Consider the following 70,009-nt stretch of genomic DNA (forward strand, 5'->3'; position numbering starts at 1 on the left):
GCCCCCAAAGTCTGCCTCCAGCGTTGCCATGGCACTAAGGGGATTACCGTGGCGATGTTAGAGAGTCCTGAATGTGGCAGGAGGGTTTGGCCAGGAGACGGCTCTCCCAACAGAGACACCGCCTCACTGCCGTGACCAGATTAGGCAGACGGATGCCAGATGCTTCTCTCAGTGTGAAGACTTGAATGAGCTGGAGGGGGGAAACAGGTCAGAAGATGAAAGCATCCTGGTCTTCAAGTCCTCTGGTTCTCTTCCCACTCTCTCCTCTCTGTTTGGGACTTTCTTCGCTGTCTGTTTACTGACCAGACACTAAGGAGCTTTTATGTCCCTTCAGGCTGGGGGGGAGGGGGAGGGGGGGGGAGGAAGATGGACAAGGAACAGGAGAAGCCTTTGATGTTTCTCAAAGATCTTAATCTGGAGGATTGGATAACTGTGGTGTCTTGATGGCAGCGTGGAAATAAAAACTGTTGTATCTGTAGGCGTGGAGGTTTTGTTCTTGACTTGAATACGGCAGGATTGTTGAGAGGGTTGATCCGCTGCTTGAATTAGGATCGGATACTCTGTGGATTTCCTCGGCGACTTGCCACTTCGAGGGATACATTCCCTGTGACATTTCGATGATAGATGTTTTAAACCAATTATCTCCAGTTTGAGTTGAGCGGCAATGTCCAGGCGGGACACAGTTTCCAGCCTGCTGAGGTGATGACAGGACCTAACTAGATCTAGACAGTGAGAGTAAAAGAGACGAACTCTTCTGGAACGTTCTCCGTGTCCTGAGGGCTCACCTAGAAAAACACGGTTTTCACCTTTTTTGTTACCTTTCAGTAGAACAAAGACTAGCGCAAGTTATTTGAACAAATTTCAGTATCAATCGTATTATAGAATAAATAATGTCACACTGCTGTCGATTTCTCCCTGGTCTTTGACTAGTTTCCCTTTCTGATAATGCCCTAGGCACACACACACACACACACACACACACATACAGTTATCTGAGTGACAGTGGCCTGAGGACACTAACTCATTAGTACGTGTCACACTTTTGTGACAAACTACCTCTCTTCACTGAGAAAGGATAGCGACCAGGAGATGTCTGTTCCGGTCTATGTTGACCACGCAAACACTGAACAGCAGCGCTGGGAGGATACCACCCACAGCTATGGAAACAAGATGTTCCTGAAGTAAACATGACCCAGCTTCATGTACTTCCACAGGTTCTGACAGCAAAGTAAAACTGAGGGGCTATGGACGATTCAAGTTTTCAAAAACAACTGACTAACTGCAGGTAGCAGGATTTTTAAAAATACTTTAACGGGTTTCCTCATGTGAATGTGAATCTCAAAATGCCTTTGGTCCCCGTCCACAGCAAAGCGGTGATCGCTGGGTTGCAACTTGCAGTCAACCGTCATCTGTGCTTTCACAGTGCCCTCTAGTGGTGTGACAGGGCCGCTGCAGCCTCAACCTCTTACGACTCGGGGATGACCTCTGGTGTGACATGGCCCGCCGCAGCCTCTGAACCCCTTACGACTCGGGGATGACCTCTGGTGTGACAGGCCCGCTGCAGCCTCAACCTCTTACGACTCGGGGATGACCTCTGGTGTGACAGGCCCGCTGCAGCCTCAACCTCTTACGACTCGGGGATGACCTCTGGTGTGACAGGGCCGCCGCAGCCTCTGAACCTCTTACGACTCGGGGATGACCTCTGGTGTGACAGGCCCGCTGCAGCCTCAACCTCTTACGATTCGGGGATGACCTCTGGTGTGACAGGCCCGCTGCAGCCTCAACCTCTTACGATTCGGGGATGACCTCTGGTGTGACAGGGCCGCCGCAGCCTCTGAACCTCTTACGACTCGGGGATGACCTCTGGTGTGACATGGCCCGCCGCAGCCTCTGAACCTCTTACGACTCGGGGATGACCTCTGGTGTGACAGGCCCGCTGCAGCCTCAACCTCTTACGATTCGGGGATGACCTCTGGTGTGACAGGCCCGCTGCAGCCTCAACCTCTTACGACTCGGGGATGACCTCTGGTGTGACATGGCCCGCCGCAGCCTCTGAACCTCTTACGACTCGGGGATGACCTCTGGTGTGACTGCGTCAGGAATGAACAGCATGATCAGAAACGTAGAGGATCATCTTACACAGATGGACTAGCTGGCATGGTCACCGTCAACAGGGGCAGCCCAAGATCAGTTACAGCTGGGTGGAGGGACTCAGGATCAACAGGTCAGAACGTCATGTCCCCTGCCTGGTCAGCAGTGTCCCCTACAGTCCCTGTCCTCAATAAAGCACAAACGCCATAAAATATACATGTAAAAAAATATGGCAGGTGTGAACACATCGTTGGGTTCCCTGACACACAGGTAAGTCTGCAGAACGTCCAGCTAAAGAACCCGCTCCTGTGTTCCGCCTGTAGCGGTTCCTTATACTCAAGACACGAGACGATTTCAATTGCAAATATTTATTGAATAAAAGGTGGAATTTGCAAAACAGGACTCTCCCCTCCATTCTCCATGTGAGATATGAGAGCACAGCATCAACTCTCAAATGGCTTTTAGCAACACTGGCATCCCACATTGCTTCATAACACCAGCCTCCTGATAGCTGTGCAACCACATTAGATACGTTGGTCTTTTTCAGGTTAAAGAAAAAAAAATGAAAATATTACAGCATTTAAAAATAAAATGTGCATAAAGTTAATAAAAATGGTTAGGGAAGATGCACAAGCTGGTGGAGAGGTGGAGGTGGATTAACATCGTTGGCCGACTTCAACAACCGTCCTGGACCTGCAGAGGTCTCGACACCGTCCTGGACCTGCAGAGGTCTCGACACCGCCCAAACCCTCGTCTGCCAGCCACAAACACAGCCCTTCCATGACAACAAGGTTCCACAAGTGGCAACTTATTTTATTGAAACGTGTTGTACAAAACAAAAAGAGTTACATGAAACTTGCACCCTTTGTGTGGCACAAGAACTAAAAAGGAAAAATTACCAAGAGGGGTGGGTGGGGGGGGAGGAGGGGGGGTAAAATAAAATCACCACTCATCGCGCATCATTAGTGGAGCTGTGAGTCCAAGTTTGTACAGGACTGCCCCCTGGCAGAGGGGAGGTAAACTGCTAGTAAAGAGTCTCAGATTAGAGGTGGTCATGATGGATGGCTTGAGGCACCGCTGCGGGTCGCAGGGCAGGATGGAGCACGGGCCAGCTTTGCCGTCTGAGGGGTGAGGACGGGGGGGAGGAGGGGGGGCACTGGACGCCTCTAGAACCCGTGGACCTTGAGCTGCTCCTCTTTGGCCAGGCCGATCTGGAGGGGGGAGGGAGGGAGTCAGACAAAAGGCCAATCCACCCCAGTCAGCAGTCACTGCTGTGGTAGCCGCAGTGTTTACAAACACGGGGTGTTTGACAACAGCACAGACGACCGCGTTCAGCCGTAAAAAAAAAAAAAAAAAAAAGAAACCTACCTCAGTCAGGAACTGGCAAATATTTTTGCGCTGGTCTCCCTGCAGCTGAATCACTTCACCATACTCTGGGTGCTCAATCACTGTCCCATTGCAGGCGAATTTCTAACAGACAAAAACACAATCACAAACTTATCCTTCAATATAACACATAACCACCAAAAACTTCCTTAAACTGATAACCAGCAACACATCTGATCAGGTTCTGAAACCCTCCGAAATCGACCATGTTATCATAGCGACGTACCTTCTTGAAGGTCTTGACTAGTTTCTTCTTGTCATAGTCCGCGGCTATGCCCTGGACCGTGGTCAGAGTCTTCCTGCCGTTGCGCTGCTGGATTCTTATGTGGATGTAGTCCTCAGTCCCGGCAGGGAGCCTGTCATCACCCTTGGTTGCATCAGCAAAGGGGTCTGCGCGACAAGGAAACGGTTAATTGACGTCAGATTTTAATGAACTTGAATGTAACCGCCAAAGTTAGTTAATAAAGATGTTGTGGACAATTTCGCTAGCAGGTCTGCGGCAACTCGCTACAATCAAGGCTTAAGACGTTTCGGTTTCCGTTTAATTTCTTACACTGCTCTCGTTCAACACTCCTGTTCCCATTTTTTATTTATTTAACGCTTTGTAAATGGTATTTAATACGTTTAGAGGTCTGGAATTGATGCCATTTATGTATTATTTGAAGCACTTATAATTGTCCTGCTATACAAATAAGCGGAAGCAACCAGCTTGATGACCAAATACGAGAAGCTAGCTAGTCGAAGTCTGTCCTGGCTGGAGAGCGGGGCCTACACCTCGTGAACAACCGGTCTCGACTGGCCTTGTTTAACGTCGATGATTGTGTTCCTGTTGTTGATTGCTAGTTAGCTAGCCTAGCTCACGCTGAGAACGTCCGTAGCTAAAATAGACTACAATCGGAACTCTACTACCTAGATGTGACAAGACGACTCATATTACTGGAGGGATTACAGTACTCAATTTACTTTCGCACTTTCCTTTTGCGATGCAGGGATACATTTATGAGCCAAGGCCACTGACTTGACGGCCTTCTGAATCTGTGGCCATAAGCCATTGATCGACGTGGTTATTCGACGTTAGCTAAAGCTAGCTTGTTGACTGCGTTTTTGGTAGTCTGGCTATTTTACCAAATCAGGAATATCGCTCAAACGTATAGAAAACGAGTCTCCAAGACAGGCTGATGTCGAAATGACGATGAAGACGGGCTAGCCGTGCCAGGTTTCGTAACGAACACTTGGCTCTAGTCCTAGGCAAGTTGGCTAACGACGTCGGCTAAGCTAGCTCTAGCTTTTTCTTGGAGAAAACCTTACCTTCGACTAACAGCAAATCGGTTTAAAATGTGATGTACATTTTTTAAATATAGTAAGTGTCGTTACGGCTGGATGGACTGAAACATCGATACTTAGTTTAGTGCTAGCTCGGGCAGATTAATGAAACGGGAGATCGTTAAAAACGTAACTTTAGCCGGCTACCTCCTGCCCATCCCCCACCTCTTGTGTGCGCTAGCAACTTAGCTAGCAAACACTCGCTAGCTGGAAAGCTAGGCTAGTTGTTGTTTTTTTAAATGCTTACCGAAAGTTTGGAGGTTCTGGATAGCGGACATACGATAAGATTTGCTTTCCTTTCGGACAATAACGGGTTAGCGAGCAACTGGTCTGCAAATTTGAAGTGTATAATAGTCTTTTTGGATCCTCCGGTTTACGGGGCTCTTGGTGGAGCTGGAAAGGGTTTCACAAAATGGAGATTGCGAAGCTCGCAGAGAGGAAAACAACCTTTTATAGCTCCTCCCTGGTTCGGCTTCGATAGTGACGCGCGCCGCACCTACAAATTTCTCAAACTTTACCGGAAAGATTACGTCATTATGAAGTAGCTGAGAACATTTTTTTTTTTTTGCTGTTACCGTAACATCATAACCGATTTGTTGTATTTACACTGGCGCTAAACCGAACGTGTTTTTTATATGAGCACCCTTTTCTCAACCTGGAAAACCTATTTTTAACTACGACTGAATGGACATTTATTTTACTTTAGCTACTTTTAAAGGTCTCTGCTAATTTGAACAGAAATCCATGTGAAACCGTAGGGACCTTGCCAGAGATTATTAGGGGCCATTTAGGAAACAATTCAACTTGTCTTTACTGAAACACATGAAACACATACACATTCACATGAAACGTTCACACACATCCAAACTACTGAAAACTCACATCCACATATGTGAAATGCTCGCATAGACATATGAAAAGCATTCACATGTGAAATGTTCACGTGTACACGCATTCATACTACTGAAAACTTACATACGAAATGGCATTTCAGTATATCCGGAAGTCAGTAGTTTAGCAATTTTACAGAAACAGGAGCAAAATAGCTTTAAGAAACAACAGCACAAACATTTTTTAATACAGGGTGCTAGAGATGGGAAGTAACGAATTACAACTCCTTTGTTACTGTACTTAAGTATATTCTTCTGGTGTCAGTAGGCTACTTTACTTCACTATACATTTTTCTGACAACTTTTTACTTTCACTCCTTAAATTATTTACACACATATCTGTATTTTATACTTCCTAAATGTTAAAGCCAGGCAATTTTTTATGTGAAGTTTTCAATGGTTGAAAAAATACTTTCTAAAAACGTTTAGAAAAAAAAGGCTTCTCTGTTCTCATCTCCCCACTCCTCCTCTGTACTCTCCTTTCACTGTGTATGTGGGGAAAAAAGTTTAGATATTTATTTATTTTTACTTTAGAAAAAATAGTTTTGAAAGCTTGAAAAAATCATTTCAAAAAAATCATTTCACAAAAATAATCCAATAATGCATATTGGATTATATGCATATTTTTTTAGTAATTATAATTGACTCGAGTTTGTTTGAAACAGTTGTGTGGTGAGTTGGCCGTGCCCTGCATGCCATCTACATTTCCAAATGTAACTTCTAGATATTGAAGAATTCCTCTTTGGTCTAGTTTGTTCTGGTGTGAATGATTGATGATTCAAAATTACATAGGGCCTACCAATTCAGTTTTACCCAAGTCTCAACATCCTTGATTTCGAAACGTTTACAAATGAAATATTCCTTTGGTTTGGATTGTTCAATGTAACTGTCTTTACGTCCTTTCCCCTCTGCTCTTCTCCCTGTACACCAACAGCTGCACCTCTAGTCATCCGTCTGTCAAACTTCTGAAGTTTGCGGACGACACCACCCTCATTGGGCTCATCTCTGACGGGGATGAGTCTGACTATAGGTGGGAAGCTGACAACCTGGTGACCTGGTGTAGCCAGAACAACTTGGAGCTCAATGCTCTTAAGACAGTGGAGATGGTTGTGGACTTCAGGAAGAATACAGCCCCACTCATCCCCATCACCCTGTGCGACTCCCCAGTCAACACTGTGGAGTCCTTCCGCTTCCTGGGCACTATCTTCTCCCAGGACCTCAAGTGGGAACTGAACATCAGCTCCCTCACCAAGAAAGTACAACAAAGGATGTACTTTCTACGGCAGCTGAAGAAATTCAACCTGCCAAAGACAATGATGGTGCACTTCTACACTTCAGCCATCATTGAGTCCATCCTCACCTCTTCCATCACCATCTGGTACGCTGCTGCCACTGCCAAGGACAAGAGCAGACTGCAGCGTATCATCCGCACTGCTGAGAAGGTGATCGGCTGCAATCTGCCTACCCTCGAGGACTTGCACACCTCGAGGACCCTGAGGCGTGCGAGGAAAATTGTGGCCGACCCCTCCCACCCTGGTCACTCCCTGTTCCAGCTACTCCCCTCTGGCAGAAGGCTGCGGTCCATCGGGACCAAAACCTCATGCCATTAGAACAGTTTCTTTCCATCCATATTATAAGTCCATATAATGGCAATTCAGTATGCATAAGCCACTTTATCTCAATATCCGATTGCACTATGTTAACCATTCACGCTGCTCATTCTATTCTTATTTTTATATATATTTTATTGTATATTTAAATTGTTGTATTCTTAGATTGTTTAGTTCTTAGAAATAGTTAAACTTTTGTACTTTTACTTAATTTAAGATCTGTATATGTTTAGTGTTTTGCACCTCCCTGCCACAGTAAATTCCGTGTTTGTATAACATACATGGCGAATAAACCGAATTCTGATTCTGATTTAAAACACATTTTCTATGAGGTAAATGAAAGCTGTTGTATGAAGATTCAATTACATGAACGTAATTTGAAATGGTAAAACATACAAATTGGAAAATACCTTTGGAGTGCCTCCTCTGTACAGTAGTACCCTCCTGGTACCCATCCTCTAAACGTTTTCCCAAATAAAAAAGGAAACGTCCCTAACCCTTAATGTGGAATGGATACAACCACACTTGAACACTGTGTAGCCTAAGAACCACAGAAACAGACATGTTAACGTGGTTCATCTTTTCTTTACCGCTCAGAGACAAGTTCTGAAGATCATCTGGGTCGGAACACATCCAAAAGGGGATTAACAACAGTTGAAAGTTAAATACCTGTTCAGGCCTGTATAGGTCAGGCAAGTCTGAAACTGTTTCTGTGTGATATTTAAATGTCACTCCACTAAAGTGAACAAACGTATGCTTGTGTTTGGTATGACCTTTTGAAGCAGCCTTATTTTGCCTCTAGCCACATCGACACAGTATAGCTACACCATAAGCCCTCCACTCTTAAGACGTTTTCCCAAATAATACAGTTCATGTCTGTGGGCTGAGTTTCAACTTGTCTGCACCTGCTTTATAACGTTTTAGAAAAGCAAAACTCAAGCCACTCTTCACAAATGTCTCTACTGGAATGTTAGGGAGTTGACAGCTTGCTAGCATCGGTCTGCAGGTGACATGGCACAATGGCAGATGTTGCGTGTCGGAGGTTTCCTAACAGCTGAAGATAGAAGAAGGGGTCAGTCTTCCAAAAGAGGGAGATATCCTCATGCTTATGGCACCCAGGTCTCAATGGAATACCCACCAAATCCTCTTTTGAGGGACCACGCTTTCTCAGTCATGCCAGTAGATGGGAAGGTGACCTTGCAGGACCTGAATGAACGTCTGGCATCCTATATGGATAAGGTGAGCAAACTTAAACATCTCAGTGTTTTTTAAACGTATTGTATTTTTATTTTTTTACAGTAGCTCTAATACCACACATAAATGTTACAAATCTAAAATGTTACTTTTTTTTTGAAGAATAATTTAGTAATAGGTTTATATTTAAAACTAGGCCTACGTTTGAAAAAGTTGTGGTATCATGGTATTTATTCTTTACTGTAAATTCCATGTGGGGAAGAGATTAGATTTATTTTTATTAGGATATATTTACGTTTACATTTAGTCATTTAGCAGACGCTCTTATCCAGAGCGACTTACAGTAAATACAGGGACATTCCCCCGAGGCAAGTAGGGTGAAGTGCTTTGCCCAAGGACACAACGTCAGTTGGCATGACCGGGAATCGAACTGGCAACCTTCGGATTACTAGCCCGACTCCCTCACCGCTCAGCCAACTGACTCCCGTCTGAAAGATGTGCTGCTCACGTGTATATATCTTGGTGTTTTATGTTGGTGGGAAAAATAAATGTTGTATACTGTCTGCTGTGTAGTGTAGAGTTTACTTGATCTGGTGGAACATCCTATCTGCTGACACATCAAATATATTGCAGAATCCCTGTAGATTGTAGATCCCTATTGTGAAAGCTGCAGGGGCCCCAGGTGCTTACCTGTGTTTTCATCTGAACACGCTGGTTTCAAAGGTCGACTTCACTCTTTGATACTCTTATTATGTTGTGAGAAATTCATCACATTCAACACACTTTCACACGGCATGCAACACAAATAGTTGAAAGGTTGAAGTTGACGCTTTGTGAAAATGTTTATCACGGAACTCTTCTCATACAACACTAATGGACAATTTAAAAAAAATCAAATTCAATCAGGTCAACACTCTGGAAGCAGCCAATCATCAGCTGACCCTGCAGATCAGAGATCATCTGGAGAACAGCTACCCTGCAGACTTCCGAGACCTGGACACCCACCTGAAGGCAGTGGAAGACCTGAAGAAACAGGCATGTTAATGTCGTTTATCCTGGCTTCATGCCTTACAGACCAGGTGATCTGGTTCAGGGGCATATAACTGTTGAAAGTTAAAGAGGGATAGGGTTTAGGTGAATGTAGGTCGGGCAAGTCTGTGCCTGCATCTGTGTGATCTTTAAATGTCACTCGACTCACACGTCAGTGCCTACATTCACTGCATCACTGACAAGGTTATAAACATGTCTGACAATAGTTCAGAACGTATGAGTAATTGGATCTTTCTGTCTCCCTAATCTCCACTCCCAGATCAGTGAGCAGCACATCTTTCACAGCCAGCTCAAACTGCAGACAGTCAATACGGAACGAGAGGCCCATAACTACAACACCAAGTTAGTTCTGTTTGGTCATTAGACGCTTTACATTACAGGTGAACACGTTGCGACTCAAACGTGCTCTACTTTTAAACATACAAACACACACCTTCTATCTCACACACACACGTACACTCTCTACACACTCGCACACACAGTAGCGTCATGCTGTCCTGTGTGGTGTAGATATGAGGAGGAGCACAGGCGCTGGGTGGTTGTGTCTTCGGAGTTGGACTTCCTGCAGAGGCTCCAGGGGGAGCTTCTGTTCTTGAACAGACACCTGCATCTCCAGCTTGACCAACGTGCCGAAGATCTGGATCTCCTCAAGACCGACCACGAAGAGGTGAGGTCACTCTGGAACACGCTCTGTGAAAACCCATTTAAAAAGTCCAAACGATCAGTTTCAGTTGTTCCGGTAACAAATCATCACACAATCCAAAGGATGAACCAGAACGTATTACCAGTACTGCTGGTGTTATACAGTAGACAGGGTTCTCCTGCCTGAGTAAGAGAGTGCTTACTGCGTGTCCATGTTCCTCCAGGTGGTGCAGGAGGTTCTGTCGTGGGTGTCTAAACCCATTGCTGTTGAGATGGACTGTGCTCCTTCAGCAGACCTCACACAGGAACTGGATCATCTCCACACCACATGTCTGGCACTGGTCCAGAAGAACCAGGCGGAGGCTGAAACCTGGTTCCACAGACAGGTGAGAACGTCTGAGATGTTGTTATCTTCACCACCATCAATTCCAAAATAGATATGTGTGTGTGTATTGAAACCTGTCTGACTGTGTCCGTAACCTCGGGCCGTGGTCTGTTCCGTCCGGGTTCCACAGGCAGAACTGTTGAGACACCAAGCGAGTGTCTGTCCAGCGGGCTCCGAGGAGGGCCTGGTAGAGCGGAGGGAGCTGAAGAGAGCCAGGCAGGCCCTGGAGGTCACCCTCCACAAGCAGCAGGCCCAGGTACACAACCCTACTTCACCTATCTTCCACAAGAGGGAGGGACTTTATTGTCATTGTATAGCTCTGCACCCAACAAAATTAGGACCACTTAGGTGCATTTACAGAGAAACAGCAAGGTCAACAAAGGTACTCTCGAACAACAAATCAGGTGGCTGAGCGGTTAGGGAATCGGGCTAGTAATCTGAAGGTTGCCAATATCGTGTTAAACGCACAGACACATATCAGTCTAAAAGTATGGAACACCAAGACAGCGTCGGTCGGACACTGAGCTGTTTCTGTAACGGCTGTTTGGTCCTTCACCTTCCCCTGCTGGACAGAACCAGTCTTTGGAGGCAAATGTGGCCGAAGTGGACGAGCGGTTCGGCCTGTTGCTCGGGCGCTTGCAGCAGTTCTTAGGCTCCTTAGAGGGGGAGCTGCAGCACATGCGTCTGTCTCAAGTACATCAGGCTGCAGACTACCAGATGCTGCTGGACATCAAGACCAGGCTGGAGATGGAGATCGCAGAGTACAGGAGGCTCCTGAACGGGGAGGAAGACAGGTGGGGCGTTCCGTGAATCACTTGTATTTCCTTTCTTCGTCTTTCCTTCGTTCCCTTTCATGCAAAATGTTGACGATGTTAATTAATGTAAAATTGTCAAAGACAAAACAATAACACCACTGTCCTCAACAGAACCTTGACCTTCACCTGCAAGGCTGAAGCCCCTAATCTCTGTCTAACGAGTAGCCAAGGTGCCCTCATGAACAACGTTCTGGCTGACCCGAGCGGCCTTGTTTATGCAGAGGCCAGGGGCAGGGCGACCTCCAGCGGGTTCGGAGGTCAAAGACAGGCGGAGGCCAGCAGGGAGCGCGTCAGCAGTCACGTGATGGAGACGCAGATGGTGGAGCCGTCTCGTTCCAGGCCAGGCGTGGTCCCCCAAGTCCCTCTGAGGGACGCCCGCAGCACAAGCATGGGAAGCAGACACATGGCCGTGGGTGACAACCAGGACACTCGAGAGCTGCACAAACATCCCAACGTTGTGTCTCTTAAGCCGGTGAGCCTGGACACAGACGGGACTAAGGTGCTTCACACCACAACCACTGATGGCTGCCTTGAAGCTCCCTCGATCAGTTTGAAGAGAGATAATCAGAGCAGCCGCATGAACGATAAACAAATCAATTTAGCTCGAGGTTCAATGCAGGCTAGCACTGTCGAGACCAGAGAAGCATGCAGCACTGAGAGTGTTGTCAATATAAACATACTATCACCTAAGACCAAAGCTGGTAGTGTGACTCATATCAGCAACACAGTGCACGGCTCGCAGGACGATCCCACTCATCTGCATAGTGATGCTCACCTGCAGGTTGGGGAAGCAGTAATTGAGGTCATCAGTTCATGGAGTGTGAGTCCATGGAGCTCTGTGGAGACTGTGAAGGTGGAGAGGAAGGGGGGGAGTGTTGAGCCTTCAGATGCCAGTGCTGATACTGGGGTTCTAGGCAGTGCTGACGTGGCCAGTGATGTACAGAACAAGCAGGTCGTATCAGGGGAAGGAAACGGGGATGTCAAGGAGGAAGTAATGTTCACGTGTAGAGATGATGGAGGGAGTCACATCAATGTGGATGTCCAGGACTTAAGTCCTGAACGAGGAGGTCTGTGTGTTGCAGAAAGGGTTGTTCAGTTGACCAGTGTAGAACATGGTGACCAGATGACCAGTGCAGAACATGGTGACCAGGTGACCAGTGTAGAACTTGGTGGTAAAGTGACCAGTGTAGAACAAAGTGAACACGTGACCAGTGTAGAACATGTTGACCAGGTGACCATTGTAGAACATGGTGGTAAAGTGACCAGTGTAGAACAAAGTGACCAGGTGACCATTGTAGAACATGATGACCAGATGACTAGTGTAGAACATGGTGACCAGGTGATCAGTGTAGAACTTGGTTACCAGGTGACCAGTGTAGAACATGTTGACCAGGTGACCAGTGTAGAACTTGGTTACCAGGTGACCAGTGTAGAACATGGTGGTGAAGTTACCAGTGTAGAACATGGTGGTGAAGTGACCAGTGTAGAACATGGTGACCAGGTGACCAGTGTAGAACATGGTGGTGAAGTGACCAGTGTAGAACAAAGTGACAAGATGACCAGTGTAGAACTTGGTTACCAGGTGACCATTATAGAACATGATGACCAGGTGACCAGTGTAGAACATGGTGACCAGGTGACCAGTGTAGACCATGTGACCAGTGTAGAGGATGGTGATGAAGTGACCGGTGTAGAGCATGGTTACCAGGTGACCATTGTAGAACATGATGACCAGGTGACCAGTGTAGAACATGGTGACCAGGTGATCAGTGTAGAACTTGGCTACCAGGTGACCAGTGTAGAACATGTTGACCAGGTGACCAGTGTAGAACATGGTGGTGAAGTGACCAGCGTAGAACATGGTGACCAGGTGACCAGTGTAGAACATGGTGACCAGGTGACTAGTGTAGAACTTGGTTACCAGGTGACCAGTGTAGAACATGGTGGTAAAGTGACCAGTGTAGAACAAAGTGACCAGGTGACCAGTGTAGAACATGGTGACCAGGTGACCATTGTAGAACATGGTGGTAAAGTGACCATTGTAGAACATGGTGACCAGGTGACCAGCGTAGAACATGGTGGTGAAGTGACCATTGTAGAACATGGTGGTAAAGTGACCAGCGTAGAACATGGTGACCAGGTGACCAGCGTAGAACATGGTGGTGAAGTGACCATTGTAGAACATGGTGGTAAAGTGACCAGCGTAGAACATGGTGACCAGGTGACCAGCGTAGAACATGGTGGTGAAGTGACCATTGTAGAACATGGTGGTAAAGTGACCAGCGTAGAACATGGTGACCAGGTGACCAGCGTAGAACATGGTGGTGAAGTGACCATTGTAGAACATGGTGGTAAAGTGACCAGCGTAGAACATGGTGACCAGGTGACCAGCGTAGAACATGGTGACCAGGTGACCAACGTAGAACATGGTGAAAAAACGTCTGGAAAACAAAAGGAAGAACAGCAACACCATTTGGAGAACAGAGGCAAAGCAAGCGCAGCAGAAAAGACAGCTCAGGTGGAAAATAAAGTTGAGCTAGTCTGTCAGGGTGCTGATGCGGTCACTGTAACTGACAGGAGCAGCGCTGTGACACCTGCACAGGAGAACGGAGCTCTAGTAAGCATCACAGGAAGTAAGCTGACACGGAGTGGGGCTGTGATAGTAACAGAATCTGAGCGTCAAAGTCATATTAGTAACAAGGAACCCGTGTTACAAGTACAGAGTGTCGACGGTAGAGTTTCCATCACAAGCTTAGCTGACGGCAGCAACACTGAGAGCCCCAGCGGTCTGGGTGTGGAGGCAGAGGGGACAGGAGGCCAGAGAACTGTCACCTTCACTACTGATCACGTTAAGCGTGGGGGCAGTGCAAAAACAGGAGGAGTTGTGCATAGCACAGCCAGTAGGAAATCTAGAATGAGTAGTGCTACCAGTGGAGGCATGCTAAGTAGTTCAGGTAGTGGAGGCAGGATAAGTCGTTCCGCTAGTGGAGGCATGCTAAGTAGTTCCGCTAGTGGAGGCATGCTAAGTAGTTCCGCTAGTGGAGGCATGCTAAGTCGTTCCGCTAGTGGAGGCATGCTAAGTAGTTCCGCTAGTGGAGGCATGCTAAGTCGTTCCGCTAGTGGAGGCATGCTAAGTAGTTCCGCTAGTGGAGGCATGCTAAGTCGTTCCGCTAGTGGAGGCATGCTAAGTAGCTCTGCTGGAGCTGAGGCAGAAAGTGAAGATTGTCAGGGCACCAGGGGAAGAGCGGGTCGCATCAACAGGGAGGGGAGCGGAGAATGGATGGTGTATGGCATGAGCACAGGAAGCAGTGCAGGAAGTGGAGGGAGACTGAGTTCTACAGGAAGTGGAGGGAGACTGAGTACTGCAGGAAGTGCAGGCAGGCTGAGTACTGCAGGAAGTGCAGGGAGACTGAGTTCTACAGGAAGTGCAGGGAGACTAAGTACTGCAGGAAGTGCAGGGAGACTGAGTCCTGCAGGAAGTGTAGGGAGACTGAGTCCTGCAGGAAGTGGAGGCAGGCTGAACTCTACAGGAAGTACAGGAAGGATGAGCATGGGTACCTCTGGACGGATGAGTGTTGGAGGGGGAGGGATGGTGAGCGGAGGAGCCGGGGTAGGTAAGACAGGAAGTGGGAGTGGCTGCAGGGTCATCTCCAGCAGCTCCAGTGGGGTGATCATCCGCAGCACCGGCAGTGGAAGCGGAACAAGCAGGGAGCGTATCAGTGTGTGCAAGATGGCCGTCATGAAGATGAACGCGGCAGGGAAGGGGAGGAGTCAGGAGAGTCCTAAGGAAGTATTGGGTGAGTGTGTCTGAATGTCAGAGGACGAGTTTCCACTCAGAAGCCACGTTCTTTTCTGTGTCACTGTTATTAGTTTACCTTTCGTCCACAGGTTCAGATCCTCGTATCCAGAAGTGGATGAACACGATGGTCGGGGATCCAGTGGAAGACAATGACTTCCTCCATGTTACGTAATCTGCAATGATCAACTTGCACTGTTCTACTTGCTAAATTCAAATAGTTTTACGTTGTTATAGTCCTGGGATTTATAGGGTAATTATATACTGTGTGTGTAATCAAAAAATAGTACTCAGTACTGATTTTAAGACTAGCCTACTGTGCAAGATTAATAAGATATGTCTTACGGATCATACATTTTTTAAGAGGCTGCTAAATGGTAAATCTTGTTGTTTGCAGTGGTTTATCACTAGTGTGAGTAAAGGGAGATTTCAGTATTCACGCTGTTTCTAACTTTTCTGCTGAGCAATGTGCATCTTCCAACTTTCAATGAAGGTGTGACTCTACATGTAGACAGAAGGTGGCAGTATGCACAAAGGTCGTTGTATTTGTTTGTTGGCTGTCGAAAGAGTTCACTTCACTATTTACTACAAATCTAAAATAATAAAAGTAAAATTGATTTATTGATCTTCAACCAGCCAAGAGTCTATTTTCATTCATTACATCGAAAGTTAATCTTTCATGAACTGCTAATGTCTTATTGTTGTAGAGGGAAGTTTAGCCGGGGACAGGAAACACAGGCACAGTCTCTCTCACACACACACACGCACACGCGCACGCACGCGCACACGCACACGCACACACACACCCATGAGGGGTATTTGTATTTAGTAGACGCTCTTATCCTGAGCGACTTACAGTAAGTACAGGGACATTCCCCCTGAGGCAAGTAGGGTGAAGTGCCTTGCCCAAGGTCACAACGTCATTTTGCACAGCCAGAATCGAACCGGTAACCTTCAGATTACGAGTCTGACTCCCTAACCGCTCAGCCACCTGACTCCTGGTATGATAGTGGCGCTCAGCAGCTGTCATCCGACACCACAGCAAACCTTCAGTACTCGACACCGTCCAAGCCAGCTGAAACCTTCAGTACTCGACACCGTCCAAGCCGGCTGAAACCTTCAGTACTCGACACCGTCCAAGCCAGCTGAAACCTTCAGTACTCGACACCGTCCAAGCCAGCTGAAACCTTCAGTACTCGACACCGTCCAAGCCAGCTGAAACCTTCAGTACTCGACACCGTCCAAGCCAGCTGAAACCTTAAGTACTCGACACCGTCCAAGCCAGCTGAAACCTTAAGTACTCGACACCGTCCAAGCCAGCTGAAACCTTCAGTACTCGACACCGTCCAAGCAGCTCAAACAGTACCAGCCAAACTCAGAAAATCAAGACAAGTTCGTTCAACATATAGCCTACTAGTGGTGTGTGACTATACTGATGTTGAATAACGAACATGTTTTAAGAACTTTTATTCTTAGTGAAGATTAATAAAAATATATCTAAAACACTGAACTGTTAGTCTACATACTTGTTTCAAGAAATGTCCCATTACGTAATGTAACTGTTGTAGAAAAGCAATTAAAAGGTGTGGTATATGGCTCAATAACCCATGGGTTGTGCTGGTTGACCGACCGGAGCACAACCCATAGGATATAGGTGATATACCATGCCCTCTCCTGGTTTACTGTTTCAGTAACGTGGTTAGTTTCTATGGCGTCCATACATACCTGCTGCTCTGACATAAATCTCCCTGTCTTGGGAACTGCTCTACATAACTCACTGTGCACCGCTCTGTTCCAGAAACGTCCATCCTTCCAGCTAGCGACACACGTCTGCAGCATGATAAGTGGTTAGGGAGTCGGGCTATTAATCAGAAGGTTGTTGGTTCGATTCCCGGCCATGCAAAATTACGTTGTGTCCTTGGGCAAGGCACTTCACCCTACTTGCCTCGGGGGGAATGTCCCTGTACTTACTGTAAGTTGCTCTGGATAAGAGAGTCTGCTAAATGACTAAATGTAAAATGTAAATGTAATGATAACTCACACCACTGACACACTTGGGAACAGGAGTGCTGCATGCATGTACGCAGAAAGATTCTCTTCAAATGTTTTCATTCGAGCATGTTAATATATATATATATATGTGTACTTGTATCCACACAGATGAAAACATAATTTGATCAAAATATAACCGACATTATTCAACAGAAAAGAAAAAAAAAGAAAGATTCAACAACAGCATTGACTAGTATTTCTACAAGTCTGCATGTCACTTAAGATACAACAAGGAGCCTTTACAGTACAACTGGCACATGGTTTGGACGTCCAATTTCCATACCAATACAGGTCAGGCTTCCAGGGAATTGTAAGTCTGAAGTGAGATCTGAGTCACTGCTCTAGGAGTACAGGGGCTTGGCTGGTGAGTACAGGTCGAACAGGTTGGACCATGGAGGAAGGCCAGGACGAGATAGACTGATTGTTTTACAGCTTGCCAATAAAACACAAGTAGCTACTGTTACATGACTCGTTGCTGTGCTGTAGTCAAGAGAACCCACAAAGCGAACACACGTTTGCACACACAACATGCATCATACCTGTGTGCTTGCGTAGTTGTGTTCACACATTGTAACTTTCCCATAATGTTTTACTGAGCCTCACTCTCCAACTTCTATTTGACTGAGTAACAAGATGGAAGCTGGACACTGGCTACATAACGTTCACATTTAGTCATTTAGCAGACGCTCTTATCCAGAGCGACTTACAGTAAGTACAGGGACATTCCCCCCGAGGCAAGTAGGGTGAAGTGCCTTGCCCAAGGACACAACGTCATTCGACTCGGCCGGGAATCGAACTGGCAACCTTCAGATTACTAGCCTAACTCGCTCACCGCTCAGCCACCTGACTCCCACGTTAGGTTCATGTGTTGATTTTGAAGGCAAAAAAAGTACCAAACAATGCTAATACTCTCTGCTTTATTCCTCTTTAGTCAAACAGCTGAAATCAGTTAAAACAGTTTATATTGAGAATGCTTGACCATGAAAAACAAGAAAACGCAGTTCACAAATGAATATCAAACAGGACATGCCGTCCAACGCTGCTCATCCAGCCGGCGTGAAGCCCTGCAGCGATAAACAACAATTAAACTAAAGAAATGACGGTCAGCTAAAGAGGGTGTCCTGAAATGCCTTGACATGAGAGGGATGCGAACAACAGTTCACCTGAGGCACATGCATTCTCTAAGGAAAGGGTGTGGAGGTAAAAACTCGTCAGGGTTGATTCTCTTTGTTCTGGAATATTCCAATGTTCTGCATCAATAAAAGACAAGTAAAAGTAAAACCATTTGTTTGATGGTCTGTGTCCGTGCAGGTACACTTCTGAATATGTAGGTCTACCTTTTAAATTCAGTTTAAGTTCAGTTTCTTTCAAATTCTAAAGCAAAACCAACAGTGGGGTGACAGGTTGGATTTACCGGCGTGGTAGTTGAAGTCTTACATTTTCAGGCTATAGGACACACATGAATGGACTTGTAAAACCGGGCTATCAGGATTTTCCCACCGGGACCTGTTCCAACAGCCATCTCCCCCTCCATCTTCAGGTCACATCTGCAGTCATGCACAGCTGAATTTCTGAGATATTGTATATTAAAATATATACAGAGACATATTTAGAGACATCAAATGATTGGATTCTGCCTGAACATGCAAGGCTTTGTCTCGAGTAGGTTATCTGATCATAGCTCCTAGTCATGCAGGTAGAGTATTCTGTTAGAGGAAGGGACTGCAATTGGGATAGTTGAAATTGAAAATTTGAGATGGAAAATACTAACCAGTAATAGAAACCAGTAACCAAACTTTATTAAAAACTTTCTTTTCTCGTTTTAGTCTTTAAGAGAAACCCTTTTTATCTCGTCTAACTTACATTACATTTACCCTAACTCTATTCATTTGCATAATCTACCTGAAACTGCAAGGCGTACTGCTTTGTTGGGGCTTGAAAGGTGTGCCAGGTTCATTTATAACAACCACATCAAATAAGACAGATGTCAGACTGACAGAGTAGAAAACCCCTTCATGGAAATCACTTTTACACTTTGCCACAGAGAACACCACTTTTCCTACCAAGGGCTGCATGTAATGTTCTGCTCTGCAACCATTAGTTTTTTTTATTGCTGTTTTAAAAACAACATCCAAAGACGTATGGTAGCATTCACCAATCCTGAGGGAAAAAAATAGGATCACTGCCGAAGTTTCACCCATTTATTTGAGCTTTTATAAAAAGCATGCTGACATTGCTCTTACGACTAGGCCAAAAATGCCAGCAGGCTTGGTTTGACTGCTGAAATAAATGAGTAATACTGAGGCACTGTCCCTGTTATTTTCAAAAAATCCGTGAGTGGCTGACATCTTTGGATGATGTTTGTCTTTTTTGGGAGTTCAGCCCCACAGTAAGAGCTTGATGCTTTGCTCTGAGAAGGTGCGTCCAACTCCACTGCAACATTTACATTTTTATTTGACAAACGTTCTTAATTTTTTACAATTATTTTTACACTTCTTGCATTGGCACAACAGGAACTACACCATAGCCACACACACACCGAACACACACATGCAGCGACGTATCGTGTTAGTCTTGACTTTTATCTCAAGGTTCATGTCTTAAACCTGTGCTGGTCTGGTCCGATCCTCACTGAGCTAATCTGAGAAGTAGCAGCGGTTTGTTACTTCAGCTACAGGTATCTGCCTACCTGCCTGGCTGCGACCATGCTCACTTATGTAGCACTATGGCTACGTGCACAAAGAACAGGGCTGTGAAGCGTGAGACAAATACTACACTGTCAATCATATCCATCAGTTGATAATTAATTTTTTGACAGTGACATTGAGCCAAACTATTTTCCCTTGAACATAGAGGCACTCAGCCATGGGAACGCGTTTAACGTGCAAGTAGACGATACCTCCAAGCACTTCTAGTAGAAAAACTGGCTTAACATTCTTTTGTCTTGGACCACAGCCAAAACGTTTGGCCGGCACAGGAACAGGATTTCTAGTAACTGGGAGTCGTCCGAAGGGGTGTGCCTTTACTTTCTTAACCCTTGTGCTGCCTTCGGGTCACATGGCCCAAAGGTTCACAACGAACCATCGTTGTGTTTACCCAATTTTACCCAATACAAAAACAATAAATAGCATTTTCTTTTAACCTTCGCAATGTGGGGGATCTGAGACAGCCCGACGGTTAAAAGAAAATTCCTCACTTTGTTTTTGTATGCAGTAAAGCTGTCGCAATACGACGGTGGGTCACAATGACTGATGGGTCAGAATAACCCGAAGATAACACAAGGGTTAATCTCTCCAACCATTGCAACATTGTACAAAGGTGCGACTGCTCTGTGTCAGTATGTGTGCACAGGGTCCCTGTAATGGGGAGAGGAACAGCAAGACATCATCTTTTATCTCGTGCCAATCCCTGCTAGAGGGCCCCGCGCCCACCTGTCTGAGCACACTTCCAAAACGTTAACGTTCCACCTGATCTCTGAGGCTGATTGGTGGCCTGTAGGAACACGTCCACGAACAGATCCAATGAATTTAGGTTGTAGTACATCGTACAGAGGTGTAAACAAAACACTTGTAAAGAAAGAAGAAATGCAAAAGTCTTGTTGTTTTAAGTCTTCATGGCAGAGATAGAGACAAGGCCTTGTCAGAAACTTGCAGAACTCTTTCTAGTATGATGGGCAAGTTGGAACTGGAAAGTACTTCCTCAATTAAAATTGACCTTTCTCATTCGTGTAAATTAGACCTCGCATTCATCTACATTTTCATTGTCTGCCTAAAGCAAGGAGTCACTGTTCTGTTAGGGCATGAAAATAAGGGTATGGAGTCAGAGAAGCCATCGCTTGACACAGAAAACACTATTCTAGAAGGATTCATCCATCAACCAATCAATATTCCCTAGTTTCGGCTCAGCGATTACAAATGCCCATCTTAGTTTGAGGTCTGACTGAAGTGTCACAGGCAGGAACCTAGCCTCTCTCTCGCTCTCTCGCTCCCTGGCCTTCCTGTCACACTTAAACACTGTCCAACAAAGTATGACTACTGCCCCAAAATATTTAAAAACCAGTCTCTTTTACCAGTCTCCGCCTTTGACGCAGATCCAGAAAGATAAACAGTGTTTGCTTGGTGGGTATATATGCACTTTAGAGCCCTAATAACAGCGCACATGCAGTTTTGTTGTTCATAAGTAAACACTGTTCTAAAGAGGATGCCAAAAAAAAGCGAAAGTGCATAGCATGCTAGAGACTGTTGCTGCAGTAATGACAGACCACAATGCGGAAACGAATGAAGAATGATGTAGGTGAATGATGTGTGCAAAGAAGGTTGGACAAGGCATTAAGCGGCGATGAAAAGAATGACTGATTGGTTAGAAGAGGTGAGAGAGTTAAATCTACAGATAAGACATCACACCCAGGGGGGGGACAAAGAGAGAGAGAGGAGGGAGAGAGAGAGGGGGAGAGAGGATCCATTTCCCTGAAACGAATTAAACTAAGACACTACAAAAAGGTCTACAATTACCAATTGCCATTTTTCTATCAGTGCAAGAGCTAGGGTTCATTACTGTCAGAACACACAATGCTGCACTCAACATTCAGTCGAGGTCTCTTGCGGGTGGGAATAAAACAAACCCCATGAATCAGTTCAGTGACAGATTAACGGGGGTCTGGTTGGAACTGGTTCTCTGGGTGTGTCTGGCTACCCTGGAGGTGCAGGGGCCCACGCTAGCACAATCCCTGTCACTCAACATGCTGTCAGAGGAGTTCTCAACGCAGGTGAAATATGGCCTGTAGGAACTAAAGCAGAAACTAGCAGCTTCTGGTTTAGCTGGTCCAAGAGTAAAAACTGGTTGTTGGCATAAAGTTAAGTGACGATTTACATGACCAACGGGTAACAATTACGCAATAAAGAACACAGATTCCATGGAAGCGGACAATTTCGTAAAAGAGCAGGTTGAGTAATAATAATAAGACTTTATTTATATAGTACAGTTCATACAAGAATTGCTTTACATAAAATCAATAAAAACAATATTATAAGTAATAAAGGATTGGAGATGTGAGTGTTCAACGTGGGCTCTGTGTAGAACAGTGCTAACCCTCAGTTCATGCACCAGCGGCTTAAATCATACTTGATTTAGTCCTCCTGAGTGATGCTTGTCAGCCACATGCCCTTCAGCAGAGGTTTCCTCTGGAGAAGGAGAACTCGCCTCCAGATCAAATTCCACACAGGTCTCTTCTAGTCTAGCAGTAGACAGTAGCACCTGTCACAACTGTACAAGACTGTTCTGTCTTCAGCCATCTGAAATGATTATAAGGGACGCTGGCTCTTGTGAATTTGATTCCCCTAAGCTATTACATCAAGAAATATTACACAACAAGAATCATTAGAATGTCGAATATGATTTGATAACAGATATATTTATCGCAAAGCTGTTACTCAAGTTACCAAACTGACTTTTCTAATGAGTTTCCTTGGTAACACATCTGTTAAGTCAGTTTAAACGCAGAGCAAAATCATTGTGGACTTTGCAATCTAATTTACAAAGGCAGTTTACTGGATTTACACCTGGTGTTTATGATGCTGTGGGACATAACCATGTGTCTTAAGCTTTCTTTGAAGTAACGCAGAGCTTTCCTGTGTGACAAGGAAAACTGCAAAGTAAAAGCTATCTCTCAGATCTCAGTTTGTCTTCTCCACCACACCTCCAGCTTATTATCCCCATTACTGGTGTCACAAAGCTTTGAAAAGGTCACCTGTCTCCTCCCACACCTGGCATCTCTCCACCCTGACAAGAGATATAAAAGCCAGAGGACTCCTCTGCTCCTCACTCTCTCCTCTCCAGTCAGAGCAGACCGACAGACGCCAGGCTCCATCAACATGACCTCCTTCTCCAGCAGCAGCTTCAGATCCTCCGGAGGATCCGCCATGGGCTCCTCTCGTCTCTCCATGTCTGGTGGGGGCGGAGGCCGCATCAGTGCCATGAGGGCCGGCAGCGTGTACGGAGGTGCCGGGGGCTCTGGGGTGCGCATCTCCAGCTCCAGCTCTTCCTTCTCTGCCGGGGGTGGAGGTGGTTATGGCATGGGCGGAGGAGCTGGCTTCGGGGCTGGTGGTGGCGGCGGCTTTGCCCTGTCTGACGCTCTCACCGTGTCGACCAACGAGAAGGCCACCATGCAGAACCTGAACGACCGTCTGGCCACCTACCTGGTCAAGGTCCGCACCCTGGAGAAGGCCAACGCTGAACTGGAGCTGAAGATTCGTCAGTTCTTGGAAAGCAAGCTGCAGCCCTCCGCTCACGACTTCAGCGGGTTCCACGTCACGATCAGTGAACTTCAGCTCAAGGTATGTGACTGGGTCAGCCGGTAAAAAAGTTCTCTGATTTCACCAAACAGATAGAACATGATCATGCAAGGCTCAGGTGATTGAGCTAGGGTTTTATGACAACACTGGAAAAACCTTCCCAGAGGATAAAGTCAATATCATAAATCACTGAATCTCTATTGCACAAGTCAGTGTTCAAAAGGGCACCTCAGCCCTCTCCATAGCCTAAATACACTGTGATTAAGCAGTTCTTTATTCTTTCATCTTTCAGATCCAGGATGCCACACGCCTCAACGGTGGCATCTACCTCAGCATCGACAACGCTAAGCTGGCAGCAGACGACTTCAGGGTCAAGTGAGTGACAAGCGGCGCGTCCTATCACAGCAGCCTCGCCACATTCCTCTATGCTTTGGTGAGCACGCCAAGAACAGTTAGGCCCCCTGTGATCATCCAGCGTGTTGTGATGTGCCCCAGGTACGAGGCGGAGCTGTCCATGAGGCAGTCTGTGGAGGCCGACATCGCCGGGCTGAGGAGGGTGCTGGACGAGCTGACCCTGGCCAGGTCCGACCTGGAGATGCAGATCGAGGGACTGAGGGAGGAGCTGGTCTTCCTCAAGAAGAACCACGAGGAGGTGCGTCGCTCAGGCGATCAACGTTGGGGGGGCGTCTTTGCCATCCGTCGGGGGTCGAATCGACCGCCCCTGGATGTGTGATTTGCCTTTTGCTTTGCCTTGTATTGATTGATATGGTTTCCCTGTGTTTCTGCAGGAGCTCCTGGCCATGCGCGCCCAGATGACGGGCCAGGTCCACGTGGAGGTGGATGCCGCGCCTCAGGAGGACCTGATGAAGGTCATGGCTGACATCAGAGAGCACTACGAGGCCGTATCTGCCAAGAACCAGAGAGACCTGGAAGGCTGGTTCCAGTCCAAGGTAAGAGCGCAGGCTCCTCCGTCAGAGGGAGTGTGGAACGTGTGGAACGTGCTGTCAGAGGGAGTGTGGAGCGTGTGGAACGTGCTGTCAGAGGGAGTGTGGAACGTGTGGAACGTGCTGTCAGAGGGAGTGTGGAACGTGTGGAACATGTGGAACGTGCTGTCAGAGGGAGTGTGGAACGTGTGGAACGTGCTGTCAGAGGGAGTGTGGAACGTGTGGAACGTGCTGTCAGAGGGAGTGTGGAACGTGTGGAACGTGCTGTCAGAGGGAGTGTGGAACGTGTGGAACGTGCTGTCAGAGGGAGTGTGGAGCGTGTGGAACGTGCTGTCAGAGGGAGTGTGGAACGTGTGGAACGTGCTGTCAGAGGGAGTGTGGAGCGTGTGGAACGTGCTGTCAGAGGGAGTGTGGAACGTGTGGAACGTGCTGTCAGAGGGAGTGTGGAACGTCTGGAACGTGCTGTCAGAGGGAGTGTGGAACGTGTGGAACGTGCTGTCAGAGGGAGTGTGGAACGTGTGGAACGTGTTGCCAGAGGGAGTGTGGAACGTGTGGAACGTGCTGTCAGAGGGAGTGTGGAACGTGTGGAACGTGCTGTCAGAGGGAGTGTGGAACGTGTGGAACGTGCTGTCAGAGGGAGTGTGGAACGTGTGGAACGTGCTGTCAGAGGGAGTGTGGAACGTGTGGAACGTGCTGTCAGAGGGAGTGTGGAACGTGTGGAACGTGCTGTCAGAGGGAGTGTGGAACGTGTTGTCAGAGGGAGTGTGGAACGTGTGGAACGTGCTGTCAGAGGGAGTGTGGAACGTGTGGAACGTGCTGTCAGAGGGAGTGTGGAACGTGTTGTCAGAGGGAGTGTGGAACGTGTGGAACTTGTTGTCAGATTGGACGGCCAACGTTGTTGAACGTTCGTCTGGGTTCTCCTTCCTCCTCAGACCGAGTCGCTAAACAAGGAAGTCTCCGTCAGCACGGAAGTGCTCGTCACGTCCCGGTCGGAAATCACGGAAGTCAAACGCACCCTGCAGAGCCTTCAGATCGAACTGCAGTCACAGTCCAGCATGGTAAGATCCGCCTTCAGGATCCTAAGACAAGCAATGAGTTCTGCGTTTGACTATCATGTCCAGGTTGCAGTCTATCTCCTCTCCTGCCTTCTCTGACTCCCCGGCTCCTCTCCTCCTCCACAGAAAGCGTCTCTGGAGGGCACCCTGTCTGAGACCCACAGCCGCTACTCCATGCAGCTGTCCGGGTTCCAGATGCAGGTGAGCAGCCTGGAGGTGCAGCTGGGTGGGCTCCGAGCCGACCTGGAGCGCCAGGGCCAGGAGTACAGGATGCTGCTGGACATCAAGACCAGGCTGGAGATGGAGATCGCAGAGTACAGGAGGCTCCTGGACGGAGAGGCCACCACGTAAGACTTTAACGACTTGTTAAACAGACACTTAACACTCTAGACTGTACCGTGTGAATATACACACGGCCTGTTGCATTATCATCAATTTCAGATTGAAGTTGTTTGTTTTTGACTCGGTTGCGGGCTGAACCAGGCCTCTCTGGTTCTCAGCGAGCAGAGGAATAACTGTGTTGTTTCTTTGACCCGCCAGTGTTCACCATTCGTCCACCACAACCCGCAAGGTGGTGACCATCGTGGAGGAGATAGTGGATGGCAAGGTGGTCAGCACGTCCAGTGCGGCTGTGAGCGACACCCTGTGAAGAGCATCTGGAAAGGAGATCCTCGCAGAACAGAACAGGGAAAACCTACAACTTTCCACAACCCTTGAGAGACGTACAAATAAAAAGAGTTCTGAGGTGTTTACATGACATTTTCTGTCTTGGTTTTTATTCCATCAAAATCATTAATTCCTTCCAAACCTGCCTACCACATCAATGACACTGTGTGAATAAATAACATACAATTATAAGATGTGAGATTACTTTGATCATTAAACCAAAATACATTTGAGGTCTAACAGGTAAGACTGGACTCAGAAAGCACAATCATGGCACTGGCTCTGTAGACATAAAGGTGCAAGCCACACCCTTAAGACCCAACCATGAAGTGCAAATGTTTGGCCTACAGACACATTAACCTGTGGGACACAACACAAAGGAACCGGTCTGTCCGGCTCCAGGCCCCGCCTGACAGGTATGTCCTCCCAGGTCCGTTGGAGAAAGGTCTGTTTCAGCCCCTCACCCTCACACAGACCTGTGTGTGGACCTGTTCTCTTCTCCATCTACACCACAGTACATCCCCGTAGGGCATCATCCTTGCACAGGTCACACAGTTTCTCCTACCCCTGCTAGGGGGAGAACCGCCCTCCGCCCTCCGCCCTCCGCCCTCCCGCCCTCCCGCCCTCCGCCCTCCCGCCCTCTCCCTCCCGCCCTCTCCCTCCCGCCCTCCGCCCTCCCGCCCTCCGCCCTCCCGCCCTCCAGGTCAACGATCGCCTGTCCATCTGGCTGACCTCTCCACATGGATGTCCTCCTTCTTATCCTCTTTCATCTTAACCAGACAGAGCTGGGCTAGTAAGCTTTTAGGCAAGTCTTAACTCGACCTAGCACTTCTTTACTTTTTGAAGACTGCTCTCATTCTTGATATGGTGAATTCCAGCTCCCATGCCCCTGTTTGTAGCCCCTATGTTCATGTTCTACAACAAAACGATGCAGGAATACTTTTGTTCCAGAAGCCACTGCACTTTGCGACAAAACTAGTACGAGATGATGCACTTCGCTATGCATGGCACTTTTTCAGTTTTTCAGGAACTTTGTGTGTGTGTGGGTGTGTGTGAGTGTCTGAGTGTGAGAGTGTATCCTTTATCCCTCATCTTAACCACTGCATTTCATTTCATTTATTTATTTGGCATTCTGAATCGTGCCATGTTGTGGTTGTGTGACTGCTATGTTTAGATGAGTTTCACACACTTTCATGTGTGAAAACAGGCCTTTCTTTGGCAATGAGCACTGCAACAATGTTAAAATATTCAACTTCAAGTCCCTGATTATCTTCTGCACTCACCATGTGAAATATCCGTCTATTGCTTTGTATAAAAGTGTCTGCTAAATGAATACATTTTACATTTTAAAGGAATTAAAAACAATTCACATGAGACATGGGGCAAACATTCCCACAAAACTAAAGTGCTGAAGAGCATTCTGCTGTGTGATAGATGGAGATAGCAACCTGACAGGTTGAGACAAGTTACTAAGGAATTTACAGAGGGGCTACACATTCCTTAAGTGGTGGTTGAGTCACTGGAAAACAAAGACCACCAACCGTAGAGAGTTTCATTTGAAAACCCAAATATTATTTGTGTGACTGAGACACCAAGTCGAGTGTCGACAAAGTCCAAACGTTAGTGTTTTTGCTCTGACGGTTCAGTTTCTACTCTGATAGTTTCGATTTTGCAACAGTGTGTACTTAAGATTCCACACATATTATCCTGGACCTCAACACAGTCCTCACCATCTGGAAGCATGTTTACAATTTCTTTGTTTTCTCTTTGCTCGAGGCATTAGGGAGGGAAAACCAACACCCTCATCCCCCTCCTCCCTTATGTTGTGACATAAAAGCAGCTCTGACCACCCTCCTCTCAGTCCTCTCATTCCTCTCAGCAGCAACACAGATCATCATGAACTCCTTCTCCGGACGTGGCTACTTGACCCCTGGCGGAGGCCGCATGGGCAGCATGAGGGCCGGCAGCGTGTACGGCGGTGCCGGGGGATCTGGGGTGCGCATCTCCCGCTCCAACGCCCCCAGCAACTTCTCTGCTGCCGGCAGCAGCGGCTTCAACCTGTCTGATGCCATCGACGTGTCGACCAACGAGAAAGGCACCATGCAGAACCTTAACAGCCGTCTGGGAACCTACCTGGAGAAGGTGCGCTCTCTGGAGAAGGCCAACGCAGACCTGGAGCTGAAGATCAGACAGTTCCTGGAGAACAAGACCAAGCCCGAAACTCATGACTGCTCCATCTTCAAGGCCGTCATTGATGATCTCCAAAGCCAGGTAATGCCACATCTCACTGACACAACAACGACCTTTTGTGCAATGATTTAGCTGTGACTAGAGAGACAGGCAAAGCTGCTTGGGGTTTTCAGGGGGTCAAATCAAACGACGTTTTATTCAGACAGCCCTTTTTACAAGCAATGCCACAGAGGACTTCACATACGCTCATTAAAGCACACCTGGACTGACCTAAGCCCTCAAGCAAAGGTGTGGCGTGGATGTCTTCAGGAATGGGAAATGTTTAAGTTGTGGCTGGTATGTCCCAATGTATGGGACACACACACCTTGACACCATTTATCATCACAGAAGTTCAGCTATGTGTGCCGTTAGGAAAGAGACTAGCTGTCCTCCATATACCTTTTGTTACTCAACAGAGCCCCGCCCAAACTGAGTTTCACCTGGGGACAGCGTGAACATGCGGAATGTGGACAGGGGTGTCGCCAATGCTTTGCTGTCTTCTCTCCAGATACTTTTTGTTTCTTCCCAGCTTTCACTCTCAACCTTCACCATACCCACCATGCACTGCAAAACTATTGTTTGAGTAGCAGTTGGACTTTTCACAGGAAAAAGTGATTTATTTGTACTTTTCCTCTCCCAGATCGTTGATGCAGCATGTCAGAATGGAGGAATTTACCTGGCCGTCGACAATGCTAAACTGGCCGCAGATGACTTCAAAGTCAAGTGAGAAAACCTAGATCAGTACAGTATATCATGATGATGATAGGATAGTATTATCATTTGATATTATAGCGTGTATAATACCACCATGAAGATAATTAAACACATCCTCTAAAGAGACTTTTCATAACTTTTTGTTGTTCACAAGCGAAAAAGCAAAACTGAACACATTCTCTGTAGCACAAAGGACTCGTGTGACAACGCTGCTGTTCAGAACTTTACAGGTCTGTGATTGGTTGTCCAGGTTTGAGAACGAGCAGTCCATGAGGCAGTCGGTGGAGGCCGACATCGCCGGGCTGCGGAAGGTTCTGGACGAGCTGACGATGGGCAGGTCGGACCTGGAGATGCAGATCGAGGGACTGAGGGAGGAGCTCATCCACCTCCGGAGGAACCACGAGGAGGTGCGCTGGAACAGACCGCTCTAGAGGAAGCAGAAAGCAGAGTCATTTCATATAATAACAACAATACCACCACTACTAATAAGGCACTCGAGGAAAGCATAAAAACCTATGAATAAAATACAACGCAAAACACAAATCAAACAAACAGATCAAGGAATAGGATTGTTTTTGTCTTATCTGTGTAGAAGACAGGGAATATCACTGAGACAGGCAGATGATGATTGATTCACATGAATCTCAACGCGTCCCGTTCAGGAGCTCCTGGCCATCCGGTCCCAGATGAGCGGGCAGGTGCATGTGGAAGTGGACGCCGCGCCCCAGGAAGACCTCAACGCAGTCATGGCTGGAATCCGCGAGCACTACGAAACCGTCGCTAACAAGAACCGCAGAGATCTGGAGACCTGGTTCCAGGCCAAGGTGAAACAACATCTAAACATGTATACGCAGCAATTACTTACTTTTACTGATTGTATCTGAAGTATTTCACTTGGGCCGCACAAAGTCTAAACCGGTAGACACTCATTGCCTTGGGGTAACTGTCATCCACAGACGGAGGAAATCAATAAGGAAGTGGCTGTCAGTTCAGAAACTCTCCAGACATCCCGGTCTGAAGTGTCTGAAGTCAAGCGTACCCTGCAGAGTCTACAGATCGAACTCCAATCAGAACTGAGCATGGTGAGATCCGCTACAACACAACTCCATGCCAACCAATCGAAAGATTGGTTGGCATGGTGGTTGCTGTTGTTATGTGTTTATTCAATCTTGTAGTGCTTTGAGTAGAATAAATATATATAGTATAAATAAAAGGTATTATAATAATAACAAGCGGTCTCATTCCTAACAGAAAGCATCTCTGGAGGGCACCCTGGCTGAGACACAGGACAGATACAACATGATGCTGTCTGGCTACCAGAGGCAGGTGAGCAGCCTGGAGGATCAACTTTCCCAGCTCAGGGCTAACCTGGAGCGTCAGGGCCAAGAGTACAAGAGGCTGCTGGACATCAAGACCCGGCTGGAGATGGAGATCGCAGAGTACAGGAGGCTCCTGGACGGAGAGGTTTACAGGTTAGCGAAGCTCAACAAGAAATCGAACTCTCTGGAAATGTTATGGGCCAAAACATCTAACCATATTCTCTCTTTGACTCCACAGTCCCTCCAGCACCACGACACGCAAGGTTGTGACCATCGTTCAGGAGATCGTGGACGGAGAGGTTGTTAGCACAGAAACTAGCTAGTGAAATACTTCTACCACGCCAAAGACTATGTCTCATCAGTAGTCTCAAGAGCTAGTGTCTTTTCTCTGAGAATTTATGTTATAAAGGCCCTCTGAGGAAATGTCTTAAGTTGTTGAGTTTGTGTCTTCTTTATATCAGTACACCTGTTTGCTGTGGCAAAACCCTTCCTTAGGACACATTTTTAAGTGAGAATTTGTATGACTTTGAAGGAAGATTTCTGTGTATCTTAAATAGGCTAACTGCAATTTAGGATGAGTGAGGATCATTTTGAAAAAACAGACAAAGTTGATTTCACGGTCACAAATTGGCAGGGTCACATAGATTTCATACCCTTTCAAATATGTCAGTCCACAAACCACATACAACTCTGTTCCCCTAGGTATGTACTAAACATTTAAAATAGTTCAATACATATTTCCATGTCATATTTGATAGAAACAGAATTGCTATGTTAATGTTATTACAATAATTAAGTCAAAAGAAAAATAGTCTGTCATTAAATCAGCCACATTGTGGCCTACCAAATGAACACAATCCTTTGACCGCCTTATAAGCAGTCTGGTCCGTGTATCCGGTGGCCATCGTTTTTTCTATTTTGCAACCCGTGTTGACAAACGCGAAATAGGTCCGTAATCGTTTTGTCACTTTAGTAACTCAAAAACACATTTACGTTTAACGGCTTGTATCGTGTGTTTTTTTAAATAATGAAATGACCATATAACACAAATGGTATAACGAGCCATTAATCGTTGGTTTGATTATTCCATATCCTTTATGCTGGTATCTGCAAGAAAAAAAAGAATAATAGGCTTGTAATGTCGTTTTGGCCATTTCGGATGTCAGATCCAGACTATGGGGAAATGCGTGGTTTCCGTTGTTTTGTTTTATTTTGAAATAACCATATAACACAAATCGTATGACGGACCATTTACTCGTTTTTTTGATCGTCCATATTATGCAGCACAGGTGTAAGAGAGAGAGAGGAGGGGAGGGACGTGTAATAATTGGAGGTGTTATTACTTCCAAACACCAGAGGGCAGCAACGGCTAGCTTTTTACCTGTAATTTATAGGCCTACTAGTATTATCTTGACAGCAGGTTCTTTAGTGGAAGACACACACACCAAGCTGGATGTACATGTTGACTGAGTTTGCTAGTTACTTGGTTAATAAATAATGATCTTTGATGAATACCTTTTTTTAACAGCCTATAACGGATGAAAAAACAACCAACCAGGAACCTCTAATGGCCAAAACAAGTCCATAACCCTGACAGAATCCTGTCCTACTGTGAAGAGGGATGAACTCCACATGAAGAAATAAACTAACATTGTTTAAGGGCATATTATAGTTTTTTATGGATCATGGTTATCATGACACAAATGTTGTGTTAACAATGTTGATGTTAGTCTTTACCAGATAATCGTAAACGTTCGTTTGATAACTTTTTGTAGAAAATATTTTTCAAACCTTCAGAAACTTTGTTACTACAGCCACACCAAGAATTGTGTTAACCCCACCATGAAACAAGCAAGAAAATTGTGTGTTCTATTGTGTATGTATTCATATTGAAATTCACACATTGATTTGAGCCCCACGACTTTATAGATTAAATAGGGTTGAAAATCAAAGAAATATCCATTCAGCCTTATGTGAAATACGTAGTACTGTGCTTGATCTACACATTAACATCTCCTAATCCGCAGGGATTTGTGAAAGCTTGTTTTAGACAATTGATTTTCCCCGGGTGGGGAGTGCACCGTTCCTGGAGGTACTGCAATACCAGGTCGATGCGTGGAGTGGACGGAGCAAGCCCCTATTCCATCTCCCTGTTCCAAAAATCAATTTAATATATGGTCCCCGGGTAGGGGACGTATCAGATATTAAACTGATAAGAACAGATACTACACTTGATCTTAGCCAAAAGGCCGAGAAGCGATACCGATGTGCCCCTCGAGGGACCGGAGTCATTTCCAAGAACGTCATATTAATATACGGCGTCACGATTGTACTAATGAGCTACATTGGGCCTAATCCGTAAAAAAACTAAACTGAGTAAAATAAACACATCATTAGCAAAGGAAAATCTCTTTAATCAACGTGGTCTTTGAAAACTAACGTGAAAACGTGGTGTAGCTGTCACGTGACACACGGCCCTCCAATTGGAAATGAAAGATAACACTATCTAAAACAATCGCAGTTAGGCTACTCTTCCGAGAAATAACCAGCCAATAACATGTAGCCTACATTATGTATTGGTGAAATATTTCGTATTTTCGTGGTAGCCTATTTGAAGACTGTTTTGATAGCTCACGGAAGAACAGCAGACTCTGGCTACGACAAAACCCTGCCATCTGCTGGGCATCATGTAGAACTGCAGCAGCCACAGCATCGGGCTTCCCAACAGAAGACCGGTCCGTCACGCTGTTAAGCATAACCAACATGGGTGGATATGCATTTTGGCCATCAATTGGGATAGAAGGTCAATCTTGTCTGAATCATTTATGCCAAGGGTTCCCAATCCTGGTCCTCGGGCTTCCCTGCTCTGCATGTTTTAGATGTTTCCCTGCTCCAACACACTTGATTCGAATGAATGGTCGTAATCTAAAACATGCAGGGCAGGGAGGCACGAGGACCAGGATTGGGAACCCCAGATTTATGCAAAAGTGTAAAAACATCTGCAGTGTAAAATCACATTAGCCCTACTTTAGTTACCTACAAGTTAACAAGTTGCCTTTGAATTTGACACACACGGTCAGGAGGATAACTATGTGAACTATCATCATGCAGAGGCGTGTTTTGAAGCTGCGCATCTTAAGCAGCCATTTAAACTGCTAACAAGGTCGATAAGCAAACGCGTGGTATTGAGTGAGCCTAATAGCGGGCGAACATTTGAGAGAGTTGGCTTTAAAGATGACAGTTCTATTCGACAGTAATTTGCGTATGCTAGCTTGCAGTTCGACGTCAGCTAGGTCGGCAACTCGAATCTCAAGCGTCTTCTAAATGCATAAATGTAAATCACAAGACGTGGTGCTAGGGCCTATTTGAAAGGCCCCGTGATCAAACAGCCAGGTAGGCTAACAAGAAAATAAATCAACGTAGGCCTTCCTCTATATGCCAACTAACTACTACCTATCAATGTGTCTTCTTTAAGCCAATGCCGGGATACATTTGCCGTGACACATTGCGCATCAAGTTGTTCGGTAATAAGGCCTGGAACACACACACAGGCCACGACGTTAACATCCCAAGTGTCCTACAACTTCAGCAAAACTCAAACAAAAACAAAAGTCCTGACTATAGCTGACATGACTGTAAACATTAACCATATACATTGTCACGCATTTGGTAGCCTAGTAAAAAAACAAAAACAAGCGCTCTTTCCGAAAGACTTGGATCAATGCGCTGCGAGAGCCCTTCCCCCTGTCCCCATCGAAGCACTTCCACTACAACTCCTAAAAATAACTCAGAAATGTGCCATTTGCAGATTCCACAGAAGGCATTGTATTCTAGCTAGGAGGAAATGAAAGGAAAGATAAAAATGAAAGTAGCCTATGCATTTTCTTTTAGCCTACAAGTCAGACAATTCAATTCCAATAGGGGGTCAGATGCTGAGGGGTTAGGGAGTCGGGCTATTAATCAGAAGGTTGTTGGTTCAATTCCCGTCCGTGCCAAATGACGGTGTGTCCTTGGGCAAGGCACTTCACCCTACTTGCCTCGGGGGGAATGTCCCTGTACTTACTGTAAGTCGCTCTGGATAAGAGCGTCTGCTAAAAAATGACTAAACGTAATTCACAGCACATGTGTCAGACTTCAAACTAGATGACGTGATTTGCCACAAGGCAAGCTAGAGCTAAATAACCAAAACTTCGAGGCTAATCAATTTGGCAGACTTGGAAAAATGTGTTGACTAGGTCTTTACGACTTGCAACATGAGTCGGCTTACCATTAAACATACTCACAGTTGGAAGGGTTGCATGCGGAGCAATGATCCCAGAGCTCAATCAGAATCAGAATTCGGTTTATTCGCCATGTATGTTATACAAACACGGAATTTACTGTGGCAGGGAGGTGCAAAACTGTAAACATATACAGATCTTAAATTAAGTAAAAGTACAAAAGTTTAACTATTTCTAAGAACTAAACAATCTAAGAATACAACAATTTAAATATAAAATATATATAAAAATAAGAATAATGAGCAGCGTGAATGGTCAACATAGTGCAATCGGATACTGAGAAAGTGACTTATGCATACTGAAATTGCCATTAGATGGACTTATAATAGTTAAATAAGTGAATGAATGTCAATGGGAGTCCTTGGCCTTGTTGAAGAGGCCAGTAGCAGATGGAAAGAAACTGTTCTTATGGCGTGAGGTTTTGGTCCTGATGGACCGCAGCCTTCTGCCAGAGGGGAGTAGCTGGAACAGGGAGTGACCAGGGTGGGAGGGGTCGGCCACAATCTTCCTCGCACGCCTCAGGGTCCTCGAGGTGTGCAGGTCCTCGAGGGTAGGCAGATTGCAGCCGATCACCTTCTCAGCAGTGCGGATGATACGCTGCAGTCTGCTCTTGTCCTTGGCAGTGGCAGCAGCGTACCAGACGGTGATGGAAGAGGTGAGGATGGACTCAATGATGGCTGTGTAGAAGTGCACCATCATTGTCTTTGGCAGGTTGAATTTCTTCAGCTGCCGTAGGAAGTACATCCTCTGTTGTGCTTTTTTGGTGAGGGAGCTAATGTTCAGTTCCCACTTGAGGTCCTGGGAGAGGATGGTGCCCAGGAAGCGGAAGGACTCCACACAGTGTTGACTGGGGAGTCGCACAGGGTGAGTGGGGCTGTATTCTTCCTGAAGTCCACAACCATCTCCACTGTCTTAAGAGCATTGAGCTCCAAGTTGTTCTGGCTACACCAGGTCACCAGGTTGTCAGCTTCCCACCTATAGTCAGACTCATCCCCGTCAGAGATGAGCCCAATGAGGGTGGTGTCGTCCGCAAACTTCAGAAGTTTGACAGACGGATGACTGGAGGTGCAGCTGTTGGTGTACAGGGAGAAGAGCAGAGGAGAAAGGACGCAGCCCTGAGGAGATCCGGTGCCGATGGACCGGGAGTCAGAGACTTGTGTTCCCAGCTTAACACACTGCTTCCTGTCAGACAGGAAGTCTGTGATCCACCTGCAGGTGGAGTCGGGCACGTTCAGCTGGGAGAGCTTGTCCTGAAGCAGGGCAGGGATGATGGTGTTGAAGGCAGAGCTGAAGTCCACAAACAGGATCCTGGCATAGGATGCTGGGGAGTCCAGGTGCTGTAGGGTGAAGTGGAGGGCCATGTTAACGGCGTCATCCACAGATCTGTTGGCTCTGTAGGCAAACTGCAGTGGGTCCAGGAAAGGGTCTGTGATGGCTTTGAGGTGTGCCAGCACAAGGCGCTCAAAAGACTTCTTTACCACAGAGGTCAGGGCGACGGGTCTGTAGTCATTGAGTCCTGTTGGCCTTGGCTTTTTGGGCACAGGGATGATGGTGGAGGACTTGAGACAGGCTGGCACATGGCATGTCTCTAGCGAGGTGTTAAAGATGCAGGTGAACACCGGAGACAGCTGGTCAGCGCAGTGTTTGAGGGTGGCAGGAGAGACAGAGTCCGGCCCAGCTGCTTTGCGGGGGTTCTGCCTCTTGAAAAGTCTGTTAACTTCACCCTCCTGAATGGAGAGAGTTGTCACTGTAGAGGGGGTGAGGGAGGAGGCCCCGTGGGTGGGAAGGGGTAGATCAGGACAGTCCAATTGTCTTTCAAATCTTCAGTAGAACTCATTCAGGTCGTTGGCCAGGCGGGAGTCGTTAGTGGAGTGGGGGGCTCTGGGCTTGTAGTTGGTAATCTGCCTGAGCCCTCTCCAGACAGAAGCAGAGTCGTTAGCAGAGAACTGACGCTTCAGTCTCTCTGAGTACAGTCGTTTAGCCTCTCTCACCGCCTTGCTGTACCTGTTCTTCGACTCCTTGAATCTGTCTCTATCCCCACTCCGAAATGCTTCCTCCTTCTCTGACCTCAACCTTCTGAGCTCTGCTGAGAACCAGTGCTTGTCGTTGTTGAAGTTCACCCTGGTGCGTGTTGGAATACAGCAGTCCTCACAGAAGCTGATGTATGATGTCACAGCCTCTGTGAGCTCATCCAGAATATTGGTAGCAGTCGTGAACATATCCCAGTCAGTACAGTCCAAGCACGCCCGCAGATCCTCCATAGCCTCACTGCACTGTTTGGATGTCCTCACAACAGGTTTACAGAGCTTTAGTTTCTGCCTGTATGCAGGAATCAGATGGACCATGGTATGGTCAGAGTGACCCAGTGCTGCACAAGGGACGGCATGGTAGGCTCTACTGACTGTAGTGTAGCAGTGAGCCAGAGTGTTCTCTTCTCTGTTTGGGCATTTGATGAATTGTCTGTATTTAGGGAGTTTGTGGCTGAGATTACCTTTGTTAAAGTCGCCGAGTACGATAACAAGGGAATCCAGGTTTGTTCGCTCCACACTCAGAATCTGGTCGGCGAGCGTGCGTTGGGCCTCGCAGCAAACAAAGCATCCTGCAAGGCTTTAATTGTACAAAATCCATTTAAACTGCTTTTCCACATATCCGTATATATTCAAGACCGACGAAATATATCCCTAAGACAGTGCCACTTGCAAAAGGCCTAATCCTTTCAGGGTTGGGGACAGGACTCAGGCGCAGAAACAGGAACTTTTGCAGAATGAGGTTTTTAATAAACAAAAAACAGACCGGGCTGGCATATGAGAGAAACAACAATCCGGCAGGGAGAGGAAGGTCGGGCTGGTCTTTGTAGGTGGTTGATGAGCTGATTGTTGACAGGTGCGCTGATGAGTGACTGGTGTAAGGTGTGGGGAGAGAACAGGAGGGTGTGTCCACAACTGAGGAAAGGGAGGGTGACAAACAGAAAAACAAAACCAGATCACACCCATACCGGACTAACGCTGGGTGGGCGTGACAAATCCAATAAAATGTGTTGACCTGCGCATACCTGAGACATGTTAATGAGGTGCAAAACTTGAGCGTCCTGGGGGGTTGGGAGGTGAGAAGGTTTGTGGATCTCTTGTATTGCTGTGCTGTGTAGGTCTCATGTTAGCGTGTATTTCATTCCTTGTATTTTCCTTGCCAGGTCATTGGATTGAACTTTAGACACATGTTGTCACATTTGTAACGTGTGTAATATAGTTATTAAATTATTCCCCAATAAAGCGAAACTACCAAAAAACAAGTAGTCTCTGGCAAACTACACTTAAATGTGGAATGTGGACCTGGTCGCGAGTCTCCCGGTCCTGTCCTACATCTATAAAGTTGAACAATGGATTTTGGTGTTTTAAAAACCCATCAACACTGTATGACTATGTTTAGCCTGTGTTCTGCTCCTCTCTCTCACCAACCGTCTCTGGAGGAGGGGATCCCTCTCTGAATTGCTCCTCCCAAGGTTTCTTCAATTTTTTTCTCCTGTTGAGAGTTTTTTGGGAGTTTTTCCTTGTCTTCCTTGAGGGTTTAGGTTGGTTGAGGGGCAGTTCTATGGGCATATGTGAAGCCCTCTGTGACATGCTTGCATGTAAAAAGGGCTATACAAATAAATTTGATTTGATTTGATTTGAGTTCCAAAAAGCGTTATTTTGCGTCTGTCAATAAGGGTTGAAAATATTGGACAACTACTTGTTAATATGTTGTTAAATTGTTATTTTGCTGTGTGCTGGCACACACGAAAAAGGAGAGGCCGAGAGTGTCTGCTGCTCCTTCCCCCCTCCGCCCCTCCTCTCTCTCTGTTTCTCTTTTTTCGCTCTTTTTTAAGAGCGAAATGTATACGTCATTTATTTCTGCGTTTATTTATTTGTATTTATTTATTTATTTCAAGACAGGGACGGCGCCTGTATAAAAATAAATAAAAAGAGAGAGGAGGGGGATGGGGGGGCCAAGGGACTGTTTAATAATGCAGCAATTCAGTTGTTGTTTTTAACTTACTGGGGGAGTAGGATTTTGGTAAAACTGTTTTTCATACCTGCCGAACTCCTCTCCCCCATATCTTGGGACTATACGGTCTGATGAACAGCAGATGAACGCATCATTGATCCGAAGACTTGGTTGGCAGAAGAACGAAACATTGATCCGAAGACTCGTTTGGCAGAAGAAACATTGATCCGAAGACACGGTTGGTGGTGAACGATTCGTTCATGTGCCAGGTACGAGTCTTTGGATCTTTTTTCACATAACCTGCATAGGCTCAGTACTGGTCGCTAGAGGAAACAGAAATTATTTGTTCATTTTGACTGGGTCTTCGGACTCATTAATTAAGCAGTGGGGTCACATATTCTGATGGCTGCTGCTTGTCAGATATGGTGACCTCTGAAGTAGCATTCTGGCTCTGTGATAACTCCAAATAAGAAAACATTGGTCCAGATTAGTGTTAAGGGATGACATAACTACCCAAAACAACATTTTGAAGTTTAACTCCTTCATTAAGCAGTTACAGTGGGGTCATATATTCTGACGGCTGCTACTTGTCAGATATGTTAACCTCTGTAGTAATGGCTCTGTGATGACTCCAAATCAGAAAACATGGGTCCAGATTAGTGTGAAGGGATGACATAACATTACGGCAGCGTCTACAGGGGTGAAGGGGGCTCTGGACTACAGCTACAGTAACACTTCCACCACTCTGGCCCAGATTCACCGACATGGATTAAACTACAGTCCTAAAGTAAGAGAAAAATTCAATGAAGATCTCCACTGGGATTGGGAACGTTTTTAGTCCAAGACTAGGCTTGATCCATGTCTGGGACACTGGGCCTCTGAGGTAAAGTGTCTGCCTGTTCCTGTTATGATTCAGAGTTCTACAGTCTTAGTACAGTCAGAGTTGTTGGGAATTGTATCCTTTTTTTACAACTTCAAAACATGGATGATCCGATGTTACAGTGAGTGTCTGAAGAGAGAGAAGAGAGCTTTGCTTTTTCTTTCCCTGACTGCTCATGTGCGCTGGGATCTCCACCAGAGGGTAATGAATGCACATTTATGTTTCTGTCACCACAGTGGTTAGAGCTATGTTTCCCTATGCTGTATTGGTCTAATTACAGTTTTACATTACATTTACATTTAGTCATTTAGCAGACGCTCTTATCCAGAGCGACTTGACACTTGACCCTAAAAAACAGTTTTACCTGTGCTCAAAATCAAACTTTCGCCTCAAAACAGTTTTACCTGTGCTCAAAATCAAACTTTCACCTCAAAACAGTTTTACCTGTGCTCAAAATCAAACTTTCGCCTCAAAACAGTTTTACCTGTGCTCAAAATCAAACTTTCGCCTCAAAACAGATATACCTGTGCTCAAAATCAAACACTGCTCTCAAATCATAAACAAAGTGATCAAAATGATACACTATCAAGCAGTCAGTAAACAATACACAAAAAAAATAGAAAACACATTGTTCAAAACATATAGTTCTCAGAGAGAAGTACATTTTTAATCTCAAAACAAATGTCATATTTATCCGTAATTGTCTTTTGATGAACAAAAACATGTTCTATCATCGTAGCTCAAAATTGATCAGAAATTACTCATGTGCTTTGCTCTTTGCAATTTATTTTTCTTCCTCCTCCTTGTACCCCTATACAGTACTGTACCCTGCATCTCACTACTCACAACTCACTCTTGTTCTTTGTTGATATGAACTTGCAACCAGTCAAAATCTATTGAGCAGTCAGCACTGTTACTGTAACAAATGGAAAGCACAATGTTCAGGGCCATACAATTTGTTTGATTTTGAGCACAGGTAAAACTGTTTTGATGCAAAAGTTTGATTTTTAGCACAGGTAAAACTGTTTTGAGGCGAAAGTTTGATTTTGCAAGAGGATTTAGAGGTTTTGTAAATAGTGCTTGAAGATGAGGTTTTGTGTTTACAGTTTTGAGAAACTGGGTGACTGTTTCAAGAATGTGTTTTAGCAATTGTGAAAAACTGTAAGTGAAATCCATTTTGAGTGGTTGTGTTTCATCAATGACATGTTTTCTCTATTTTTATTTGATTTTTGCCACTTGTGTTTACCAGTATGGATGACATGTGCATTAGAGTGCAGAATGTGTTTTGAGAATGAGAATGAGTTGAGTTTTGCTGAAAAATCTATGTGAGATCTGCAAATTGTGTTTTACCATGTGAAATGGTTTAAGGTATTGACAACAGACAGGCACAATCAGCTAAATGAGTTCAGGGAACTGAGAACTTGGTTCAGCCAATGGGCTTTAGTGTTTTAGCAATTGAGAAAAACTGTGAAAGGACATTTCAAAAAGTCTATCAGACACCTAACAAAGTCTTTTGATGTATTAGAGAGGGGAGTCGGATGGCTGAGCGGTTAGAGAATCTGGCTAGTGATCAGAAGGTCGCTTGCTCGATTCCCGGCCGTGCAAAAATGACGTTGTATCCTTGGGCAAGGCACTTCACCCTACTTGCTTCGGGGGGAATGTCCCTGTACTTACTGTAAGTCGCTCTGGATAAGAGCGTCTGCTAAATGACTAAATGTAAATGGAGAGAGAGAGAGAGAGAGAGAGAGAGAGGGAGAGTGTGTGTGTGTGTGAAAGAGAGAGAGAGAGAGAGAGAGAGAGAGAGAGACTGTACACTGTGTGTGTTTACAGTTGTTCTGCTTCCTGTACACATTAAACATTTCTTCTTTATTTTGTTTGTAAAAGTGTTTAGTTGTTTTGTTGACTGCATAAAGTATCAAACCTCAAACATCAGGCACCCCCCTGGGGAGATTGGAAGTGGAAAGGTCACATCACGGTTTTTATCTACCTGACATTTATGCTTCCAATTCCCAAATAACAGTTTGAGTGCTCTTGGCTAGACACACCTCTTACAATATGCAAATTCAGATCCAATGAAAAAACAACAAAAAGAAAAACCTTTCTATCTGCTAATCCTCGAGTTTCCCTGAGTAAGCCTTACCATTTTTACATGATAACATTTCTGATCTGGTCAAAACGTGCATTATGGAAAATGCTGTCCAAGTTCTTTTTTTATGGAGAAATATAAGGTAAAATCACAGTTTCAATCGCTTTGTTGAACATCGTTGTTTACACAAGGCTGTTTGGGGCACAGTGAGAGAGCTTAGTGGTTAACCATCATCCATCACCACATGTTCCTGCCATCTTCTGCTGGGATTTGGACTTAAAAACATTTATCTTCTCTATTTCTTGCAATGAGTGATTTATTTAGAGCAAAGTAATTCAATGTATTTGCGTGACACTGCAGCCTAAGTTATTTTAGAATTTACAGAGACAGCATGTATAATAATGATTACAACATATAGAAAAATACATCTACACAGAAAAAAGTACAGGAACATAAAGTCATTTTCACTTTCTAAAATTAATGTGTCATTTACCTCAATTAAGTCACCAGATAAACCATTTACACTTATTGTCTTCACTATTTTAAATTTAGTAAAAACTAGATTTAAAATCCAAAAACAAGATGATCACACTCAGTTTAGCGATTTCGATTGCTTTTGCAGTGTAAAGGTTGTGAGTTCGGATGAACTCATCCAGTCAGGTGAATCTTTCCCACACTATTGCCAACATTCAGCTAACCTGTGGATTAACCTGAAAGTGCCTAGGGCCCTATGAATGATCTTAAAATGTCAAAATAGTTGTCTCAAATTCAACCTTAAACTTAACCTTTTTGTTACAATAGCTGAAACGTGACCTTTAAGGACATGTTGCGGCATGATTCCTTTTTCATGATCATCCCACAGTTTAAAAGAGAGAGGACTCCTCTGCTCCTCACTCTCTCCTCTCCAGTCAGAGCAGACCGACAGACGCCAGGCTCCATCAACATGACCTCCTTCTCCAGCAGCAGCTTCAGATCCTCCGGAGGATCCGCCATGGGCTCCTCTCGTCTCTCCATGTCTGGTGGGGGCGGAGGCCGCATCAGCATTGGGGGCATGAGGGCCGGCAGCGTGTACGGAGGTGCCGGGGGCTCTGGGGTGCGCATCTCCAGCGCCAGCTCTTCCTTCTCTGCCGGGGGTGGAGGTGGTTATGGCATGGGCGGAGGAGCTGGCTTCGGGGCTGGTGGAGGTGGCGGTGGCTTCGCCATGATGGCCTTACAGAGTGGCGTTATCGGCAACGAGAAGTTCAACATGCAGAACCTGAACGACCGTCTGGCCACCTACCTGGTCAAGGTCCGCACCCTGGAGAAGGCCAACGCAGAGCTGGAGCTGAAGATTCGTCAGTTCTTGGAAAGCAAGCTGCAGCCCTCCGCTCACGACTTCAGCGGGTTCTACGTCACGATCAAAGACATCCAACTCAAGGTAGTGTTCACTATTACTTTCACCTCAGCGTGTTTTTTTGTGGGAATGTTATTTTACAATTCTTCAAATGACAAATTATTCCTGTACATGATAATCATGAACCTTTTTTTAACCTTTTTTTTCTTCTACTTCTTTTTAGTTCGCAGACACCGTCAACATCAATGGTCTTGTCCACCTGGGCATGGACAATGCTCGTCTTGCCCTGGAAGACTTCAAGTTGAAGTGAGTTACCAGTTGATACATTCAAGCATTTAACATACTCGCAATCGGGATGAATGGTGCCACTAAGCCACGGTTTGGTCAGTTACAAGGTCCATGTTTGTGGTACAGGTATGAGAACGAGATGGCCATGAGGCTGTCTGTGGAGGCCGACATCGCTGGTCTGAGACGAGTTCTGGAAGATCTGAACATGTCTAGGAAGGACCTCACCTTGCAGGTCGGAGGGCTGCAGGAGGAGCTAGTTTACCTGAAGAAGAACCACGATGAGGTAGGCCTCTGTTCTAGACACAAGACTGGTACAGGCCTGTGTTCTAGACACAAGACTGGTACAGGCCTCTGTCCTAGACTCAAGACTGGTACAGGCCTGTGTTCTAGACACAAGACTGGCACAGAAGTCTGTCCACTGTATCAGAAATGTAACGCTCCCATCTGGCTTTTCACATCAAACTCATGTTTTTAATAGCGCTACATAGCTATTAAATAGCTCCTCATGCAACACATATGTTGACAGGAACACACATTTCGCAGATCCACCGACTCTGTTGTTGTCCAGCTCTTCGGTGTGACAGCCTCCTAAGCTGACATGTCACCGCGGTGACGTCTCTGTTTCTCCAGGAGCTACTGATCCTCAGGTCACAGATGGGAGGTCAGCTGACAGTGGAGGTGGACGCGGCGCCACAGGAAGACCTGATGAAGGTCATGGCTGAGGTCAGGCAGCACTACGAGGCCGTCGCTGTCAAGAACCAGAAGGATCTGGAGGGCTGGTTCCATGCCAAGGTAGGTGGATGAGGAGAAGGAGGCTTTTAAATGACAGATAGTAAAAAATAAATAAAAAAAATAAAACAGTTTTATTGTTTAATTCGTTTTTGGATCAAATGTAAGAAAAAAACAAGTAGGACTTCATAAGGATTGATTTCTCCCTACTCCTTTTATGAAATATTCATTTGTTGTTTATTGAGAGCTTGATGTGTTTACTGATATTCTTACAATACAAACATTTGCAGGAAAAGTTGTAGAATAAAGCCCAGAAGGATCTGATAAGGTCTTGTGTCTGTTTCCTGCAGACAGAAGGTCTGAACAAGGAAGTGATTACTCAAACCACCATCCTGCAAACTTCCAGGTCAGAGGTCTCTGAGGTCAAAAGCACTCTGCAGGCTCTTCAGATCGAGCTGCAAGCCATGATCAGTATGGTAAGGAAGGGAACATCACATGCTGCAGCGTTGCTGAAATAAGACTAATAACACTTTTGGCACCAGACCCAAATTACATCATCATACTCTGCATGTTGATTTTTTAAAATGTATTATTATTGCTATTATTATTATTATTTGTATTATTATAATAAAATATATTCTCATGAATGTATCATATGATTATAATAATCAATGCATCACACACACAACGACACATCAGCATTGTCAGGTTCCAAATATCTCAACCTCATGGCTAATTCATTTGTATATATTATTAATTATTTTCACATTTCTCCTCCTCCACAGAAAGCGTCTCTGGAGGGCACCCTGTCTGAGACCCACAGCCGCTACTCCATGCAGCTGTCCGGGTTCCAGATGCAGGTGAGCAGCCTGGAGGTGCAGCTGGGTGGGCTCCGAGCCGACCTGGAGCGCCAGGGCCAGGAGTACAGGATGCTGCTGGACATCAAGACCAGGCTGGAGCTGGAGATCGCAGAGTACAGGAGGCTCCTGGACGGAGAGGCTTCCAGGTCAGAACATGGTGTTAAAGAAGACTTGTCCTTTTACAATGTTGAGACGTTTGTAAACATAAAATGACACCCCTGTGAAATTATGACCTTGTATTTCTATCAAGTGAACACTAACCCTACACATATGCTTACCATTCACTAACCCTGGGGTTTCTAACCCTGCTCCTGGAGAGATACCTGCCTGTAGGTCATCGCTCCAACAGTAATCTAGCACACCTGATTCTACTAATAAGATGGTTGATCAGGTAACTAGAGTTGAATCAGGTCAAATAAGTGTGATTGGAGCACAAACCTACAGGCGGGTAGCTCTCCAGGAACAGGAGACCTCTGCACTGAACCATCACGTGCAGTTCTAGGTTCTGGACGGGAACCTTGTTAAATCATGTATCGAAGACTCCTGCCTGAAACCAGTTCTGATTCTGTCCCACCCAGTTCCAGCTCAAGCCGCACCAAGACGATCACCGTGGTGGAGGAAGTCGTGGACGGGAGGGTGGTGTCCTCCTCCTCCTCCTCCGCTCTGTCCTCCTCCGTTCTGTCCTCCTCCGTTCTGTCCTCCTCACATGTTCACCTCTGAGCCCGTGTTCCAACACGCGGCTCCCAGCCTGCATCCAGGGCTCTCTTCATGTTCTCCCCTGTCTGGAGATAATAAATGGAGTCTAAAATACACCGACTTGTTTGTGTTTGATTTCGCACAGTACTCTGAGCTTGTTGATGCAAGCAGAAGGAATTCCTTCTGTAGAGGATCAAGAGGGACACAATCAAATGTTATCAACAAAGAACTATAACCATTCTCGACACGATTCGTTTTTGATCAAGGGACATCTACTAACGGAAAACTATGACCCACAACTTAAATTACATTTGTTTTTAATTTCCATACTTCTTGTTCATTAATAACAACTCAAAGTAATACTTAAATGGGAAAAAAGTATAGTTCCTTTACGTAACATGTAGAGAGATTGTTTTCTGTCACAGAGAAAACCTTGGTACCCAATCAAATAAGTTGTAAGGTAAAAACCCACACAGGCTGTCTTCACTTCAGATCAGAATCAGAATTGTGTCTGATGGACCGCAGCCTTCTGCTGGAGGGGATCGGCTGAAACAGAGTGTGTCCAGGGTGGGAGGAGTCGGCCACAATCTTCCTCGCTCGCCTCAGGGTCCTCGAGATAACTGTACAGACATGACAGAAACTCCTCAAACTACATTTGCATCTAATGACATTCCTCCCAGGTCACAAATGTCAAATTTACTTCTCAGACTTCTCACACACACAGGCCTGGACTGGTAATCTGGCATACCAGGCAAATGCCCAACGGGCCTACGCACTTGGGGCCGATATGATATTTAATATATATATATAAATCTTTATATAAATATACTGTATGTAGTATATATTTTTATAAACTTAAAATGGGCCTATAAATCAGGGACAGCGACCCATTGGTTCATTTTCCATACCGACACTGGGCTGGCCCAATCACATCTCTTAACAGGCTCTCCCCCTGTGTTTCTTGTGTCGGATGCAGTGGCTCAGAGACAAAAATCTGGAGAGTAGGATGGAGAAACAAAAGCACAAGGGGGGTGCGGAGAAGTTGCGGGAAAAAAAAAGTAAAAGTCTAGAGTTGTGCCAAATGACGTTGTGTCCTTGGGCAAGGCACTTCACCCTACTTAACTCTGGAGGAATGTCCCTGTACTTACTGTGTCGCTCCGGATAAGAGCCACTGCTAAATGACTAAATGTAAATGAACCAGGATACAAACGGCTACAGATGAGGCCCAGTGAGTTCCCAGTTCCAAATCGAACTCATTTTTCAACCAACTCATATTTTGTGTTGTCTTAACGCCTGGGGCTTTCTGACAGTTCTTGCTCTACTGACTCAGAACTCTGGATATCTGTTTCCCTGTCCATTTGCAGATCTTAATTTTTAATCTCTACTCCTGCTGCATAATCGTCACCAGCAACGACGATTGGAGTATATTCAGTCAGGTGGCTGAGTGGTGAGGGAATCGGGCTAGTAATCCGAAGGTTGCCAGTTCGATTCCCGGTCATGCAAACTGACGTTGTGTCCTTGGGCAAGGCACTTCACCCTACTTGCCTCGGGGGGAATGTCCCTGTACTTACTGTAAGTCGCTCTGGATAAGAGCGTCTGCTAAATGACTAAATGTAAATGACTAAATGTAAAATGACTAAATGACTAAATATATTCAAATATACATGTACACCCGCAGAGCCGGCCCCCGCAGAGCCGGCCCCCGCAGAGCCGGCCCCCGCAGAGCCGGCCCCCGCAGAGCCGGCCCCCGCAGAGCCGGCCCGCAGAGCCGGCCCCCGCAGAGCCGGCCCCCGCAGAGCCGGCCCGCAGAGCCGGCCCCCGCAGAGCCGGCCCGCAGAGCCGGCCCCCGCAGAGCCGGCCCCCGCAGAGCCGGCCCGATAGGTAACCAGGCGCCAAGTCAGGTTCTACATGGTGAATACTGAACATATCCGAAATACTATGATCCTGTCTTAGATTCTGTCAGCCAGGGGCATAGGTTTGTTTTCAAACGTGAGTGGGCAGCTTTTCTTTTTTTTTTACTGAGTATGTGGCCGTTCAATATGATTTTCTTGATAAAAAAGTGGAGGACATAAGTGGGTCCATGTCTAATGAAACCTACAAACCTGCCATCAATCATTCATGCGAGAGGCACTAGCTCTCCTGTGCACTGACAACACAAGACTGGCTCCTGATGACTTCAGTATGACGTACAGTTCAGGAAATCAGAGATCGTCGAATGTAGCAGCATCTCATCAGATGGAGAAGCTCTCCCTCTGCTGGTAACAGTATGAACCAAGCCTGCACAAACTCACCTGGTCACAAACACAAGCCTGCATAAACTCACCTGGTCACAAACACAAGCCTGCACAAACTCACCTGGTCACAAACACAAGCCTGCACAAACTCACCTGGTCACAAACACAAGCCTGCATAAACTCACCTGGTCACAAACACAAGCCTGCACAAACTCACCTGGTCACAAACAAGCCTGCACAAACTCACCTGGTCACAAACACAAGCCTGCACAAACTCACCTGGTTACAAACACAAGCTTGCACAAACTCACCTGGTCACAAACACAAGACTGAACAAGATGCTTTGAGGTTACATGGCATTTTGCAACAACTTATACATGTGATGTATCTTCTTAAAGATTCATATAGTCTGTACGATACCCATGTCACCCCCTGTGGCTATTGTGCTTCCTAATAAAATCCTCCTCACTTAACAGATTCAACTCCTCAGCTCTGTACAGACAGCCAGAGTGTGACAGTCTGGTTGAGGATTCGTGAATAAGGAACGCAAGACAATCAGAAGCAAGCTGCTGGTGTTCCATTAGTTTCTTTAATAATTCTTTCCAGTACATGGTTTAGGAATTACATGTTATCAATAAGTGTGTACACAGTGAGTGATTGACTGGAGGAAAGACACTGGAATGGCACTCACTAAAACACAGATCAGAGACGAGATACAAAAGTTTTCTACAAGACCCTAGGTAACTTCACTGATCCCAACACACATCCGGACACTTGCATAAGACCAAATCAGCCCCAAGTGGATCCCCCAAGTACATAATGCAAAAGAGCACAAAAAGGTATGAAAAGAAAAAAAGTGTAAGGAAATAACATATATATTTATATATAGTATTTATAAAAAACAAAAGAGGAATAATACTTTTGAGAGGTTAAAAGGTTTTTTTTTTTTTTTTTTTTTTTATATATTTTTTTTTTTAGCTACTATCGTTACTGCGCGTGCTGCTGCTGCTACTGCTGCTGCTGCAGCAGTCCCCTCTCTCTCGTTTATGGATCAGCTCGTGTGCTTTTAAGTGACCTGACTGGCTGAAGTTCTTCCCACAGTGGGGGCAGGCAAAAGGCCGCTCCCCAGAGTGGATCTGCTGGTGTGCTTTAAGGTGTCCCAAGCGGCCGAAGCTCTTCCCGCACTGCGTGCAGCCGAACGGCCGCTCCCCCGTGTGGATCTTCTCGTGCGTTTTGAGGACCCCCGAGTTGCTGAAAGTTTTGCCGCACTGCGAGCAGCTGTAGGGCTTCTCGCCGGTGTGGATCTGCAGGTGGTTGCGGTAGCTCATTTCCTTGGTGAAGCTTTTGCCGCAGTGCTGGCAGCAGAACGGCCTCTCGCCCGTGTGGCTGAGCTGGTGGGCTTTCAGCTCCTTGGACTGGCCGAAGCTTTTGCCGCACTGGAGGCAGCTGAAGGGCTTCTCCCCGGTGTGGAGTCGCTGGTGGGAGCGCAGGTCGTCTGCTTTGGTGAAGCCCTTGGGGCAGTGGGCGCAGGTGTAGGGCTTCTGGCCCGTGTGGATGAGCTGGTGCCTCTTCAGGTTGCCCGCCTGGCCGAAACTCTTGCCGCACTGCGAGCACGTGTACGGGCGCTCGCCCGTGTGGATGCGCTGGTGCGTCTTCAGGTTCCCCAGGGTGCTGAAGTTCTTCCCGCACTGGGTGCAGGAGAAGGGCTTCTCGCCCGCCAGGTTGCGGGGCTTGCGCTGGCCGGGGCCGTGACCCTTGGTGCCCGGGTGGGTGGAGGCGCCGCCGGGCTGCTTCCCCTCCAGGGCGGACTGCAGCTCGTACAGGCCTCCGGACGAGGAGAAGTCGGCCTCCTGTTTCACCATGCCGTCCATGAGGCCGTCCGGGCGCAGCTTGTTCAGCTCGGAGCGCAGCTCCGCCATGTGGATGGACTCCAGGCCGTTGCCCGTCATCTCCGAGCGCAGGTGGCTGGACATCAGGTTGGGCTCGTACTCAGTCTTGATGGCCCCGAGCTCTGTGGTGTAGTAGCACTGCAGGTCGGCGTGCTGCTCCGACTTGATGTACTCCAGGCTGTCGGAGACGTGGGTAATGTAGTCGAACACCAGACTGGGCTCGTAGTGGGACTTGTAGTCCAGGTCAGTGCCGTGGAAGGAGTGCAGTTCCCCGTGATGTTCGGACTTGATGTAGTCCAACCCGCTGATCTCCATCTTGATCTGCTCGTGGCCCAGCTCTGCTGTGCTCAGGGGCTGGATCTCCGACAGGTCCACGGTGCGGATGGAGTCCAGCTCGCACTCGGGTTCGCTCTTCACGCAGGGCAGCATGACGAGGGGTTCCGCGATCTCGGCCGCCAGGGTGCCGAGGGTGGGGGTGCTGCAGTCGGAGGCCAGCAGGGCCAGGCTGGGGGTGGAGCAGTCTGGCTGGAGTGGATCCAGGCTGGGGGTGGAGCAGTCCGGGTGGAGGGGATCCAGGGGCGGGGAGCCGCAGTCGGATGACAGGGAGCCGAGGCCCAGCGTGAGGCAGTCCGTCTCTAACTCTGCCATGGCTGAAGAGCCCCAGAACCTGTCATCCACCTGGTTCCGTTCGGAGGATATTCCAGCGGCCCCGAGCCCTGGAACGGACGATCGCCCCCTCGACTGCGCCTCTTGACAGTGGCTGGACGTTGTCTCCTGGGTTAGGAGGAACACCGCTCTGCAAAATGCCTGGTGGGAGAGAGGGCAAGGTGAGAACTCAGTTAAGCCCAAGTTTGACAAAAACATTCAGACAAGGACTGCTGCTGAATTAAAAATTCAAAAATGGGTTATTTGCACAGGAAATTGTTTTAAGATGGAAATGGAGATTGGATTTGCATCAGAAGCTGTGTCACCACTTTCAGACGACTGCCCAAATACATCTGGGTGCATGATCTTTTCATTCAACAGATGCTAACTAGGCCAATATGCAAGAAAGGCAATGCCTTATAGCTATTGTGGGTCTGTTTTTGTACGCTGATCAATCTGACCATTACCTTGGTTACGTACCCTACACATTGGAAAAGTTTGCATAATGGCCACACAAAAAAACTTGTCTGTCAGTCAGTCGTCAACCTAAAAGAGAAAAGTTCTAAACACTCCTTGTGGTGTTTCTATCACAAATATCATTCTCAATCAGGTTGTAGGTTTCGAAAAATAAACTATAGGACGGCTATAAATTCACTGATGCACTACAGCCATATTAGCTAACGAGGTGGCCTTCCAAATTCGCCACGCACATCTTGCACTTCTAGTTGGCTGCAAGAAACTGGCGGTGATTTTTTTCTCTCTCCAAACACCGTCTTGGAATGAGGATGTCTATGCATGAAAAAGATCTAGGTAGCTAGTGCGCTTGAATCCAGACGTAAGTTTCTCAAAGGACAAAGATGCCCCGAAACTCTGAAGTTACGAAAACGACGAATAAGACAAAATTTGCGTTCTAGATTTTCTTATGTACAAAGACTGGGCAATATGCCATGTCTAGCTAGCTAGATGGCTAGCCAGTGGCCATCTTGTTTATCGCTCATTCTACTCGCATGCTACAACTAGCTAGCCGTATAGCCACCTAGCTAACTAGTTAGCACGCTAGCTCCCTGTCATTTACGGTAGACAGTTTGCTAACGTTAGCTCAGGCAAAGAAAGAAAGTGGTACAGGCCAGCTGTGCATCTACTTTTCTAACCTTACTTTAAGTTTGCAGCGTAGGTACCTCACGTGCTCGTTTCCTTTTTTTTTTACACAACAAAGACAATGTGTCAAATTACGATATATTGTGGGCCATGCACATGCATTAACGCTGGCTTAACGGAATGTGAGAGATGTGGAAAGGAGGAAACCAATAGGAAAAAATATATAGCGAGCACTAACGTACGCTACCTGCCGTTTCCCCGATTCATGATGGTTTTTTAGCCATCAGCTTGCAGCAACCACTGTTGCTTTGCTTGGCTTCAAACTCAACCGGAGCCGCCACGTCCTCCTCAATCGAACAACCTCTTGAGCCTCGGTTCCCGTCTTTCTTTCCCTACTCCCCCTTTCCTCTCCTCCCTCAATCATTGACTAATTCCGCTTCGTTTTCACTCCCTTTTCGCTTTCCTCGATGTTTCTGCACTTCCGTCGTCGGATCGTAGTCAGGTGCGCGCGCAGCACGCATTCATCTCGCATCACAGATTTATATCACATCTGTGGCACTCGCAGTACAACACCGCATCATTCATTGTGTTTACATGCTGCTCTTAAGGAAACAATCACAGCACTGTCTTTGAAAAGCTAAACCCGCGGGGAACAGCAAGACCACACAATTCTTCTTTGAATTGGCAATTAAAGATGTCAAACTGTAAAAAGAAAACAAAAGTTACTTAGTTCAGTAATGTAAGTCAAGTCGTAAACTACTAACAAATTGCTAGTCTGCCAACATTCACAACATACTGATATTTAATCAATTACAGTATGCATGATCACCCTAGGTCGAAATTGTACTGTATCTACCCATCTTCCAGATATCCTCAAATACAGTAACAAGCCATGACCATTTCCGTTAGGACACCAATAAAAAGTACAGCAGCCCGCATAGCTCTCGAAAGTTGTACGATGCCTTCAGAATATCTCCCGTCTCCGACCCTTAGAAAGAAAAGCACTTGGGGTGAGTCCTGTTTTGAGGCAGTTTGTTTTGCTCTTAGAAGAGAGATCACACCAAGGAAGGGGCAAATACACAAGGGTTAGGGTTAGGGCCTGATGGAGAACTGAAAGGTGCCTGGACGTGAGGTGTTCTAAGAAGAGGCAGATTCATTCCGTCTTTGTTTCTGTTCACCAGACATACCGTTAAACATCTTCCTCTTCAAATGACTCCAGATAAAAGGTTTCGTTTAAGATAGACACTGTAGGTAGTGCGTGGACTGAAACACTGACGCACGCACACACAATGAAGAAAGCGTTGCTTAGTTGTTAACATTTATTGTATTTTTTCCACTTACACAAAGTACCCATTTTCATTGTCTAACATGTAGAAAACATTTTCACATTGCCTACATAATCATAGTATCATGGCAAAGTTACCTTGGCATGAATGACATTCAGAGTGATATCAGGTTAAAAATGAACAGGTGCTTGCTTAATGCCAGAAACCAAAAGGGAAAACAATTTGGCATTACAAAGGGTAGATCTTAAAAAAATCCAACACAATGGAATTGGGATAACTAAATCTACAACAATTACATATATTTCTGCGCTTGAATAACACAAATAAAATCTTGACCAAACAACAATTCTCCATTTGAATGACAAGGTTTTTTGGATAACATTGCTTGCTCTACATCTAAAAATTTAAAAAGACAAAAAACAACAACTTAAAAGATAAATTAAATATCCCTTTCATTCCCTCATGAAATTTTGCATGTCAATTTCAAGTCTTTGGGATTCTAAATTTACACCTCTAAATTGATGGGTGAAGTTAACAGAATTGTTTTAAATGAATCTCAACCACTTTTCAGGAAATAGCCAATATTTACACAGATGAACATTTTCTTGCTCAAGTTTATGAAGCCATTGTGTGAAGCAAAACAGACACCAACAATCTAAATGTTACTTACGATGTTCAACTGCTTCTCTCCTCTGCCAAATATCTGATATTTTAATGAAGGAGAAAATGACAGGGTCAAATGGATGACCACAACACAAGAGAAGACAGTGGCCACTCGCTTTGGCTCAGAGATACATGGAATTTGATTTTTGCTAGTATTTCTACAGTCCTTCTTCAAGACAAACAAGGAAGTCCCTTTGTCTATGGTCCCATTAAACACAGCAGATTGTGTCTGTGGTCCCATTAAACACAGCAGATTGTGTCTGTGGTCCCATTAAACACAGCAGATTGTGTCTGTGGTCCCATTAAACACAGCAGTGTGTCTGTGGTCCCATTAAACACAGCAGATTGTGTCTGTGGTCCCATTAAACACAACAGTGTGTCTGTGGTCCCATTAAACACAGCAGATTGTGTCTGTGGTCCCATTAAACACAGCAGATTGTGTCTGTGGTCCCATTAAACACAGCAGTGTGTCTGTGGTCCCATTAAACACAGCAGATTGTGTCTGTGGTCCCATTAAACACAGCAGATTGTGTCTGTGGTCCCATTAAACACAGCAGATTGTGTCTGTGGTCCCATTAAACACAACAGTGTGTCTGTGGTCCCATTAAACACAGCAGATTGTGTCTGTGGTCCCATTAAACACAGCAGATTGTGTCTGTGGTCCGGGATATTCCCTACACCAGGTGCTGTCCTTGTAACTGAGGAAGAATGATCATCGAGTACATCGGTGCTAAGATTTTTGTTGGCGGAGGTAACCTTTGGAGTTGTGCATTTAGCTTTGACCTGTCAAAAAGCTCTACAAACATAGATGAATGTCAACAGTTTCAATTGAGGTCTGGATGTGTCCATTAATAACTGAAAATAAAAAAATTGAGGTATGGAATTCTGTAGTAACTTAAAATAGAAAGTGCAAATAAATTGCATGAGGAACACGTCAGTATGTATTCAGACTTGGCATTTGCAGAAAAGCGGTTGGTAATTCATTAGTCAAAGCAAGAGGAGGAAACACCTGAGAAACACACATTAGTCATCATCGCTACGTCTAGCTTTCCAAAAGGTGGATTAAATCTAAGTAGTAGTGCTCAACTGTGCATGCTAAAGCGTTAGGAGGGAAAGTCTCTGAATATGAGCAAGGAGGACAATACTATTTATTATCCAAAAGACCCATTTTCCCCAATCTAGATTCAAAAAGCCATACAAAGGAAAAAAATGATATTTACAGTATACAATGAAGTTCAGACATTTGGAACGTGACAATACTGATGTATCGTTTCACATCAGAGTAAATTGGAACGTAGATGCTGGATGTAAACCAATATGGCAGGTGTCCCTCTCTAGGTATTCAGCACAGTTTAGGCTTCTCTTACCACCAGGCAACAAGTTGTTAATTTGAGCGGTGGTGATGTTTTTTTGAAGACACTACTTTTAGTAGGAATGAAGTGCACTTTAAGTCCGTTCGATCAATAGGACAGTTTGCTAAGTAAGCTAAACATCTGTAGCAAGTGCACAGCACTGGCCACAGATACAATCACAAAAAAAACAACAATCTGATTTCACCACAAAGTCTATGACTTCTCTATGCAGAACCAACAACCCTGAAATTAGAGGGAGCAATATTGTTTTTTAATATATATATACTTTCATATGTTTATTATATGAAAATTGTAATACATTGCATGCAATGTTCTTTTGTTATGGTTACAGTCTAGAGGCAAAGATGTCCCAAACCATGGTTTGATGCGTGCCGACGTTATGTAAACCGTTGCTGATTTGACCTGAATTCAAATGATCACAGTTGCGGACATCTCAAGTCTCCTCCCTGTTCAGGAAAAAACGAAACCCCCTCACAAACAGAAAGTGGCGAAGATAAAATCCCACACTACGTTGATGAGTTCTGACACGAACAACAGTCAACTGAAATGTGATGCGCTCGGCTACAACGAGCCAGAAGGGAAATGACACGGGTGGAAATTCTATCCTAACTGGTGATGGTCTAAATCAGACCCATGTCCTCATATACCAGTGTGAAGGAAAGGATGGGTGCCTGTCCTGTCTGACACGCTAGCAGAGAAACACGCTAGCAGAGAAACACGCTAGCAGAGAAACACGAGACGGCAGGTCGAAGCCCATCATGTATTCCTTCCATGTAGACACTGATGATACGCATACGCGATCTATACACCAGCTTTCAAATTCTTAGCACGTTGTTAGGAAGTGCATCTACCGTGCCTCACATTAACCACTGCATTTGGAGTCAGTTCAAGTCATTTCACGTTGCCTACAAAAGAATGTGATATAGGATTTCACTTTTCATTACTTTTGAAGCACTGGATGAATTTGAGTTTGACTTGACCCCAACCGTGTACTGAACAGGCAACGGCCAGTGGCGATAGGGCACTTTAAAACGATGGATTGGAACAGCATTGTAATTTCCTCTCTGGTAGAGCAGGGGTTGTAGGTGTAGAAGTCATTCTGAAACTCAGCCACAGAAACAGCCTTCCCTGAGGAAGACACTAGAAGTCCAGTAGACTCGGGGGGGACTGATCCGCGGTGCTCCTCTACCGAACGCTGTGTGAAGTACCAACATCTCCAAACAGACTGGTAACTCACCGACATTGGCACTTGTACGCAGCAACGGCGTAGTCTCAAGGTTCACACGCACAGTATTGCTTGCTGGTCATGCTTTGTGTTGCCACAAGCTGCAGAATAATCTACAAAAAGACAAGCACAATCAAAATAGGAAGACACAATGATACCCAAGATATCTGGCACAGGACTTGGAGCCGATTGCCTTTTGAACATGTATCCAAAGAAAGGCAGAAAGCGTCACGTTAAAAATCATGGAAATCTGTACACCCAGCCCCCCCAACACACACACACACACACACACACAGCCCCCCCCCCAACACACACACACACAGCCCCCCCCAACACACACACAAACCCCCAACCCCTCCCAAAACACACACCCTCGAACACATACACACCCTCCTTTACTGGAATCCCCTCTCCCTTCAACCCTTCAACAGAGTATATTGTTTCAGGCAAACGCTCACATAAGGAGAGCAGACTAATAATTATGCTTTTCATTCATTAAGATGTTCCCTAAATGTACTGTAGACAAGCTGGCAAGGGAAAAAGAACAAAACAAAGAGAATAAACAATGGTGGTATTGCACCACTTACTAGGACACTGACAATGATTGAGACTTTCTACGAGTCAGAACATGAGTGAGGCCTTTTCCCTTCATCATCCTCCTTCTCCTCAGTCCTGAAGGTCCCTTTGAGGAGACGGGTTATTTGGTTGTTGAGGCTGTGACCAGTGTGTTCAGCTCACAGCTTGCCTCTGGTCCATCGTGAAGGAGGAAGTCCTGTGATTCTGGAGAACATTGCACTGTAATATTGTGGATTTGTGTTACATTTACAAAAGGGCTACCCAGGTAACAATCCTTTTGTTGAACCGAACATACGTGAATCTGTGTAAAATGAGGTATTTGTGTTGAAAGGGGTAAATACTGTCAGTAAAGACTAAGATTGTGAGTTGCATGAAGGTAGAGAAATCACTGGTTCCACCAGTTTCACATTCAGAGGAAAACACTAAAGACCAGCCCCCGTCCAGGCTCTGACAGTCTCTCTTCCCAGGCACAAAATCCCTTTTTAAGTGTCTAAGTCACTGCTGCAGCGCCAGGAAAAAAACAAAAAACAAAGTTGTGATTCACATTCAACACCTATGCCAATGAAAGGTCAGATTCTCGCTGGTCAGCGCCACGTTTGTGTTAGACGCTACGGGCCAAAAGAGGGATCCTGGCTTTTGGAGTACAAAATGCTCTCGATGTGAAATATTACAGCAGAAAAAGATCTACTTGATATTCCGAAATGTGTAAAAAAAAAACAAAGAAACAAAAACAACAAAAGTCTAGTTCGAGAAAACTGAAAGAGCACTTCATAAAAGGTCACTTCATGTCTTGTAGCAAGTGACAGGAGTCCCACGACAACAGAACAAACACTTCCTACACCGCAAAAAACCATGACAACTCCAGCCAGATTTATCCGAATTTTTGATAAAGCATCCAAATGGAGCCAACAATGAGGAGATATAATACGTACTAACAGGCTGTTAAACTATCCTTGTGTGTCTGGAAAGAATTTCTTGTATCAAAGTACCTTCAGAATCAACAACAGGTCACGTAATGCCTTGTATTCCCAAATCCAAAAGTACTTTAATGTGAGCTTGTGTGCGGTGACGACCTCCACTGATATGCTGCTGTGTGTGATGAGAGCCGGGAGCCAGACCTGAGTGCCTCCCCCTCTGGGCTCGCTCATGTCTTCTTCCCCGTGTGGCTTTTCAGGTGCGCCTGGAGCCGCGAAGCCTGGGAAAACTTCTTCCCGCACTCGGAGCAGCGTAGCGTCGCCGTGGCGATGGAGTGCGTCTGCTGGTGGGCCTTGAGGAGTTGCGGTCGTCCGAACTTCTTGCCGCACTCCTTACACCCCAGAGACTTCCTGCCCTTTGAATTCCTCACCTTTGTCCCTTTGTCGTCGTCTTCCTCCTCCTCCTCCTCCTCCTCCTCTTCCCCTCCCTCCTCCTCCTCCTCCCCCTCCTCCTCCTCTCTTCTGGTGGGGGGGGACAGGCAGCTCTGGCTCGGTGACTCGACACGGACTCGCAGCGCTGCGCAGGGCGAGGTCTCTGCCAGCGCCGGCAGGATCTCCATGGCGTCCGTGTCCTCGTCGTCCTCCAGGAGCTGGGCGGGGAGGGTGAGCAGGCGGTGGAGCATCGACGGGGACCTGAGAGGAGAGTCGTCCGCTGCAGGAGAGAGGGCAGAGTGAGGGGAGGGAGGGAGACAAGAAGGGAGGGGGGGGGGGAGGGGGGAGATAGGCTTTGCATCCAAGCGCCAATCCATCACGGGGGAGACTAGTGTAATACGATATGTCCGTACGCTGAAAGTACGCTTTCAGACATGTTTGGGTGGACTGGCGCGTCACAGAGAATGTCTCGCAACTCCTGCGATGGGCCCGAGGCTGCAGCCAGTCATGCAGAAAATGTGATTGATTTGCTGAAACTCTGCTGCATGAAATGTAAACTAACTAGCTTGGTGAATAGCTGGCTAGCCTAGAAATGAAGGGAGGTTCGGAGGGTCTGGGAAACAAACAAGAAGTTGACTGTGCTCCAGCTCATTGTGTGGCTTTCAGACTCTGGGCAGGGACAGGGACGGCTGTGGAGACACAGCAGAGGATGGGAGAGGAGACTAGGGGGGCTGCAGGACCGGGAAGGGGAGTGTACAAGGGGACAAGAGCGGCATACATGGGGACGGGATCTTACCTGAGGGGGTGCGTGGAGGGGCGCAGGCAGGCGGGGGCTCAGGGGTGGTGGAGAGAACCTCCATGTCTTCCAGAGGCATCCACTGGGGATCCTGCTGAGGGGAGGTGGGCGATGGCTGCAGCTCCTCGACCCGGAGGAGCGCGCTGGAGCCTGAGCCCCTGCCGGGAGACGCCAGCTCCTTGATCTGCCAGAGGTCGCTGCACCACTTCTGACCAAACACCTTGTCCAGGATGGGCACCCAGTCCTGCGCCACCGAGAGCACAGCCGGCTTCTCCGGGTCTGCAGGGGGAGGGAACACGGGTCACTGACAGGCTCGCGGACGTGTTGCAGGTGAAGGGACAGTTTCCGAGAGTGGATTTCTTTTGTCATTTTTCACGCTCTTCTGGGTCGTTTTTAAGTGAAGTGTGACAGGAAAGGTAGGGGGAGTGAGAGTGAGAGACATGCAGCAAAGGGCCAAGGTCGGATTCCAGAATCCTTGAAGCTTATCTGGAGAACTACTGAGGTGCCCCCCAACACTGATCTGTAGTACATTTCTATTAGGCTTCAATATATTGTGTAAGAATTTGCGGAGGAAGTGTGGTCGTTGTTTGAAGGGCAGATGTAGTCCAATTACAGTCCAGACAATACTGTGATTACGGTAAGAGACAGCTGACCTTCTCAAAAGCTTTACGAGAAATGTGGGCGCATGAAATCATTGTTCATCATCTATATGACTGTTTCAACAAGACAAAATGTGGGTCAGTATGGCTTACACTGCTACAGGTACAAGCAAAGACAATAAACATGGATGTTGAGTCATGTTTGTTTATAGCTAACCTATAGTATAGTAACCTAAAAAGATTCCCTAACCAGTTATACAACTATGACAAACCTTGGGGTTGAGAAAGAAAAACTAAAAACAAGCACAGAGTCAGTGTGTTTTCACCCGTCCACAGAAATGGAATCCACAGAATGTGGTCCCAACAACTGTCCCTAAAATAGTTTTGACACTGTAAATCAGTTTTTCACCCAGTTTTGAAATACTTTTTTTTTTTTTATCTGCACATGCAAACAGTTACGTCATCCACAGTAACAAACCTTAGAGACGTAAGATACAACTATCTGCCAGAGTTATTTGTTAACTAAGACTTGACAGGTTAAGCCTCTGTAGTAGTCCGACGTCAGGCACTTTCATTACATTCAACTAGAATACAAAAAGGTCCATTACTGTCAAATGACTTAAATATAAGCATTATAATCCGCTGATGGATGGACACCTACATTACCTTTAATTCATTCAGCAGACAATTGTATCCAACGCAACATAGAAACAGTGCATATAGACAGTACAGCAGGAGATCTAGTATCAGAACTGTGTAGTTCTACAGTGTTATGGTGGTCAGAGTTGAGGAACGGTCTGCGTCCTGGTTACGTCACAAAGTCACCACATCTTAACTACCAGGCACGGCCAACGAAAAGAATATTACAGCGCTACAATAACATCTCAATTACTGAACAACCGTGCAACAATATCTCGACACCTGTACATTATTTATTTCCACCAAACGTCTGGAAGGCAAGTTGACTTTTAAAAATCAAACCAACTTAGGCTTGGACTTAACCTCCATTCACTCATCTCAAAAAAGAAATGTTCGACTCCAAGACAAACTCAGAGAGCCAGTGGCCCTTTGAGCTGTTCCTTTAACAAACCACTCCTCGTCCTCCTTGCCACACTCACAACTCTGCCTTTTCTACAACCCCTCCACACAGCACTGCTTCTCTCGTCAGCAGGGCGCAAAATTGGTCAGGTGAGTCGGGTGAGTCAGGGAGTCAGGTGGCTGAGCGGTTAGGGAAGCAGGCTAGTAATCAGAAGGTTGCAAGTTCGATTCCCGGCCGTGCAAAATGACGTTGTGTCTTTGGGCAAGGCACTTCACCCTACTTGCCTCGGGGGTATGTCCCTGTACTTACTGTAAGTCACTCTGGATAAGAGCGTCTGCTAAATGAATAAATGTAAATGTAAAATTAGCAGCATCCACCAGCCAAATGCTGGTAAATATGCAAGAGGCTAGTAGATATTCTTTACTCACCATCCCAAAGAACTATGGTAATCTATTGAGAGGCTGGTGACATTTTAACATGCACTAGACATTTGTCCGGTGGACAAAAAGGTAAATTCTGCACCCTGCTTGTCAGACTCAAAGAGTTCCAAAAACACAGACCATTTGTCTCCTCGTCCTCCTTCCGGGCGATCTTGGCCCCCGTGACGTCCCCCGCCTCGTTGCGCGCTGCGTCCGGGCTCCCGGGCGAGGCGGCGCCGGGCGAGGCGGGGTCGGGCTCCGAGCAGCGCCGCCTGGCCCGACTCTTCCCGTTCTCCGGGCGGCTGCAGCGCAGGCGCTCCTCCAGCTCCTGCTGCTCACGCTCCTTCACCGTGATCTCCAGGAGCAGGTCCTCGAAGCTGGCCTCCACGATCTTGCCCAGCTCGCACACGGCAAAGTCCAGGACCTGCTCCATCACGGACTTCAGCTGGCCTGCGGACAGGAGGGAGGGAATGATGATGGCGTTGTTTTGTAAAAGACGGTAAGTCATCTGGATGAGATGGTAAACAAAGGGGACCGCGAGGAAGCCGGGTTGGAACCCGCCTTGCCGTGGCCACAGAGGAAACAACTAGATCAACACTTAAGGAGAATACAAAAGAATCACTATTACCGTTTTGTTTGTTTTTTTGGCAGCATAAATCACATCAACGCACACACTAGACAGAGAAGTTAACACATGACGTAACATTCTGAGAATTGTGGATTTGGTTTATTTCGAGTTCTGAAGACGGATGTTCTGAACTGTGTGCAAGCCTGACCTGGTAGGTGCATCGGAAAACACACACACACACACACACACACACACACGAGACCCTTTTGGAGGACCCAGCTGTGATGCCACACATCTCAAACAGTAATCCCCTCATTCTAATTTAGCAGCCATTCTCGATGACCCCATTTTAAACAGTCTGTGAGAACCATTTCTTTTCACACTGCGAGTGCCTTGCCTCTATGCTCATCGTTCCAACCTCAACCATTACATCCACGAATCCTTCCCAGTGTATTTCCAAACACGTCTGTGAGATTTAAGACATGGCAATCATGCGTCACCCAGACCAAGCATATGTGCAGAAAACTGTTCATTAGGGATGAGAATATCACCAGCCGTGTCTGGTTTAAATACAGACGCTCCTTAGCACTAACTTCTGAAATACTGTAACAACTAGACCCTTCCAGACCTTGATCACGCTGTACTTACTAAAAGCATTCTCGTACGTTGCTTTGGATAAGTGTCCAAAACACATCCTAAACAAATAACATGTTCATGTAATGTAAATATGTGGCTGGTTTATTGAGCTTGAGTCAATACGGCACTGTTTCGCTCAGACTGACTGAACCACTATAATCACACCAGTATTTTATTACCCTGTAAAGTTTTGAAGGTAATCACTCTTGTAATGCCATGGAATGGTGGAACTGCCTCCTAGATTTCAGATTCTCCCCCTTATGCGTGCATATAATTAGAGTTGGTAGATGCTACCCTCAGGTCATTTGAAACAATGCCATTGCACACTTCACTTACAATTTATGGTTTTGTCGTTGAGGTCCATAGCCTAAATGGTTATAAAAATGGGCGTATTTTTGACAGGCCTAAACAAATGAGTGTGTCACAATCTACAAATCAAATGATTTGCCGCTTGGCAGGGCAAAACAGGTGGTGATGCCACCTCAGAAAAGAGAACTGACATCCGCAATGCCACCCAAAGATTCCCAGCCATACATGAGAAGCCCGCTGTTCACCGTTCAGGCCTCAAAAATGTGTTTTGTCCCAAATGTGCAAATGAAGCCCTTGTCAGAGATCTCAGGCTGGAAGTGTTTAGTGTATAACTCGAGTAAGGGAGGGAGGGGGGGGTTAATCCCTGATATGACTCCATTGACATGGTCTCTAATGGTAACGCCAACTGGGGCATTCTGGGGGGAATGGCATGGTTTGCGATCATGTCAACAGCGTGATTCTGGGGAGGGCCGAGGAGAGGGCTAAACAACAACAGCGTCACCACCTTGCCAGCCACAGACAGTTTGCATCCCTGTATAGAATATGTTGTAGCCTGCAACATGGAAGTGTAGGCTACATTGGTGCGGAAGTATCATCTCAATCTCAAGTCTTTATGCATGCCCAAAAAAGGATGGATTTAATACAACCAAATATGTGTAGTTGAAACAAATACAAGGATTGGTGTTTAGTGTTGTGGCTGAAGTTGTAGGCTTTCATGTAACATAACTAATGAAACAACGTGTGAGCAGGCCACTATGAATCGCATTTAGTCTTACGTCTACATATAGAAGAAATACTTTCGTGTGTTGACAAATAGCTCAAAACCTCCAGTAGAATAACAAACGGTTTGTTAGCCCCATAATTTAATAAATCACATAGAGAATTAACATTTATGTTGTAATCTGTTATTATAGCTCCCAATTGTGCCAAAATATGGCTTTCCAAAGATTGCGTTGTTGCATTGTCTTGTTTACAGTAGGGAGGACAAACGTTCTGCTCTCAATGTAATCACAACGGAGAGTTCCAAGCGTCAACAAATGCTAAACTGAACTTATTGCTCATTTAAAATTGTCATAAAAAACACACTTGTGAGATTTAATGTACAATACGATGTACGATGATATTATTAGTACATTTACTTTCGAAAACAGTAGTCAATTTTTGCTTGTTGACTGAGACGTTAGCATAATTAGCCTCTGTTGGACGACATATACGATAGCGGTCTGTGATACATCCGTTTTCCATCGTTAAAATAATAAACATGGCTCACATATCAATGAACGTTTTATGATTTATTATGAGATAATATTACTAGTAAACAGTTAATGGGTACAATTATCATTATATACCTGTAGTTTTAAGCCAGTGTAGCTCACTGTTATGCTGTACGCGACGCGGTTTAGAGAAACTTGTAATTCTATTGCTGTTTAGGAAGCCAAACGGCGACAGTAAAATCTCGGCCCTCCCCTTACAAAAATCAAAATTCCCAGATGAGTTTTTCAATTGGTGAATCAACCTGTCACTCAAATTAGAGCCAATCCCTGTGCCAATACCATCCCGTATGTGGCACAGAGGTTTTCCCATTTTAAGACGTCTGTAATGGGCTGAGAGTACTTTGAGCCATTGGCTACTAACCTGAACTTCAATGCCACAGCCTCAATTTGATGTCATTCTGTTCATGAAGGTCTCCTCTACAGGACTGTGAAAACCTCTAACATTTCCCAGCTGGGGGTTTTTTTATAATCGAGCTTAAGTCCGAGGAGTGCCTGTGATTTACTGAATTCTGACAGTAGCTAGCTACCTAGCTTGGAATGCCCACGACAGACTGATGGTATACTGGCTTTGTTTTAGTTTTACAGTGCCTAAGTGGCATGACATGGTTGCGTTTTGACGTTTTTGGTACATTGGGCTTCATATAACATTTGTATTTTGAGTATACTTGTATCTTGCAAGGTTTACTATTAAAAAAAAAAGTATGTTCATACTCGTAAAAAGGCGCGTTTTTATATTCCCCTCAACTCCGCCATCTAGTGACTTTTTTTGTGAACTGATCTGCATTATCTTCAATCACCAGCACATAATGAGACAATTATATATCACATAGATTAAACAACAAATTTAGCCAATCCCAAATTTAAGTAGGCTATTGTGTGTATTGAGTGACAGTGATCAGCTCAATGTGACTTTCACTGAGTGCATTAGTGAAAGTTTATTTTGGGGTTATTTAGGTGGCTCTTAAAAGAGCCTTTGTTGCTTTTAGGCGGGAGTCTTCACAATATCTTGCTCAGACCTGAGTGGACATTCAAAAGAAACATTTCGTTTCCCCTGAAATTTAGGTGAACGCCGTCCCTAAAATAACAATCATCCTTATGATGGATGTTGCTGTTTCGGATGCCAGACATGCCCCTATCAGCCAGAAAGGCGGCTATGCCGGCATTCACACGCCTTCGGGCCCGTTCAATCCCATACACACTGGTGCCAGGTACATGGTTCCGATAGACCCATCGCTGGATAATATCTGAAAATATGATCTTGGTACTGGGGTACTTTTGCAGTAACCATCCAAGATCGTTCCTCATTTGGATCATCAGAGAACACGACGTTTGAGAGGCCAGGTTGTTTCCGCCTAGATGTACGATCATTACGTCGGGACCTGGACCCGGTGTTCTCTGGAGAAGAGGCAGGAGCTGCTCCCATCTCATACCCCTCTTCCCCATCCACTCAATCTGGCACATCAAGCCGAGGGTGGCTGTGTCCCGTGGCGGTCAGGTGGCGTTCAAGCCAGTAAATCAGCGAGCTGCCGATTATCCACACGCGTGGCTTTCGAAGGAGTTGGAGTTTGTTTTCCATAATTGTTGGTAAGTAAAGTCTAAAGACAAATTAGGGATGAGAGACTTAGAATTTTGCAGGCGTCTAGGGTCAAAGAGAGAGAGAGGGAAGTTAGGGATGTTGCCACAAAGCAAAAGCTGACATTGGAGATCGGTAAGTATGGGGGCTTGTGGACAACTTTAGATGAAATAGATGAGCAACTAGAGAGTTTAGGTGAGAGATCCAAACTGTTAGCTGTATCAGCACAGTTGAGGTTTAGACGGGTGGTACTAGGGATGAAAAATGAGAATGGTGTCTTCAATCTAAGTAAGGACAGGAGAAGATTGCCTTTAGAGACTCTCACTAGGAATCTTATGAGTGTAGTTCAGGCACCTCTAGAGTTGGAGGACACTGAGGATAGGCAGTATGGGTGTGCATCAGCACATGTTTTTGCAGAGGCAAAGGCTGAATTTATACGCCTTGCTGAGAAGCAGCAGGCACTTGTTCGGGATTCAGGTAGGAAGAGGGGGGGGCTCTCAAAGGTCATAGTACCTGATGTGCAGTCGGCAGACCAGCTCCTTGGTAAAATCATCAGACATGGGTTTGATGAAGATGGGACTAAAGTCTGGTACAGAGCCACAGTTATAGGGGAAAAGGAGGTAAATGGTAAGACCATTTCCCATGTAAGATATGATGGGGAAAAGAGACTGTGGTGGTTTGATTTATGGTCCGATTTTCAGGAGGGGTATGTGGAGTTGTTGTCTGTCAGTGCTGCAGACATGATAGGCAGGAAAATAAAGCACATGTACATAGATAGTGATGATGGGTTGGAGTGCTGGTATCCAGGTAGAGTAGTGGGCTGTAGCACAGGTAGTTTACTTGTTGTAGAGTACGAGGGTGAGGACGAAGAGGAGGGGGTTTACGAATGTCCTCTTTTAGATGATTATTTAAATCATGAAGTCAGATTTACATAGGTTGTAAAGCAAGGCTGTTGAGCGGGATTTAAAAGCCAACAGTATAGAGTAGGGCATTGGCAGACTGTTGAGCGGGATTTAAAAGCCAACAGAGTAGGGCATTGGCAGACTGTTGAGCGGGATTTAAAAGCCAGCAGTATAGAGTAGGGCATTGGCAGACTGTTGAGCGGGATTTAAAGGCCAACAGTATAGAGTAGGGCATTGGCAGTTAGACTGTTGAGCGGGCTTTAAAAGCCAACAGTATAGAGTAGGGCATTGGCTATAATTTGTAGTTATTGTGTATCTTCTAATATTAATCTTTTCTTTTAGGTTGAAGTTAGCTGTATAATTATTTGTAACTATTGTGTATCTAATATAATCTTTTTCTTTCATGTAAGATTTCTGATGTAAATAGTTCCCTCTGCATATATTCGTATCTCTTATAGGATGTTTATATAGCTAAATATTGGCAGTTTTACTCTAGTAAGGCTGTTGATCAGGTTTGATATTGATATTTAATAATTTATGTATTTCTAATTTCAGGTATGAAGAGAAAATGAAACAGTAGCAGCACATTCCGTTTGCAGTGAGGTTGTATAGTAAAATGAAGTTTTCATAAATATGTTTATAAGTAACTTATTGTCAATAAGTATGTTACAAATGTGCACTTTTTTCTCTCTCTTTTTCAGATGAACGTGCCTTCAATTAGCTACACATTTTCCAGGAGCTTGCTCGATCGCCTTTTTGCTAGGGGTCGGGGAATAATTTTCCAGTATCCCATATTGGCTAAAATGGGTTAACTGGTTTTTTGATTCCCTCTGGAAAATGAGTTAGGTTTCCTATTAAATATGCATATTAAACATTGTTGTTCTTGAACAAATTTAAGTCGTGTCATTATTATATTACATGTATTATGTTTCAATGGAATAACTTAATTAAAATTACATTCATTTGAATAAAGACAACAAAAAGTAATTTAGAGGTCCACTTTTGATAACATGTTATTATAAATCGACTGGACAATACAAGAGTACAGATAAGAGAAGAAACGCTTCTCCGCCCCATTCACTGCAATGAAAAGCTTCATGGAACTCTGACTCGGAATTTGAGCTTCAGGGACGCTTGTCAAAAAATGACAACATTTGGCGTGTCGGACGTTTTAGAGTTGTTTATGTGATGTGTTCCCATCGTATTTAAGACTACATATTTTACAAACAAGATGTTTGTTAACGTAGCTGTTTACATATCTCACTCGTACTGGCTAATCAGCTAGCATGTTAAAGTAGGCTACATCCAAAGTCACTGTCGTAAAACTAGCCTCTTTTTCACAAACAGCTGATTAACGGAAGTAGCTTCGAGGTAAAATTAAAAACCTTTAAAAACGTCTAAATTGAGCAAATATTGTTGATATTATTGTGCACACGTATTTCAGTATAGTTAATATGTAATTTAATTCCATAATTTCCCCAGGAATAACTATTAAAACGTATTTCAGGAAAAACGCTCAAACGGGTTTGTCCTCCCTATTTACAGATTTATACGCACACAAGGCTGAACGATTGCTAGCCTTTTAGCAAACACCCAGGCACGCACACCCACTAAACTGGTCAAAATGACTAAGGGACTGCGCAATTACGTAATGTTTTTCCCCCCAAAGGTGTTTTGTGCATTGAACTGGTAACCTTACCCACGACACGTCCTTTTTGCTCAAGTCTTCGTGTGTCTGCGGACACGCCGCGCTCCAAGCTTAGGCTGGGGGTGTGTGAGTCGGGCTTTGTTCTGTCTATGGCCGCGTTGTCTGCCTTGCCACCGTTGGACAGAGACCCATTTTCGATGCCTTTACGTTCAAACTCCCGTTTTTGCAGCTTTAACCTGAGTCGTTGGTTTTCTTGTTCTTTGACAGCCGTTTCCATTAACATTGAATTCAAGCTCGCCCCAACAGTCTTGCTTATTTCCTGGACCGCGAGTTGAACTACTTGCTCCAGAACAGATTCGAGCTGGCCTTGGAAAAACGAAATATACACGGCACCGTTCATGATTTCGTCCGTGTTTTTGGAAGAACTCTTTCATTCTCCCCCCACACCCCCTTAAAATTGTACAACAGACATAAGTCAGAAGCCTACCCAACTGATTGAAACACAGAACTACCTTCTCTATCAACGCATCATGTGTACACCCCTTGGATGCTACCGTACTGCCATCTGTGTACACGCAAATGTATTTCACCCATCTCATGGCAAATTAGACGTTTTGCAGTGCCCCTGTCCATGAACGCCATTTTGCTGAATGATATTTAAGGCAAACAATTCCATGTGAACCATCAGGCTCACGAAAAGATTAAGTGGAAGACACGTCGTTGATTTGTATGTTTACATGCAAATGTGCCCAATCAGTAGGCTTAGGCCTAATTCAGTAAATGTATAGTAAATGCATGAAAGTTTGTCTGTGCAAACTTTCATGGCGAATAAATCCCTTTCTGGTATCATACTTGAATATAAATAATTGAATATAGCATAATTTTATAATTTGGTATTTTAACTGGACTTGTAAACTGAAAAACAATCAAAGAGTGACACTCCAGTCCAATCGATATGGTCTTTATTTTCCATCTTAAACTCCCAGGTGTCAAACATGCATCCACTTGTAGTATTACAATACAACTTAGACCATTTGCTCAAGCAAATGCACCTTAGTCCCCTGTAATTCACCAACATCTACATTCAAATATTACATCCACCCAACATTTCCATAATAATTTATGTAAAAATGGCACCATAGAATAAAGGCCCACATGAAAACATTAAGTTTTGCTTGAGACTTGAACACCTCCCACAACAGGTGGGTAGGGGACGAACAAGCTTCGGGCTGAACTGAATTCACTGAAAATGACTGTAGCTCCTGTTGTGCAACCATAGAAACGCAGTCTAAAACAATGAAAAAAACACACAGTGAATCCACTCAAGACATAATACATATACTTTACTGGCAATGTCAGCTTGCTTACACAGTCACTTGTTTGGGTATCAATGTTAACAGAGGCATGCTAAAGCTTGTTGGGGGAGTTAATAGAGCCGCAGTCTGCAGGAGGGGAGAGGGCCGTGTTTTCATAGGAAATCTCTTAAGCGGAGGCTTGTTATGTGAGATCAGGCCAATTGAACGCTGACTCCTTCAAATAAACTGTAGGTCTCGACCTGAAGGCTCAAGACCAGATGTTAGACAATCCCAAAGGGGCTAAAACTGTTATTATTTCTCCTAATAAATATGCAACGGTAATTTACCGATTGAAAGACCATTGTTTGAGCAACGTTGATTGTTTATCCTGAGAGATATGGATACACTTATGTAAGTATTATAAACTTATGTTTTCATGTTTATTTAAGAACAGCAAAACTGCGACAAAATGTCTAATCCTCACAGATTATCTGATAAAAGTATTGAAATCCAATTTTTTTATTGTGATTCATAGATGTAGGCTACAACGAAACATTATATGGTAATTAAATATTTTCATAATCCAACGATATTTTTTTCTTTTTCTTCTCAATAAACATCAGGCCTTTTCTGATCTAACATGATGGAAATTGGTTGCTGCTTTACTGCAAATTCAAACACATAAAACAAGAGTTTTACTGTGGAAGCAGACCTGTTTGTGGGATCTATAAACAGGCTTCGAACACGCTATGACACGCCCCCTTCTCGGCCCAAAATATCTTTGCGCCGTATTGAATAATGTACGGTAAAGAAAAACAACCGTTCTCAACACAATCCAACCGGAAGGCGGGGTTAGGATCATGGTAGATCATTGCACTCCCCTGTCTTTGTTATGGGACTTGGCGAGCTTGAGCCGGCCACGTTTGATTGCCACCGACTGCAGAGCCTTAAGAAGCTCTACAGGCCCGAAAATACGCCGCATGCTGAGCTGGCTTAATAAGGTGAACTGTGGCGTAGGCTACAATACCGCT

General features: G+C 45.6%; 5 protein-coding genes, 2 long non-coding RNA genes and 1 other non-coding gene across 9 annotated transcripts; 4 read left to right on the forward strand and 4 right to left on the reverse strand.

Moving 5' to 3' along the window:
• Nucleotides 1-2,443: 2,443 nt before the first annotated feature.
• Nucleotides 2,444-5,217, reverse strand: LOC136939610 (eukaryotic translation initiation factor 1b-like). The gene is made up of 4 exons (XM_067232200.1): nt 5,048-5,217; nt 3,704-3,867; nt 3,460-3,561; nt 2,444-3,302 (listed from the first exon to the last, which is right to left on the reverse strand). The coding sequence occupies exons 1-4, from the start codon at nt 5,076-5,078 to the stop codon at nt 3,258-3,260; spliced, it is 342 nt and encodes a 113-aa protein (XP_067088301.1). The 5' UTR covers nt 5,079-5,217; the 3' UTR covers nt 2,444-3,257.
• Nucleotides 5,218-9,307: 4,090 nt separating this feature from the next.
• On the reverse strand, nt 9,308-15,392 carry LOC136939707 (uncharacterized). 2 transcript variants are annotated; one of them, XR_010875941.1, is made up of 4 exons: nt 15,262-15,392; nt 10,655-10,850; nt 10,390-10,556; nt 9,308-10,234 (listed from the first exon to the last, which is right to left on the reverse strand). It is a non-coding gene; the product is annotated as an uncharacterized lncRNA (long non-coding RNA). The 2 variants fall into 2 exon arrangements; XR_010875947.1 differs by lacking the exon at nt 15,262-15,392 and adding an exon at nt 14,945-14,959.
• Nucleotides 15,060-15,814, forward strand: LOC136939739 (uncharacterized). Its single transcript, XR_010875973.1, has 2 exons — nt 15,060-15,183; nt 15,275-15,814. It is a non-coding gene; the product is annotated as an uncharacterized lncRNA (long non-coding RNA).
• A 7,254-nt stretch (nt 15,815-23,068) lies between these two features.
• Nucleotides 23,069-26,280, forward strand: LOC136939094 (keratin, type I cytoskeletal 13-like). Its single transcript, XM_067231968.1, has 7 exons — nt 23,069-23,566; nt 23,817-23,899; nt 24,020-24,176; nt 24,313-24,474; nt 25,401-25,526; nt 25,650-25,870; nt 26,064-26,280. The coding sequence occupies exons 1-7, from the start codon at nt 23,105-23,107 to the stop codon at nt 26,170-26,172; spliced, it is 1,320 nt and encodes a 439-aa protein (XP_067088069.1). The 5' UTR covers nt 23,069-23,104; the 3' UTR covers nt 26,173-26,280.
• Nucleotides 26,281-28,070: 1,790 nt separating this feature from the next.
• Nucleotides 28,071-30,883, forward strand: LOC136939507 (keratin, type I cytoskeletal 13-like). Its single transcript, XM_067232133.1, has 7 exons — nt 28,071-28,460; nt 29,060-29,142; nt 29,384-29,540; nt 29,796-29,957; nt 30,090-30,215; nt 30,385-30,605; nt 30,691-30,883. The coding sequence occupies exons 1-7, from the start codon at nt 28,086-28,088 to the stop codon at nt 30,773-30,775; spliced, it is 1,209 nt and encodes a 402-aa protein (XP_067088234.1). The 5' UTR covers nt 28,071-28,085; the 3' UTR covers nt 30,776-30,883.
• Nucleotides 30,884-32,522: 1,639 nt separating this feature from the next.
• On the reverse strand, nt 32,523-32,713 carry LOC136941336 (U2 spliceosomal RNA). Its single transcript, XR_010876481.1, has one exon. It is a non-coding gene; the product is annotated as a U2 spliceosomal RNA (small nuclear RNA).
• Nucleotides 32,714-42,586: 9,873 nt separating this feature from the next.
• Nucleotides 42,587-47,470, forward strand: LOC136937600 (keratin, type I cytoskeletal 13-like). Its single transcript, XM_067230880.1, has 8 exons — nt 42,587-43,096; nt 43,236-43,318; nt 43,427-43,583; nt 43,931-44,092; nt 44,380-44,505; nt 44,815-45,083; nt 45,468-45,597; nt 47,264-47,470. The coding sequence occupies exons 1-8, from the start codon at nt 42,623-42,625 to the stop codon at nt 47,468-47,470; spliced, it is 1,608 nt and encodes a 535-aa protein (XP_067086981.1). The 5' UTR covers nt 42,587-42,622.
• A 923-nt stretch (nt 47,471-48,393) lies between these two features.
• si:dkeyp-113d7.1 (uncharacterized protein LOC407709 homolog) lies at nt 48,394-51,932 on the reverse strand. Its single transcript, XM_067231912.1, has 2 exons — nt 51,699-51,932; nt 48,394-50,515 (listed from the first exon to the last, which is right to left on the reverse strand). Exon 2 carries the CDS (start codon nt 50,354-50,356, stop codon nt 48,794-48,796), a length of 1,563 nt encoding a protein of 520 aa, XP_067088013.1. The 5' UTR covers nt 50,357-50,515; nt 51,699-51,932; the 3' UTR covers nt 48,394-48,793.
• Between the last annotated feature and the right edge of the window lie 18,077 nt (nt 51,933-70,009).

This window comes from Osmerus mordax, chromosome 3 (genome assembly GCF_038355195.1).
Source record: "Osmerus mordax isolate fOsmMor3 chromosome 3, fOsmMor3.pri, whole genome shotgun sequence".
Taxonomy (NCBI): Eukaryota; Metazoa; Chordata; class Actinopteri; order Osmeriformes; family Osmeridae; genus Osmerus; species Osmerus mordax.

Coding starts and splice junctions, on each gene's coding strand:
- LOC136937600 (XM_067230880.1), top strand. CDS start 42,623: ATGACCTCCTTCTCCAGCAGCAGCTTCAGATCCTCCGGAGGATCCGCC. Junction 43,097..43,235: donor TCAAAGACATCCAACTCAAG/GTAGTGTTCACT, acceptor ACTTCTTTTTAG/TTCGCAGACACCGTCAACAT. Junction 44,093..44,379: donor AGGGCTGGTTCCATGCCAAG/GTAGGTGGATGA, acceptor TGTTTCCTGCAG/ACAGAAGGTCTGAACAAGGA.
- LOC136939507 (XM_067232133.1), top strand. CDS start 28,086: ATGAACTCCTTCTCCGGACGTGGCTACTTGACCCCTGGCGGAGGCCGC. Junction 29,143..29,383: donor GCAGATGACTTCAAAGTCAA/GTGAGAAAACCT, acceptor TTGGTTGTCCAG/GTTTGAGAACGAGCAGTCCA. Junction 29,958..30,089: donor AGACCTGGTTCCAGGCCAAG/GTGAAACAACAT, acceptor TGTCATCCACAG/ACGGAGGAAATCAATAAGGA.
- LOC136939610 (XM_067232200.1), bottom strand. CDS start 5,078: ATGTCCGCTATCCAGAACCTCCAAACTTTCG. Junction 3,868..5,047: donor CCAGAACCTCCAAACTTTCG/GTAAGCATTTAA, acceptor CTTGTCGCGCAG/ACCCCTTTGCTGATGCAACC. Junction 3,303..3,459: donor TTTGCCAGTTCCTGACTGAG/GTAGGTTTCTTT, acceptor TCCCCCCTCCAG/ATCGGCCTGGCCAAAGAGGA.
- si:dkeyp-113d7.1 (XM_067231912.1), bottom strand. CDS start 50,356: ATGGCAGAGTTAGAGACGGACTGCCTCACGCTGGGCCTCGGCTCCCTG.
- LOC136939094 (XM_067231968.1), top strand. CDS start 23,105: ATGACCTCCTTCTCCAGCAGCAGCTTCAGATCCTCCGGAGGATCCGCC. Junction 23,567..23,816: donor TCAGTGAACTTCAGCTCAAG/GTATGTGACTGG, acceptor TTCATCTTTCAG/ATCCAGGATGCCACACGCCT. Junction 23,900..24,019: donor GCAGACGACTTCAGGGTCAA/GTGAGTGACAAG, acceptor GATGTGCCCCAG/GTACGAGGCGGAGCTGTCCA.